We start from the raw sequence: 72,089 nt of genomic DNA on the forward strand, positions 1-72,089 counted from the left end.
TCCGGTAAAATACTTGGTGCAATCCTATGCTTCTATATAAGATATAAAATGACCGGAAGCTTGACCCATCAAATCAAAGATGTGGAATCAATCATATACTAAGAGATTTAAACTAAGAACGGTTGGAAGTTTCCATTTTTGTGTAATTCAGAATACTTTAGTAATGTACAGAAGGAAGCTTTCAAATATACAAACTGTTATTTCCATTTTGATACAAGTCTGATGATAGATCTTGGAAAGCAAAAGACTTCCAAAAGTGATCAGATACCTATTTTGGTATAAGTCCAACAGTAGTCCCCAAGGAGCAGATATCTGTCAAAACGCTCTAGATGATTAAATCAATAGAAGTCAAACATGCCGACTGATACGTTTCTTGGGAAGTATCAACCGCATTTAATGTCATGTTGTACCTTCTTGACCGACCAATCAGAATCAAGGATCAAGGATTACCATGCAAGTATTCGTTGAATGAGAAATATGACTGTTGTCATATTTCACTATTTAAGAGAAGTTTGAAGAACAACAACATCATACCTATAAGATATACCAAGAAGATATACAAGACAGTGAGACAACATATTTTAGAATTGAATCAAAGCCTAAACTGTTCTTGTTTACATACTGTCCAAAGTGCTAAGGATATTACAATTCTATTCATTTTGTGTAAGAAGTGAGAGTTGTAAGTCAATAACGAGTAGTAAATAAGCCTCGATTATTTGACGTATTGTAAAGTGTGTTGAATATTCTTAGTGAATATCCTTCTTAATGTTTGAGAAGAAGGGGTGACGTAGGAACTTTATCTCCGAACATCCATAAATCCTGTGTTGTGTTTCTTCTCCATTTCATATCCTTCTATTGCTGTCCAATTCGTGTGTGTGTTTCTTCAAATCGAAACAAACATTTATGCACTTGAACTTGGTTTAAGAGTTTGTGACGGTTTTTGTATTATTGAGACCGATATTAATTTCTAACCGAGTTAGTATCAATCGGCGTGTTTATGTAAGCGTTCGACCTAAAGAGACCCCAAGTCTCTTTCGGCTATCCCGATCCTAATAGCCTGCTAGCGCTTCTTTAGACTAGAAGGTCTGTTGAAGCCTTCACGTATGTTAGCGCTTCTTCAGACCAGAGCGTTTGTTGAAGCTTAGACGTCTGCTAGCACTTCTTTAGACTAGAGCGTCTGTTGAAGCCTAGACGTCTGCAAGCGCTTCTTCAGAATAGAGTGTTCTTTGAAACCTAGACGTCTGCTAGCGCTTCTTCAGACTAGAGCGTTTGTTGAGTCCTAGACGTCTGCTCGCGCATTTCTTCAGACAGTCCGTCTGATAAAGTTCAGACTATGTCTGCTCGCGCACTTCTTCAGACAACCCATCTATTTAGTCCTATATGTTTTCTCATGCAGTTCTTTAAACAACCCGTCTAATGAAGTTCAGACTACGTCTGCTCGCGCACTTCTTCAAACAACCCGTCTGATGAAGTTCAGACTATGTCTGCTCGCTCTTTCTTTAGACTGCATCTAAAGACTTACGTCTTTTGGGCAGTAGTTGCACAGAGGTAAATTACACAACTTAGTTCTTGTTCAGTCCATAGTTATGTTTTGTTCAGATTACAACTTAGTTTTGTGCAAACCACATCATTAAAACTATGTCATATTGAATTAAACATATTTAATTAAGTTTATTAAGATGTTTTTCCTTAACTAATTATATCTGTTTTAATTAGTTTTTCTTTTTCTTTATTTAATTTAATTTAACACTCTATTAATATGCTTTTGATAACTAAATTTACATTATGTTATGTTTCAACAATACATTGTTTATTTTATTCCCTTTGTTCTTAGTCTTTCAAGTTTAGTTTTCATTACGTCTTAAGAATTAGATTGAATTCAGGAACCATCAACAACTTCCCCATTTCGTCTATAGTTCTTATGTAAGTGTTTTGCTCTCTATAGATTCATTCAAATTAGGGCTCATTTGAAATGATGTTTGGAGAACTATATGTAAATTATCATGTTCCGATCGAATTGTATTGTATGTATATCATCATTATTCGTTACTATCTACACTCAATTGGAAAAACTTGTCTAAGATCTTCTTCCATACACAATGGTTATATTAAGTATTATGAATAGAAAATGAAAAAGAATAATTAGATCATTGATATCTAGTATGAGGAAACGGGTCAAACCCATCCGTAATAATCTAAACTATATTTATCAAAATCCGTAATCCAAATCATTTTATTAATTAGTACCTATATGAATTGAATTAATATTAGGTTTTTACAATCCAAACTAAATATTAATTATATTTTTTTAAACTGTGAACTTAATATTATTCAATAATATTGTTTTTTTTATTATAATAAATTCAATTATTTTATTTGTATTTAATTAAAAAAATGTAAAAGTGAATTAAATATAAATTGTATTTATTTATTTTTATATTTTTATATAAAAAATACTCTAATATGCTAATTTAATTAAAAAAAATGTTTTTTATAATCCATACCAAATAAGATAGTTTCAAATCTTTAATTAAATATTATAAAAATATAAAATGTCTCAAAATAAATGAAATTTGACATCATTTTTCATATGCAAGATTGGATTATAATGAAACAAGCTTACTAAATAAATAAAAAACAATAGTAAAAGATTTATAATTTATCATAACTATAGATGACATTCAAAATAATAGACATCAACTTAGATTTAATCTTCATTAAGTCAAATAATATCATTTGAGAAATCCAATAATAATTTAAAAACTTTCTTAGTAAGAAGTTGATATTTAATTATTAAAAGTTTAAACCTAAAATAAGAAAAAACAAAGAAGAATTTACAATAAACTTCACAAATCTTAATCAAAATCAAATCTAAAAACTTAATAGAGTAAATTTTAAAATAACATCATAAAGTAGATATTTAATCTTACAAAGGAAAAATGAAGCTCATTTATGATCCTCATACGACCAAACATTTGCGTGTGTCGTCTTGATTGAAATTCCTCTTGAGAAGTATCAAATTTTTTATTGTCCGACCATCCCCTTGAAAAAATTGTGTCATTTAATTTAACGTGCAATACTAATTTTGAATTGAATAATTATTTAAGATAATTTAATCCAATTATTTTAAGAGTCACAGTGCTTTGCTAGGAGAATATTAAGATTAATATGATAAAACTTATAACAATTATAATTGAGTCCAACGAGGACACAAACTAAGAGTTTAGGCAGATGGAGAAAAGAATAGTTAGAAATAGGCTAATAGTATCGGACCAGATCTAATAAGGCCCAACTAGCCCCCTTGTCTTTTGTGTCCACTCTAACCATATATAACCATATAGTAACCATTCATCCATAAATGCAGAGCAGAAAAGAGTGCATTTGAGCATCTACATCTATATACACAATACACCACATGGCGACACTTTCATTGGAAGGTCCAAATACGCATCTCCATCTGAACCCGATGTGACATCAGTCTCAGTCGAACCAAACTCTCGAACCCGTCACCCGATTCTCGGAGGAATCTCGTCGTTGTCTTACCTCTGGAATTCCGTCGATCGGAGCCTCATTCCTGAGCTCCTCGGTAAGTTTTTCTTCTCTCTCTAGGTTCCGTTTCTTTGATTTTCTCTACTTTTGAAATGGATGGGTTCTTTGGATCTTCCCGATCGGTGGGACCGAGTCCGCTGATGGATGAAAAGAAGTAAATTTAAATCACTAATTATGTTCTTTGATCGGGGGTGTGGAATGTCGGACCAATCATACGTTCCATGCCTAGCAGATGGAGTTCACGACTATCGCCGGTTCCGGTCTTTCTTTATCGAGCGAAGAGAGTACATCGACTACAAGCCCCTCTAATGCATTTATGCGTGCAAGAGGATGATGAAATTCTTTCTTTTTCTTAAAATTATGTGGGGGTCATAAACCTGCCACAGGAGTCTACCAGTTTCCGGTGAGGCTATTCGGAGATCCAAGAGTAGCAAGATAATCTGCCTTTTCTCTTTCATCAAAGGACCGACTATTTGTTTTACATTTACAGGTTAAAGGCCTGTGGAAGATCAAGTGCCGAGACTGTGTTAAGCACATTAGTTGATTCCTTCTGGCCGGTCAGTCATAACTTCAAAATTCGAGTAAGTGCAAGTACTAATCGAATGTGATCCTTGCCTTTTCCCTTAGCCTTGTAGCAAGCCAAAAGTGTGACTTGAGCCTAGCGTCGAGAGAAGGAAAAGACAGACGGCATAAAGCAATCCTTCCAACTAGCCAACCCACGGAATTGAATTCCAAGCCTTACTGAAAGCTAGAGTCTGTAATCAGTTCATTTGTTCCCCCGTAACAGAAAGGAAAGTGAATCACTAATTCATACGGCGGAGATATACGTACGGTATACGAGAAATATAGATAATTCCTACGACTTCCTTGGTGCCATCTCCACCTTCAAAAAGAGAGTGAGTGCTTGGAACAAGGAAGAGTACGGTGTGAGCTTCAGATCTTCTCCATGTGGTCGAGCGTCTTGGAGATCCTTGACTTTCTGGATGAGCAAAATCAGACTACAATGGAATTAGTTGATTGGTCAGCGACTCGATTTAGTTTAAGCAACTATTCCTACTAATGTGGAATACCTAGTGCTCTTAGGTTATTCATTTATCTTGTTGTCTAGTGGTACTTTATGGAGCTTTGCTGCCATCCAAAGCATGATTTCTGGATGTTTTTTTTAAGGTTTTCTTACATAATTCAATAGCTCGGGCGAGCATAATTCGAGCCCGAGATTGGGAGGCAAACATGCGCTCCAAAGAATGTCCCCCCTTCCTGTGTTTGGTACTTCAGTCAGTCAGTGTCATTTTCTGATGACAGTTCAGTTCTTATTTCTTTCTTCTGGTTGGTAGTAGCTCTTCTCTTGTTTCTTTCCTCGTTTGACCTGCACCCGCTAACCGATGAGTTTAGTCAGCTAAATAGCATAATGAATCCCCTTTCACAAGTCAATTACATCGAACCTTCCGTTTAGCTAGACTTCTCCTGAGCAATTCACCTATCACTTGAGTCGTTTCCCTAAAGCTTTCTCGGATAGCTTCCTTTCTCTGCCATCAAGAAGGCCCAACGTGTGTGGTGATTGACTTCAATGCTAATGATTATCCCCAAGGTTCAACGAATGAATTCAGGCATGATCCGGATAGTGATGGAAGTGCGTCGGCTCAAAGTAGGAACCGTCCCGGACAGAATATTAGATTTAGTTGATTGGCTGGGAAAGCTTTAGCGGGAAGAGATAGCACTGACGAGTTACTTCGGTCGATAGCAAAAACATTGCAGTCAGTCTCAAACACAGAGATTGGCACCCCACTATCACTGACCTAGAACGTAATGTGGCAGCATACATAAGACAAGCGCTTCAACCCAACTAATAACCCTGAGAAGGTGTGTAAATGGTCACTCTATAACGAGATGGAATGAATGATTGATATGCGGATAGAAGGAACGTTTCCCTTGCTCTTTGCCGTAGCTTAGCACACAATAGACGGAGGTATAATGGTTCCTTTTCATTCATTGATTGATTCAAGGTAGCTGTGGAACTGCTGACGTTGTCGGGGAGATGAGGGACCGGAACTGGTCCAACCGATGTCAATCCACCGTTATTAATCAAGAGGCTTTGACCACAATTCCTTGATCTTATAGATGCTTCTGACTTTCTTCATAATGAAGATCAAGTACAAGTTGAGGAATATAGATAAGAATAAATTGGGCCAACCCGCGAGCAAGCAAGTTGGAGAAAGGAATGCATAAGGAACTAAACTCCACATTCCACACTTTTATTCAAAAGATTGAGAACCCTTCGTCACCTTCGCATTTTCGGCCAATATCCCTAACGAACTTAAGGTATTAATTTTATAAAAACCAATCAAAGAGAGCGTACCCCTTCTCCCGAAGTTACGGGGTCATTTTTCCGAGTTCCTTCGACATGGTGCTTTCCTCTTGCCCCCATCTTTCTCTCCTTTAGTTAAGGGGGGCGGTGCAAGCAGAAATGGAAGAAAAACCCGTTTTTTCCATCAGGCCCAGGGGTCTTGTCCGGGTCGATATGATTTATGACAAGGTTTATCTCTTTTCCGCTGATATCTTTGCAGAGATAATTTGCTTTTGAGTTTAAAGAATAGTGTCGTTTAATCAACAATAGATCTGATAGAATTTTTGGCCTGTTTAGTTCGTTCAGCAGCATGAAAGAACAAAAAGTTTGAATCCCCGAGGTTTAGCTTGATCCCCAAGATTGAATTTCTCCAAGATTGAAGTTGGAACTAGGAGTCCTAAAAAAAGGGGGGGCTTAAAGCAGCTATCCTGAAGTCAGAGTATGAGTCAGCCTCTTTCTGGTGCAAGGTTCTCAGAACTTTAATTCTAAGCACTCCTAGCTCAGAAACCACACAAAGACAAACACATGGAGGCCCAGTCCAACTCATAAATCATAGACTAACCAAAGAAAGAACATGAGAATTAACACCATTCCGTAGAGTTCTTTTGTCTCGAAGAGCCAACTACTCTCCAACAACTACAAAGATGCTTGCTGGCAACCCATCATTATTATTATTAGTAAGATGGGGTGGAGGGAGCACAATTCCTTCTCTGCTCCTTTTCTGAGCATTTCATTTCACACTAACTAAGCTCTTCGATTATGTCTTGCGCCTCTCTAGGCTTCTCTATTGCTCAAAGCTAAAGTTGTTCGTATACCTACTTTACCTACTTGACGAAAGGGAACAAGTTGAGTTTCCGGGTTTATGGATTAGATTCAGTCAGTGCCATGACATAAGAAAAAGAAAGGAGTGACCACATCCTATTTCAAACAAGCAAGGGATTGCGCTAAAGCCGTATAGCCGCATACTTTTGAGGGTCGGAAACGCGCGCTGCGTCTGGGGCTGTGCCCATTCCCCTCTTCTGTAGCTTTATGCCTCTCTTTGAGACCTTTCTCGTACCAAAGAAGGATTTGATTGATTATTGTTTGTCGAATTTAAGTATAAAAAGGAACGGAACAAAGCGTAATAGTACTCACTTCTTAAATGAATTTCATTATATTATGGTATAATAAAAATCTCCGTTAATTCAGTATCAGATAAACCATTATATTATGGTATAATAAAAATACTAGCAACTAGCAGATAGTTCAGTCCCTTGGCAAAGAAGGTTGACTTCTCTCTCACTTCCTCACGCGTCAGTGCTCATTCCTAAGAAAGCTGGGTTCCTACATTCTAAACAAGCCAGACATGACGAGTAGGCAACACAAGCCTTTCCTTATCTTATGGCCCATAGATTAGAGTGATAACACTTTCTAAAAAGAAGCGAGACTCAGATTTTCGGATAAATTATATCTAAGAAAATGATTGTTAATCGTTAATTATTAATTATTAATAGATATATAAAAGATATAAATATTAATTAATATAATATTGATTTATAAAATTAAATAATATATACATAATTAAAAAGATTTAATTATTGAATTAAGGTTTTAAAATAATAGTATTTATTTATGAAATAAATAATATAATTAAATAGTTTAATTATGGTGTTAAGTTTTAAAAGAATATATATTATTTATATATGAAATAATATAGTATATAATCAAAAGTTAACTAAAAAAAAATGATTTACAATATTTTGTATATTATCTTCTTAAATATTTATAAAGATACTGAGACCAAATGAGGGAGAATAAAATATGTATGGTTGAATAATTACTTTACGAAAAAACAGAAAATCACTTTTAAAAATTAATGAGGGAAATAAAACTATCATCTTTATAATCAAGCCATCTCTATTGCTTCTTGGTAGCGCTTTCTTCCTAGTATTCAAAGGAAAGGGAATCTAACCAGCAACACATAAGAATCTCATTTCCAACCATATCATCGGGCCTACTCATTTCACACATAAACATGTAATTCTCTATTAACTACATTAATAACTATCTAATCAATTATCATGAAAATTAATTAATTGATAATTTGTAACAGATTTTATTTCAAAATTTATGATAATAAAGATAGGAAATTATAATAAGATTTTTATTTATTAAAATATAAAATTATATTTTAAATTAAGATATTTTTATATATTATGATATACTTTATAAAATTTAGAATTTAGCATTAAAGTGTATTCTATGGTTGGAGATCTAAAAAAGATGAGATCTTTAACTATAATGAAGATTGAGATATTCGATTATTTATTTTACGATAAAAATGTGACATTTTCGTTTTATTTTTTTTCTCAGTATTTTTTTCTCATCGAATCACATAAAACTTAATCGATAATAGTATAAAAACAAAAAAAAATATTAAAATACAAAAATATGGTTACAAACACATAAATAAATTAAAATAAAATTCATAACACAAACATCAATCAAAACAATAACAATTAAAATTATAAAAAATAAAAACAACAAGATAAATTTATCAATAATTTATCACAATAATAATTATTTCCCGTAAACAAGTTTGAGTTTACGGGTTAGAAAACTCCAACATCTTTTGGGTCACAATGGCATTTAAATTCAATAGAGACATCTTGAGATGTTCAAGTTGTTGATAACTCATCTCTTTATTCGATCTCTCCCACCATCTTTGATTCTGCCCAACTTTCTTGTCGTGATCTATCTGCTTCGCATGCTGCTCCTCAACCTCCATCAATTCCTCAACCTGCATCACATTAGCATTTAGTTCCCTCATGTTTGATGACCGATAAGATTCAATCATTTGTTGAGTTTCACAGGAAAGCCCCGTCGGAGAGGATGAACCAAATAATTGCCCAACTATTTCATCTACACTGGGATGACCGTAGGAGAACACTCTGTTTGTTGGTGAAAATACTAGAAATAAAAAAACTTCAGCCCCACATAGTGTGATAAGCTCGCTGAATTTCTTGAAAAGCCCACTTTTTCTTTTGCAGAAGGTCACCTTAAGATTACTCTCATTCTTCATTTTGGCCATGGTGATTCTTTGACGCCCTTTGTTTGTTTTGACCATGATTAGATAAAGATAAAACACAGAAGATATAATATGTAATGAATAGATAAAAAGTTTAATTTTCTTAGATTAGAGGAGTCTATTTATAGATTTAAGTAAACAAAATTCTCATAGGAACACTATGAATATTCATAGAAAGAAATCTAATTAATTAATATCTAGATATCTTTCTAAATTCATGAATTAATTTTTTTTATTATATATTATAAAATAAAAATATTTAAATGTCCTAATTTGACTATACATTAATAGAAAATTTTAAATAATTAAATAATTAAAGTGTTATTTAAAAAAAATATTTACATATTTTATTTTAATTAGTTGTTAAATTCTGATAATAATATAAACAATTATCTTTGTTTTATTTTTTTCCCACAAAATTCGATGAGATAATTATTTTTTTATATATATATTCGCTCTTAAATTGATTATGGAGATCAACATCATGTATTCTTAATTAATTATTAATATATGAGAAATGATTAAGGAAACCACTTACAAAAACGAAAGGCAACGAATTCAACGTGACATGTCACGTCACGTCAAATAGAGAGAAAACAAATATTTTTTTCCGGAAAAAGGGTTTCCCGCTCTTTTCAATTTCATCTTTAGAAAATTATTCTAATCCCAATATTCCTCTCCCTTTTAACGCCAGAGGAGCTCTTTAGAACTAAAACACTAAGAAATCACTCCCCTGTTTGTACCTTGGAGCCCCGATTCAACTTTCGCTAAGAGAAGAAAAGCGAAGCTCTAGTTGTCAAAAAAACGGCATGTTCTTAAGGACAAACCCTAGTGTGTTCTTAGTATTGTTGTTTGCTCCCCTTTCCCGTATTCCTCTCTCTTTCAACACAAAATGATCTCTTTCTAACAAAACACTATAAAATCACTCCCTTACTTGTACCTTCAAGTCCCAATCTAAGTTTGGCAATTACAAACAAATCTATCATTGTCGAAATACGGCATTTTGCATAAGGACAAAGCCCTGGTTTACGCTATAGTGATACTTGAATTGCTAAAATATCTTTAGCAATAATTTGAAGAAGTGAATACTTCCAAACTTTCATCTTCCATCATATCAATATATCAAAATATTCACCACAATCTATAGTATCTCTTGCCAAAAAAACATCCAATTCACTCTTCACATGTACAATTTGTTAGAAATCTTGTCTTGAAAAATAACAGAAATATATATATAAATGATGTTACAAACAAATTAAATAAATACAATATTACAAAGAATGAAATCACCAGATAAAATCTTGTCTTAAACACATTTCCCTTAAAATAGTTCGATCGTCTCCCGTTTATGCTAGAACTTATCGTAGATGGCTATCTCCCAGGGTACAACGATCCAGTAGTGATTCTATACTGAAATCACTACTTGTCGAACTTGATCAGCGTGCCTGAACTATCACCGGGTTTCAACAGAAATATCGATTTCAACGGAAATATCGAGCATAGAACTCGAAGAACACTCACAAAACCAAAAGAGGGCTTTTGGAATTTTAGAGTGAGAAAAATATAAGATGATTGAATGATGTGAAATGAATAATGAATGGGTATATATTGCTGAGAATTAAATCTTCAAATAAAACCATCCAAACGTTTATTAGCAATAAATATTGCTCATTCATTTGTTAATTAGTCCATAACTAATTAACATCGTTGCCTATACATTAATTTGTTGAAATACAATGTTACACATTCAATGCTAGCAAATTGAAGAGTCTAAACATTAGCCAATTGATAGGAAATTAAAGTTAAGTGTTTATCATAACATTATACTTTAATTTTCTAATTAGGCATTAAATAATTAATATTTAATTATAATTTGGATTGAATTCATCGTTAATTCACGTTTGAATTTGTGTGAATTTTATTTGATTTTATTTATTCACAATCTTATTTTCATTTATTAATGGAATTAGATTAATTCCAACAATCCCCCACATTAATGGAAATTGAAAGATTAACCCGGTGAAAGGTTCAATAGTTGAATTGTACATAGGATAGGTAGGTGTAACCCTTTGAACCTTCCCTTATGAAAGTATATAACTTTACTAGCCAATTAGTAGACTCGATGTCCTTGAACTATTCTGCCATTTGTGTAAACGATTACACACTTTCACATGAAATTCTCCCTGATACATGTCAAGCTCTCATGGTTGCGTTCGTTTTGGCAATAAAACACGCGCCTAGTTTTGTGAGAGGGTCTAGAATTGAGCCGTGCAATTCCTTCAAAGCAGCCCCACTTCTCCCTCACATAGGTGATCTCTTTTCTCACAAAGAATCATTAAAAGTGATATGCTTATCCTCGTCAAAATATATATTGTTTTATTTTAGTACAATTAGGTTGTCCCATTAAACCTAGTTCTTGGGATCTCCAGTCTGCATAGGTTGGGTTTTCCTTCATACCAACTTATTGTAGGCTGATGTCTTATAAGAATTTCAAACAAACTCTGTATTCAATAATTTTATTAGTGGATCCACAATGTTATCTTTGACTTACATAGTCAAATTTGATAACTCTATTAGAGAGTGTAGTTTAATGACATTATGGCTAAGACGTGTATGTCTAGACTTGTCATTGACTCTAAGTTGATCTAATTTCAAATTATTATTACAATAATTAGAAATTTCTGATAATCTCGGAATATCTTCTAATAAGAAGCATAGTCATTCGTACATGCTTACCATTTAAACATTTTATTTTTTATGAAAATATTGTTTACTTGGCTAACTAGTAGACAAAATGTCTTTGAACTATTCTGCCTTCATGTAAACAATTATATATTTAGCATAAAAATATTTTATTTTTCGACATAAGTCAAAAACATTGATTATGTTAGGATCTAGGTCGCGGCTGGAGGACCGGGGTTGGCCGGTTAGCGCGTTTCACTCAAAGGGTGGTGATTAATCCGGTTAGAGATTAATACTGGGGTTTCAATACTACACAAACTGTCACAAACCCTTGAACCAGGTTCAAGCGCGGAAGTGGTTTGTTTCAGGTTGAAGCAGCACACTCACAAGATAGGCAGAACCGATTTTGAATAAGACAGGTTTGGAAGTTGCTGGGTCGGTTTTGGATCTTAGTAATTCGGTTTAGGTAATGTAGAGTCGGTCAAAGCGGTATTAGTAGGTTAGTGTGAATCGGTAATAAAGTGAAGTAAGCAGAAAGCAAGTAACAAGACAAATTTTTATGGATGTTCGGAGATAAAGCTCTTACGTCACCCCTTCCTCTCGAAACCGCGAGAAGGATATTCACTAAGGAATACACACACAATCCGATCGAGACTTATTTCCTGCTCGATAACACCCGTACAATTTTAACCGAAATTGTAGAATTACACTTTAATTTAGCTCTTAAGCTTTCTAGAGATAGAACACAATCTTATCACTTAGACAGTAGAATGTTTAGAACTTGTAACCCTCTTAAAATCCCTTGTGTCCCCTGTGTCACACATTTACTCCTCTTCAGCTCCTTCTTTTATAGGTGAAATGTGCCAACGGTCACATTTCATTTCCTTGAATTTGATTGGTTAAGCAGAGGTTTAGTAATTCAGACCTGGCGGTCTAGTCTTCAGACCTGGCGGTCTAGTCTTCCAGTGTGTAGGTCAAATTGGCTAGGTTTGTCTTTTACTCAATGTGGTAACTGTCGGTTAGACAGTTGTCTGTACTTGGAAGATTGCCTTTCTGATTTATCCTGAAGTAGAAAGATCTTGTAGGACTATCTTCTGCAGCCTGTAGACTGTCCTCAGACTTGTATGGATATGACAATGTTTAGTCTGTTCCTTTGGTATCATTCTCAACAGATACCCGAAGTGTCTTTTTATGCTAGTCAGTTATGTGTGTTAACCGGATGACTTCCAGTTATTCCTTGGCTTCTAAATGACCGACTATCTAGTGTTTCCGGCCTTCATTTTTGACCGATCTTGTCTTTCTTGTTCGGTCAGGTTTTTGGTCGGATTGATAACTTTGACCGGTTGAGTTTCTTAACCGGTTGAGTTACTTAGCCTATTGAGTTGCTTGACCGATTTCGTTGCTTGACCGTTCCTGCATAGGAGATTTGTTTGTGTTAAGTTCTATTAATCGGTCTAATTTTATCTAACAATTTCTCCCTTTTTGATTATTTTATTTAAAATATTCAAAATCATGTAAGATTGCAAATATAGGCCGCCGGTCTTGAGAATTTTTTTTTATTTGGCCGGATTTTTGGAAACTGACTTGGGAGGATTTTTCGATAAATTTTGGAAAATTTTGAAAAATGATATCTTTTTATCTTATCAATTTCTCCCTTTTTAATTATTTTATGTAAAATATTCAAAATCAAGTAGGATTGCAAATATAGGCCGGTTTTCAAAAATTACTTTATATTTATATATAAGAAGAAGACACTAAGGCAAAAGGCTATATATATATAAATAACCGAAAATAAAAGTAAAGAAAGCCCCTATTTCTTCGCTCTGGACAGCAAGAATTGTTCCATCATTGCATATGTGGGTTGTCCCTTAGCCGGTCTGGAGGAGGGACCTTGACCGCCTGAGGTTTCGGTTTGAGGCTGACCGATCGTACTAATTGGAGTCGCATCGAAAACCCGCTGTCTTGTGTGTAGCGGCTGGACATCCTCTTCGAAATCATCCTCGTTTGCGTAGCCGGGTTGAGAGGAGGGTCAACAACTGTCTCTGTGATTCTGTCCAGCAGCATGTTGACTTGCTCCTTCTTTGAAGGAGCTTTCCTTTTACGTGTAGCCGGAGCCGAAGAGGAGGCAACCGCCTGGGACTTCTTGTGAGGATTTTCGAAATTGTGGTATGTTTCTTGTTGAGCCTTTAATCGGTTAGCCTCTTCGGCTTGTTTGGCCGCCATGGTTTTTGCGAGTTCCGGATTTTTGGCCGATAGTTTTCATATGTGTTCGGCTATGTTCGCATCAGACCATGCCGCCTCCTTCTTTTTTCGTGTCTCCTCGTCCAGCGCATCTTGAAGTTGCCGAGCCGCGAGGGCATTCGCCTCCTCAATTGCCTTATCCGCAACAAGTTTGGCATTTATTAACTCAGTCACCTGTTCGGTGACCGCCTTAGGGTCGGCTTCAAGCTTGGTGTTTCTTTCCTCAAGACTTGCATTCTTTTCTTCAAGGCTTATGACCCTTTCAAGTGTGGAACCGGCTTGGGCACTTGACCGCTCCAGGTCCTCATCGACCTTTGTCAGCCGTTGCTCGGTCTTTTCTTGAGACCGTTCCATCTCTTCTACCTTTTGGCTGACCGACTCGAGGTCATCCACCAACTTTGGAATCATATCCTCCAAGGCCTTGGTTCGCTTAAGATGAGCGCCGTACAGTACATCGGCATGACCGTAGTTGGTTTCGACTGACGTGATCCGCTTGACCGCCTTGCCAAGATCATTCCTTGTTGTCTCGGCTATCTTGACCGCTTGGATCGCGGTTTTCTTAATTTTCTTCTTCCACGGTCGAACCACGTCGTTGGAAAATTCGTTCATTATAGATATGACCCTCTATTCCTTAATGACCGGTTCTGAATCCCCGGGTTGATCAGATGCGCGTGCGTCAATGAGAGGTGTTTCTGTCCTTTCGTCGGTCATTTGGATAGTCTGATCCGCTGGAGGAGAGGCTGGAACTTCATCGATTGGGGTCTGACCGCCATCATCCCTAAGAGCCGGTGAGTTCGTCGTATCTTGATGTTCGGGCACCGCTTCAAGCTGCGCCACTTCATCGGTCAGCTCCCTTTCTTTGACCGCAAGTAACTCCAACACCAAGAGTTGTAGTAGAGAATTCGGTGTTCCCGGAGTATACTTTTCTTTTAGGTGTTGAATATGTTCGGTTAGCTTTTGTAACCGAGCACGCGATTCTACTATTGCGTGTCGGTCCAAGGCTTTGTTGGGATCCTGAGCTTTAGTTAGGTTGATGACTTCCTCCTCTATCTCCATCAACCTTTCGAATTTCTGTCCAGCGGTTAGACCCGGTAGTATTTGTTTGTAGAATATTTTAATCCGGTGCTGGAACCATTGACAGAATGCTTCGAACGCCTCGCAACCTTGCTGGTTGATCTCCTCCATGATTCTGCTTACGATATTCTCGGCCATCTCCTGGTCATTATCGTTAGCGTGAACGTCTTCCTCCCCAGGGCCGTCTGCACCGGTATCAGCATTGTCAAGGCTGGCCGATTGATACTCGTCCATCGGTCTTTTTTCTTTATCGGACAGATTTTCTTCGGTATTCCGTGAAGCGGTTCGGTCAGAAGTGGAGGCCGAATCTTCCTCATTGGGCTTTTTGGATCGCGGATCAGTAGATTCAATCGGATGTTTGTTTTTCTTGCTTCCTGATTTCTCTTGTACCGGAGCTGCTTTCTTAGCGCCTACCTTCTTTCTTCGGCCACCCGTAGAACCGGAGGCCTTCCTTTTGCTCTTCCTTTACGTGAATTGGCGGGACCTTATGATTTTGCTTGAAGGAAGAAGAACACCAGGACCGGTATTGATGTTGTGGTGGAGCATAATTTTCCCGAGTGGGATTGCGTATCCCCATGACCGGGTTGAATCCGGAATCACCATTTCCTTTATGTTGTTGAAAATAACATTGGCCCAGTTTATTTGAATGTCGTTGAGTAAGCCGACAAGCATCTCAATCTTTGCCTTGGTGAGACTGTCATAATTTCCTCCTCTCACTTGGACCGATTTGGTGAAGATGTCACATAGCGGTCTGTATTTCGGTCGAAGTCATGATTTCTTCCCGGAGACTTCGATAGGAGCTGTAGTTGCCGAGAGAACCTGGCAAGCCGTCTCGAAGGTCTCTTGATCTAGATCCGCCGCGATGTTGCTTCTTTCCGATGGTAGTTGTAGGATTTCAGCGACCGATTCTTCTGTTAGTTCGAGTTGCTGACCGCCGATAGTTTCCGTGATCGTTCTTCCGGTAAGAGATGTGGTTCGGAAGAACTCGTTAACCGCTTCCTGGTATATGATAAATGGACCGCCTAGAAAATATTTGAGGCCGGACTCGGAGATCTGGGATAGGACTTGCTTTGCCGGAGCCGAACCGTTTGCCCGGATTTCTTCAAAGTCGACCTGGAAAATATGTTTGAATAGTCTAGAATCGCTACCCATTGTTGATGATTGAATCGAGAGAGCAAGAGAAAACTGGTTTGAGAGAGTTTGAGAAAGTTGAGAGCTAGAGAGAGAAAGTCGATTCGCGTAAGATTGAAATAAAATGACTGAGGACCCTATTTATACTTTTAGGCAGGAATTTTCCCTCCAAGTGTATTGAGCGGGAAACTGTGGGCGGGAAGCCATTGGCGGCAAGCCTTGGGCGGGAAAACAGAGCGGGAGTTCAAAGGCGGGAAATTTCCCTCCGAAGACTTTGGGCGGATTTTTGCTTTAACCTTTGATTAAGCGGTACTTCTTGAAACCGTTTATTAAATGATTTGTTTAACCGCGAAGATGCGGTTTTTGACTTTGACCGGATATTTCAACGAAGACGAAGTTGTTTATCGATTTTAACCGGTTAGTTAGATTGATGTTCTGAATTTTGCAACTTTTGACCCGGTTATTAAACTGAAATGGATTTTTATTGAAGAAAAAAAGTACAAGATAGAAACCGAAACATGGATCGGTTTAGAAATAGAAATACATAAGAAATAAATATATAACTTATGTAATAATTACCCTAGAAAGCTTTTCTTCCACCCCATCCATATCAAGAATGTTCGAAGGAGATGCTGGTGTGCCCGGTCCAAATTCTGGACGATATTTGAGAATGAGCCGACTTATATGAAGAGCGTAACCGAGACCTTTCTTGGTCATCACCATAGTTTTCAGATTCTGGAAAATGACCGATGACCAATTGATAGGAGTATTGCTAACAATGTAGGTCATCATGTCAAACATTCTTTTAGAGTAGCGTTGGTTCGGAGATTGACAAATGATAGATCGGTTAACAATCTCATTAAGGAGTTGGATGTGGTGGGAAAGGAGGGTTTTTAACCCGTAGTTTTCCACCGGTACATCGGTTCCGGAGAAAAATTTTGTGTAATCGGTTGTTGCACTTCCCACCCGGGTTGGGAAGTCGGAAAACCCTTCTGTGGGCAGGTTGAATGTTTGAGCAAATTCGGCTTCATCCATCCAGAAGGTGTGATCTCTCACTGTGGAAACAATGTAGTTTCCTCTTATACAGGCACTCCTGAAGAAGGTCTTGACATCCGGAAGGAGTATAGGATCGGATTCTTCGAGAAAGGTGCGAAGACCGGTGTCAATGAGGGACTCAAACATGAGTTCCTTGGTTTCCAGATCCCAATGTTCCATACAGGAATCGAAATCGATGCTCAAGAAGTTTCCTAGAGTTCGGCTCGACATGATTCAAACTTTGCTAAGAGAGAGAGAGTTCAAGAAATTTTGTTTTGAGATGTGTTAAGTTGATTAGGGGGTGGCTCTTTATATAGATCTGAATTTGGAGGGAAAATATCAGTATTAATTATTGAATATCAGTTTTGTCTTAATAATGAAGAGAATATTTATGGTTTCAAAACGTATTGGGAAGAGGTTACTTTTGACCGGTTACGGAGCTCGAGGTAAGAATCTAGTTCAAAAGTAACCAAGTTAGTTGGATAGTAATTACTCATGTAGTTGGGAGTTACTACATTAATTGAATGTCACTTTTCATTAATGACGGATGTTATAAGAAAAGTAACCGATTGAAACCGAAGATAACATAAACTAAGCCGAAATGATCATAAAAGAAGTTGAAAAAAGATACAACCGGTGCGTACAGAAAAATGACCGGTTGTAGAAAGGAGTGACTTAATATCCGTTGGAGTTGGCGTGACCGTTGGAGTTGGCGTGACCGTTTGAGTTGATGTGGCGGTTCCTCCTCATCCAAGCTTTTTCAAACCGCTCATAAAATGAGTCAGTTACCTCTTTTGTGATTACCTGGGCCTGGTTCAACCCTTCGCCCGGACAGGTTGGAACTCCAAGCTCCAGAAGTAGACAACTTAGTTGAGGAACGAGACCGACTGTTCGAACGCCAATCATCCAGATTAGGTCATCGAATAACACCCTTGACTAATTGACCACTGTACCCGTGGTTATATCGGCCATCATGTTCAAAGTAGCGATACAATAAGTGTTTGTCGCATCTCTTCCTAGGATGCTTCGACCGATCACATCGTTGAGAAGCTGGTACTCAGCTCTCAACTGTGATTTGGCACCGTGGTCATCAACTGGTTGATTTGATCGGGTAGAAGTTAAGGAGATCTCGGCTTTTAGTTCAGCCGGTACATTAAGATCGGTCAACCCTTGCTTTGGTAGGTCGAAACATCTTGCAAAGTCGCTTTCGGTGAAATCGAATACAATCCCTCCCACTTTTGACTGAATATGTGTGTCAAAGTGAGGAGTTCCTCGAAAAACCCTGGCATTGTAAAAGAATTCCAGGACTGATTCAGGATAGATGACATGTTTGTCATCTAGAAATTACTGGAGGTCGGTGTCTTCAAGTGATTTAATCATCTTGAAGATATCGTAGTGTTCAGTACTTAGAGCAGATTTGAAGTCCACTTGAAGGATGTTTGGAAACTGAGACATTTTGTCTTAGTGAGAGAATGAGTTATATCTTGTGATTGTTTTGTTTAAGGTTTGCCTAACTTATATATTAGTGGAGGGATGATCTTATTATCCAATGTGTCACAGGTAATGATGTCTATTAACCATAGGATAAAGTATTTTGCATGAAATAAGCATGTCTACAACCTGGGATGTTGGTCATAGGCCTGGACTGTGAAAGATATCATATCTTCACGTCTTTTGAGATATGACCAGTTTTACTTTGAAAAGGTAGTTTTTCAGAATAGAGAAGTTCAAACACACATAATTATTCCACTTTTGTTTGGAGGCCAAATAATCCGCAATAAATTATTTCCGAACCGGTCAGTTATCAGTTGTTCGTCCCGATGCGGTTATTTGGTGCATGCACTAAGTAACCGGTCGGTTTACACTAACTGATAAACCAGGCGGTTCTTCCATAGATACCTGGAAATTTGGAATCCGACAATTTAGGAGGAACTACCGGTTTTATCTGTCCGAACCGATTTCCCTTTTAATCATCTTTAAGGATGATCTGACTAATGTCGGTTAAACCGAGTGTGATTCTAAATTGAGAAAACTTAGCTTCCTGCAGAGGCTTTGTTAAGATATCGGCTACTTGTTGATCTGTCGATACGTATTCCAGCCGGATATGCTTCAGCATGACATGTTCCCGAATGAAGTGGTGCCGTATGTCAATGTGCTTGGTTCTGGAGTGTAAAACCGGATTGTAGGTGATTGCTATGGCACTTGTGTTATCACAGAAAATTGGAGACTCTTCGGCTGTGATACCGAAATCCTTCAATTGTTGTTGGATCCAAATAAGTTGTGAACAGCAACTTCCGGCTGTCAGGTATTCAGCTTCTGCGGTTGATGTGGCAACTGATGTTTATTTCTTCCTATGCCATGAACCAAGCCGATCACCTAGAAATTGGCATGTTCCGCTTGTGCTTTTTCTATCAACCTTGCAACCTTCATAGTCTGCATCTGAATAACTCGTTAGGTTAAAGGATGAGTCATTTGGATACCACAGGCTGACGTCAGGAGTTCCTTTAGGTATTTCAAGATTCTCTTTGCGGCTGTGTAGTGAGATTGTTTGGGATTAGCCTGGAATATTCCACACACACCGAGCGCAAATAGAATATCCGGTCTACTTGCTGTCAGGCATAGAAGAGAACCGATGATTCCTCGGTAAGCAGTCAGGTCCACTGCTTGACCCTCATCATCTTTGTCCAATTTGACCGATGAGCTCATTGGAGTAGCGGATGAGGAGCATGTGTCCATCCCAAATTTCTTTAACAATTCCTTAGTATACTTGGGTTGGCTTATGAAAGTTCCTTCTTTGAGTTGCTTAACCTGAAGACCTAGGAAGAAGCTTAATTCTCCCATCATACTCATTTCAAATTTGTTAGTCATCAGGGTTGAGAATTTATCACATAACTTAGGATCGGTTGAACCGAAGATAATATCATCTACATAAATTTGAACAAGTAGGATATGTTCCTTCTTTTCAGAATTAAAAAGTGTTTTGTCCACCGAACCGATGGTGAAATCGTGTTTTAACAAGAATGCGGTTAGTGTGTCATACCAGGCTCTATGAGCTTGCTTTAGACCGTATAAAGCTTTGTTTAACCGGTATACATGGTTTGGTAGTTCAGCATTTTTGAAACCTGGTGGTTGTTCAACATATACCTCTTCACGTAGGTCACCATTCAAAAACGCACTTTTAACATCCATTTGAAAAACTTTGAAATTTTTGAATGCAACAAAGGCTTGGAAAATCCTAATAGTTTCAATTCTAGCTACAGGGGCAAATGATTCTTCAAAATCAATGCCTTCTTCCTGTTTGTATCCTTGTGCTACTAACCTAGCTTTGTTCCTCGTGACCAAACTGTCTTCATTGAGTTTATTTCTAAATACCCATCTTGTTCCTATGACCGGTTGATCTTTCGGTCTAGGAACTAGGTACCAGACTTTGTTATTCTCAAACTGATTTAACTCTTCTTGCATTCCCAAGATCCAATACGGGTCTGACAATGCTTCATCCACTCTTTTCGGCTCAATCTGGGATATAAAAGCGGAATTGAAGTATTCCTCCAGGATTTGACGCCTAGTTCGAACGGGTTCTGAAGGGTCACCTACAATTAGCTCAAGAGGATGATTTGTGTGCCTTTTGAGGTTCGGTTCAGGAATGTCTACCAAATTACCGTTTTCTTGATCAAGGCTAGACATATCGATAGGCTGAACAGGAATTTCAGACTAACCGATTTCCTCGGTTTGGACCGAAGTGTCAGCTTCCTGTCGCGGGACAGCTTGATCCGGCTGGGTTTCATCATTACCCATTTGGTCATGGACAAATCGCCTCAAAACCAGAATTTCATCTTCACTATCAGAATGGATATTGTTATTTTCCAATCTATTATGTAGATCAAAGCATGATGCAGTGTTACTTTCAACCGATTCATCGAAAACAACATGAAGTGATTCCTCCACGGTTAATGTTCTGTTGTTATACACTCTATATGCTTTACTCACTGTTGAGTAACCTAACATGATCCCAGTATCGGATTTTGCATCAAAAGCAGATAAATAGGTTTTGCCATTTATATGAATGTAGCATTTACAACCGAAAGTTTTAAGGTACTTAAGGTTAGGGACCCTATCAAAGTATACCTCATAGGGTGTTTTATTGTGAAACTTGTTGATCAAAGACCGATTTTGTGTGTGACATGCAGTATTGATAGCCATAGCCCAGAATTTCTGAGCAATACCCGAATCGGCTATCATGGACCGTGCGGCTTCCTTGAAAGTTCGGTTTCTTCTCTCGGCCAGACCATTTTTTTGAGGAGTCCTAGCACTAGATAACTCGTGTTTGATACCGGATTCATCAAAAAATGCTATTAATGCGTGTTGATTTTTTCATTTTGCAAACGTTTAAGTAATGTGATTAGATTTGATGCGGTTTCACGTTTGGATGGTAAGAATATTACCCATGTATACCTAGAGTAATCATCAACAACTACCATAGTGTAAAGCATACCTCCTAGGCTGACGACCCTAATCGGTCCGAATAGATCCATGTGAAGAAGTTCTAGGCAACGGTTAGATTGAATGTTTCCTTTACTCTTAAAGGTTGACCTAATTTGTTTACCCATTTGACATGCTGAACAAACCTTATCCTTATTAAACACTATGTCAGGAACTCCTTCAACCAATTTTTTACCTCGAATATAGTTTAAGGTTTTCATGTTTAAGTGATTTAGTCTTTTATGCCACAGCCAGGTTTGATCGGTCTTAGCTATCATGCAGACAGGGTATTCTACTTTAGTTTTCCAGTCTACCTTGTAAATATTTCCTAGCCTATTTCCGGTTAGAAGTATGATGCCTTGAGAATTCTTGACTAAGAATGCATGTTTAAGGAATTCTACAGTGTATCCAGTATCACACATTTGACTGATACTTAGCAGATTAAAACGTAGGTTTTCAACTAAGAGTACATTATTAATTGTTAAGTTACCATGGACAATCTTACCCTTGCCCACAGTTCTACCTTTTGAGTTGTCACCGAAGGTGATTAATGCACCGGTTTCTATTCTGATGTCGGTTAGAAGGTTGTTGTTTCCGGTCATATGTCTAGAGCAACCGCTATCCAAATACCATTCAGAGTTTCCTAGCCGTTTCTTTATATCCTGCAAAATGTACATATTTAGAACTATTTGGTACCCACATTTATTTGGGTCCACAAGCGATTAGTCCCTTGGGTATCCAAACCTTGACAAACCGGACAGCTTTTCTGGTTAATGTCTTAACTATCTTTCTTGCACTCGGTTTTGAGTATTTCTGCTTTCCTAAGAAGGCCTTGTGTGGGGATGATCTTTGGTTTGTCCTATGAGGTTGTGAGTTGGCTTTCCTATTTTTGGACTAGCTGGCTTTCCTTTTCTCAGGGTGAAGCCATTTCTCAGAATTAGTTGGACCTACATAGATTAGTTTGTCTTCCGTGTAATAGGCAGTTAATTCCTCTTCAGCGGTTAGAGAACTTCTTACAAAACATACAAAGGGAAGGTCATCCTTTGTGAACCTTACTTTGTCTGAGTGTTTTTGACTTTGGGATCTATCGTTTTTGTATCCTAGCCAAACATGCAGAAAGGGTGTCTTTTATAACTGCATATTTTTCTTACTATTTCACTAGATCTTTTCCATGCGGCCATTCTATACTGGAGTCGGGCATTTTCTTCCTCGGTCAACTCTTGAACTGACTCCTTGAGCTGTTCGGTCTCAGGTGATGGTTCAGGTGCTGACTCGGTTTCTAAGGTAGGGGTTTCATTAGGTTCTATGGTCTTTGGTTCGGTCAAGATGGGTACTATGAGGTTGGTTCTAAAGTTGGGTTGCTTAGGTAATAAGGTTAACAGGTTCTTATATTCTGCTACCATATTATTCAATGCATTATATAACTCATCTTTAGTAAATTCTTCACAAGGAGAGTCAAATACTTGTTCCTCATTTGCCATGAGGCATGTGAGATCATCATCACTATCACTGTGAGCAGTGGCGGACCCAGAAATATTTTCTCGGGGGGGCCAAATACATAGTAACGTAATATTTTTTTGGCAATCAAATAAATGCATTTTCTAGTTAAAATTTACTCGGTAATTACATAAAAATACTAACAAACACAATTATAAAATACTAACAAACACAATTACTAAATTATTCTTGTCCATTAGTCGGTACAAAAGAAGACAAATTTATTCTACGAGACTCCATTTGTTGAAAATATTGCAATATTGGCTCATTTTCAATTGTTGAGAAAATATCTTTCTCAACATATACAACTAAACTATCATTCATCCATTCATCTCCCATTCGATTACGCAAATCAGTCTTCACGGTCTTCATTGCAGAAAAAACTCTTTCAACGGATGCAGTTGCAACTGGTAAAACTAAAGCCAACTCTATCAATCGATAAACCAATGGAAATACTATATGTTTTTCTGTTGCAACCAATTTCTGAGCAAGAATTCCCAAGTCTTCAATTGAAGAAAATTGAGGATCATCCCGCAAATTAAATAAGTAAGCCCGAAGTTGTTGTTCCAAAAATAAATAATCACTGCTTGTGAAATCTTCGGGATAAAGTTTGGCAAGACGAATGAGTTTACGAATATCAAATTGGGAGAATGAATTTCTGGGATGAAGACATGATATGCAGCCAAGTAATTCTGTATTAACTTCTGAAAAACGATTATTCATTTCTTGCATAATCAAGTCAACAACCTAGCATTAAATAATAAATAATAACTATTAATAGATAAGAAATAATAACTATTAATAGATAAGAAATAATTTTTATTATACCTGACAAAAGATTTCTACACGATAATGATGAAGATTAGTGATGAGTTCCCCTTTTCCTCTCCGCCTACCATTGCTATCAATTATCATATGATCATTCATATCAAGTATTGAGATCGAGTGTAATTGACAAAAACTATTAACTTGGTCCAAAATATCATGCCATCCATTTTCTCTAAATTCTTGTAATTGATTTTTTGAACTCGCAATCAATGACATGGCTTGAACTATATTTTGATCTCCTCTTTGTAGGCAAAGTGATAACTCATTTGTAATTCCCAATAAATTTTTCATCAAATGCAACACAAAAACAAATTCATAATCATTCATCTTCTTAAGTAAACCATTTGCAGTACCTCTATTCGTAGAAGATGATGCATCATTAACTACATTTATCAGCACTTCTTGCACTGAAGACCACATTGAACATAAACGAAGTAACGTCAAATAATGTGATCCCCAACGAGTATCCACAGGTCTTGTCAAATTAGTTTCTTGATTTTTCCCTCTCCCAGTAAGGATTTCTCCATTTTCTAATTCAGCAACAATCTTTTCATGTTGAAGCATTCTAAGTTGATCTCTTCTTTTACAAGATGCTCCGGATGTGTTCACAATCATTGTGACATATGCAAAAAGTTCACTCACAATGATATTGTCTTCAGCAACAGCAACAAGAACTAATTGAAGTTGATGAGAGAAACAATGAACATACATCGCATGTGGATTTTCTTGCAATATTAGAGATTTTAACCCTTTGAACTCACCGCGCATATTTGAAGCCCCATCATATCCTTGTCCTCTCAATTTAGACAATGACAAACCATGTTTCATAAATAAAGCATCAATAGCCTTTTTTAAAGACTCAGCAGTAGTGTCAGACACGTGCACAACAGCAAGAAATCGTTCAATCACACATCCTTTTTTATTCACATATCTCAAAACAACTCCCATTTGTTCCTTCACCGAACTATCCCGAGCCTCATCAACCATCAATGAAAAGAACTTATCTCCAATATCATTTAATATAGCAATTGTGATTTGTGAAGCACAAGCATGTATTAAACCTTTTTGAATTTTTGGAGAAGTCAATTGATTGTTTCCGGGAGCATTTTGTTTTACAACTTTAAAAATCTCTTCATTACGTTGACTATACCAATCAATCAATTCAAGAAAATTACCTTTATTTGATGAACTACTTGACTCATCGTGTCCTCGAAAAGGTAATCCTTGCCTCAATAGAAAACGTGTTACATCTAACATTGCCGTTAAACGGGTGCGATAATTTATTTCTATATCACGACCATGTGTACGTAAAACGTTTCTCACGCTATATCTTTGATCTTGAAATGATTCAAATTGAATTCTAGCTTCATTATGACAACTATTTGAAGTTCCCATATGACGATTGAATCTTTCTAATGCCCTTTTCCAATTTTTATACCCATCTCCTATAAAGGTATCATCTACGTTTTCTCTATTTAAAGGCTTGAAAAGATAACACCAAAAACAAAATGCTGCATCTTTTGATATGCTATATTCTAACCATGTATATTTTTGATACCAATTTTCTTGAAAGCTCCTTTCATGATTACCAAAAGATGTTTTTGGATACAAATGACCATTTAATTGACAAGGCCCTCGAAGTACATATTCTCTTCGAGCTTGATCTCGAATAGCAATATCAAATTTCTCAATTGGTTTCCTTAATCCTGGATCACTAATAATATCATCCAAATTTAATTCAGCACGTGATTGATTTTCTATTTGATCAGTAATATTAGACTCATTAGTAGGCTTATTAATTGATTGAGAAGGCTCAGGCTGGTCATGTGATGTAGAAGTACAAATTCGTTTATAGAATCTCTCCATTATTCAATATCCTATATACAATAAATAACTAAAAATAAATATGTGTCACAACCTAACCTAGCCCCTAAATAAAATTAAAATAAATATAATAATTGTGTAAAAAAATATTAATATAATAAGTTGTAAATGAAAAAATATACCTTAATAATTGATATGCTTTTGGTGATTTTGAAGCCTCCTTTTATAATATTCGACTATTCGTGATATATTGAATGATGTCTCTGTAATGAAAAAAAATATGACCTCAAAGATGATTTTCAAATTAGGTTGAATCTTGAATGTATGATAAAAAATTTAAATTATTAGAGATGGAAAGAGACGAATATCAATATAAACAATATAAATATAATTAAGGTTAGTAATATATATAAAATAACCTAATATTAAGGATGAAAAATAATAAAACATTTAAAAATATTAATATATTATTATATTAAATATAATATATATAGAGAGAAAAATTATTATATTAATATAGAGAAAAATAAGTAATATATTATTATAAATATAGAGAGAAAATAAATATATTATTATATATATAGAGAAAATAAATATATTATTATATATATATATAGAAAATAAATATATTATTATATATAATACGAAGAGAAAAGTTATAAAGTTTAACTTATTATAAGAAAATAAATATAAAAAAATATAAAGTAATATAATATTATACGGTAAAATAAATATTTTATAATAAATAATCAATAATATTTTGGAAAATTTAAAGCCTTAAAAAATGGGGACCGAATCTTAGCGATTTAATAATATTTTGTAAATTTAAGGATCATTAAAAAATGGGGCGTTAGTTAGCGAATAGAAAGAAGAAAATTAAGGAGATAGGTTAGCGAATAGAAAGAAGAAGATTAAGGAGAATGAGAGATAGGATATGGATAGAAATTAGGGCAGAGATTATAGAGAATTAGAGATTAGATGAATATGAATTAGGGCAAAGAGGTAAACAGGTAAAGAGATGAATAAATAGAGAGAAAGAGAGATGTGGGGTATATTAAAAAAAAAAATTTTTTTTTTTTAGGTGGGGGAGGCCGGGGCCCCCCAAGGCCCCCCCAGTGGATCCGCCACTGACTGTGAGCCCATAAGCTACCTCCATCATCGGCTATTAGTGATTTCTGAACCTCACTTCCTTCACCGGTTTGTTGGTAGTTATTTCGGTTATTCTAATTATCCGGTTTCCGGTCATCTCTCCTCGGTTTTCTGCATTCCCACTTGAAATGTCCCAAATAGTTGCAGTTATAACATCTTACATTAGATTTATCACCATAGTTGTAGTTGTTTGTCGGTTGGCTTCTCTTCATGAATCTCCCAAATTTTTGTGCAAGCATTGCCATGGCATTCTTAGTGAACTGTTCAGCGGTTCTAATCGGTGCAGGTACAACCGGTTCTGTGGATGTGATCAATGCTCTGGTTGAGGTTGAGGCTGAGACTTCTTCTTCAGTCCTAGATCTCATTTCAAACTCATATGCCTTAAGATCTTCGAATACATCGTGTAGTTTCATCTTTCTTAGGAAGTTTGATTCCCTCATTACCATTGTCTTTATGTCCCATGCACTTGGAAGAGATCTTAATGCTTTCATGATGACCTCCTTGTTATCATACCTCTTGCCAAGAGTTGCTAGCTCGTCTATCACACCTGTGAACCGGTCGCTGTATTCTCTCATTGTTTCTCCTGGTTTCATCTTGATATTTTCAAACCTCTAAGTGGCTACCATTACCTTGTTTTCCTTGGTTCTTTCATTTCCCTCATGAGTCTGAATCACCGTTTCCCATGTTTCCTTAGCTGTTTTGCAATCTCTAATCTTGCAATACGTGTTTCTGTCCACACCGTTGGACATCCGGTTTCTGGCATGGTTATCCAGATTGTTTCTTCTCTTATCTTCAGCTGTCCAATCCTTCCTGTCCTTGTCAATGATTATCGGTCCTTCAGCTATAATGAATTGCATTTCGTCATCCATGGTGATTAAGTGTAGGTGCATGCGTGCCTTCTAGTTGGCAAAGTCGTCACCTTCTAGCATTGGGGGCCTATCGAAAGACATGCTTGCTTGAGTATTGAAACTAACTGCTCTGATACTAATTGTTAGGATCTAGGTCGCGGCTGGAGGACCGGGGTTAGTCGGTTAGCGCGTTTCACTCAAAGGGTGTTGATTAATCCGGTTAGAGATTAATAACGGGTTTCAATACTACACAAACTGTCACAAACCCTTGAACCAGGTTCAAGCGCGGAAGTGGTTTGTTTCAGGTTGAAGCATCACACTCACAAGATAGGCAGAACCGGTTTTGAATAAGACAGGTTTGGAAGTTGCATGGTCGGTTTTGGATCTTAGTAATTCGGTTTAGGTAATGTAGAGTCGGTCAAAGCGGTATTAGTAGGTTAATGTGAATCGGTAATAAATTGAAGTAAGCAGAAAGCAAGTAACAAGACAGATTTTTATGGATGTTCGGAGATAAAGCTATTACGTCACCCTTTCCTCTCGAAACCGCGAGAAGGATATTCACTAAGGAATACACACACAATCCGATCGAGACTTATTTCCTACTCGATAACACCCGTACAATTTTAACCGAAATTGTAGAATTACACTTTAATTTAGCTCTTAAGCTTTCTAGAGTTAGAACACAATCTTATCACTTAGGCAGTAGAATGTTCAGAACTTGTAACCCTCTTAAAATCCCTTGTGTCCCTTGTGTCACATATTTACTCCTCTTCAGCTCCTTCTTTTATAGGTGAAATGTGCCAACGGTCACATTTCATTTCCTTGAATCTGATTGGTTGAGCAGAGGTTCAGTAATTCAGACCTGACGGTCTAGTCTTCTAGTGTGTAGGTCAAACCGGCTAGGTTTGTCTTTTACTCAATGTGGTAACTGTCGGTTAGACAGTTGTCTGTACTTGGAAGATTGTCTTTCTGATTTATCCTGAAGTAGAAAGATCTTGTAGGACTATCTTCCGCAGCCTGCAGACTGTCCTCAGACTTGTATGGATATGGAAATGTTCAGTTTGTTCCTTTGGTATCATTCTCAACAGATACCCGAAGTGTCTTTTTATGCTGGTCGGTTATGTGTGTTAACCAGATGACTTCCAGTTATTCCTTGGCTTCTAAATGACCGACTGTCTAGTGTTTCCGGCCTTCATTTTTGACCGATCTTGTCTTTCTTGTTCGGTCAGGTTTTTGGTCGGATTGATAACTTTGACCGGTTGAGTTTCTTAACCGGTTGAGTTACTTAGCCTATTGAGTTGCTTGACCGGTTTCGTTGCTTGACCGTTCCTGCATAGGAGATTTGTTTGTGTTAAGTTCTATTAACCGGTTTAATTTTATCTAACAGATTATAACTTTTAATATATCCATCATAATTTTTTTAGAAGATTTACTTTCAAGTGTAAACATATTCACTTGTAGACGTAAAAGTCTTTTAATTATATTATATATATATTATTTGATAACAATATGATATTTTGTGTAGTGCAATTCACATCCTTAATGAATTTAATCATTTTATCGTAATTTTAAACGATAAAATATCGTACAAAAGAAACGCAATGAAACAATTTTCATTGTATTCATGATATATATAATTGTCACATCCACTTTCTAATAAAAGTATGATCAAATTTTCATATCATTATTATAAAATTTATTATAAGTCATATCAAGACTTTATAAACTTTTCTTTTCATTTATTTCATAAATCTTTTTGAAGACATTGGTTCTTCAAATATTTATGAAAGTAATGTCAAAATATGACACGTTTCTTGATTTCTAAATTCTCAAATTTATAATAACAATTTGAGCACCAACTCAGCAAATATAAACAAAACTTTTTCTTGTTATTTTCTTTCTTTTTGTAAAGTTGCGCAACTTTATCTTTTATAGAGAACATATTTCGTTAACAATAAATTATCTTTTTATTTATCATAATATACACAATTATTTTTATGTTATAATCAATAAAAATATTTGCCCCCACATTCGTGTTGGTATCCTTTTTAAATCACACACATTTGTATGATTTAAATCAATGATTTTCTAATCAAGAAATTGTCACTCAATTCTTTTACAAATTTCTTTTGTTATACTTATCATACATTGAATAAAATAACTATATTATAAATATTTAATTGAATAAATCATAATTTCTATACAAGAGATTAAAATGTTTATTCATTTATAAATCATTCTTCACATAATATCTACATAAGAAATTAAAAATTTTTAATCAATTAAAATATTTATTTTAACACTTTATTTCTATAAAAGAAATTAGAATATTTAATCAAATAAATATTCATCGTATCACATGATTTTTACAAAAGAAATCATAATGTTTCAAGCATCTTTGACCGAAGTCGCTTAAACATTTATTTTTTGTTGCACGTTTGCATCCCATAATATCGGCACGTTTGCCACATTATTCTCAAATCAAATAAGACTTTCCTTGTAATTATTTAATTTCAAAATTATCAAATTAAGTAAGTTTTAATGATGCATTGAACAATGTATATCAAATATATTATATTAAACCAAAATTAATATATCCATATATGTGATTGTATATTATCGCTTTCACCACGACAAAACAACTATAATATATATAGTCAATAACATAAAAACGTAATCAAATAAATAATATGTCATATATTATTAAACAAATATATATACAATTTCATTTATCATTAAAATTACGTTTAAAAAATACATGATAATTAATTAGAATATTAATTATTACACTTAATTAGAATGTTGACCATTTATCTATAAATCAAATGAAAAACTAACTAATTATATAAATAAATATTCATTTCATCAATTATTCATTTCTTAATTAATTAGATGACCTTTAATCTTCTATAAGAAATCTTTGTCCATCAAAGAACACATAATTTGTGACAAATTTCAAAATTATCTATTAAAATAAAATAGATAGAAACTAAATCTTTATTTATATATGTATATAAATTTCTAGAAGATCATACTTATTATGAATGAACATGAATTATCATATTATTAGCTAATATGCATGATTTATATTAATAATCACTTAGCAATATAATCAAATTAAATACAACTACAAATATATTTTATGTCTTAATGGAAGTACTTACATTGTCATGTTTTGAACAATAATCGCGTGAAGCGACTATGCATGCTCAAAATAAATCTGGGAAAATTGTTCTCACCGAGACAAATTTTGGCGAATATAATTTTGACTAACATAGCCAATTCTCTTTAAATACATGATTAGAATAAGTTCTAACACAAACAACTTATTTAATTTCATTATACATATGACCTTCATTTTCTGTCATTATTAATCACATAATTTCTATAAAAGAAATTAAAATGCTTCAAATATAAACGACAAAGTCATTTTAGAAAATTAAATTTCTACATAAGATCCTCAATTCATTTCATAATGTTTTACAAGAGAAATTATAATTATGTCAACAATAATGATTAATATCATTTTGACAAATCATCAGATTTCTTATAAGAAATCGTTATCAATCCCATTAATCTCATAATTTATACACAAGAAATTATAATGATTTTCACATCAATGACATCAACTACACCATTCATCTTCAACATCAATAGATAAAGTCATTTTAACGAGTCTGATTTCTACCAAGAAATCATTGACTACCCATTCATCTCATAATCTCTATACAAGAATTTGGAATGGTTTCAACATCAATAGATTAAGTCATTCTAACAAGTATGATTTCTATAAAGAAATCATTGACTATCCCATTCAACTCATAATTTATACACAAGAATTTGGAATGGTTGCTAAAGTCATTTTAGCTAGTCTCATTTAAAGAAATCAATGACTACCCCCACTCATAATTTCTACACAAGAAATTGGAATGGTTGATAAAGTCATTTTAGCTAGTCTCATTTAAAGAAATCAATGACTACCCCCATACAACTGGATTCGAACACGAGACCTCCCTTCCGCCACGCACAATTCTGTCTGAACTTTGAACCACTGCGCCAATGCGCCAATGCGCCCTTTCATCATTCTAGCACTTTTACAATAATTTGTCTTCTTTTCGGAGACAAATTATATTTTATATTTGAATAAACTCTGTTAACAAATAAATATATTACACATTTAACTTAACATCATAATCAAAATATAACATATAAGACAATATATATACTTTTATAAATAAATATATTATCGCTTCTTAGTTATTAATCTTAATATCACATTCTTTTAATTATCACTTAATTAATTTAAGAATGTATATATATAATAATTAATTATTTTAAAACTGAAACCATATGTTTCAATTATAATGAATTTTAACACCATTAATTTTCTGAAAATTAAAAGCTAACATATTAGTTACTTTCTTATTTTTATTCATTATTATTAATAATTTTAATAACCAACAAACAATTATTTAAAAATAAAATAAATTATTGTTCTTTAATTTATTTTCTAGAAAAAGTTTGTATAATAAATATACATCATTTTTCTTTAGAATATTAGCTTATAAATGTAAGCTTTAATACAAATAATATTAATAATAACTAACATTATATATATATATATAATAAAGACTTATCTTTATTTGTAGATTCTTATATTCCTTTATTAACAAATTCATCTTGTCGAAATAATCGATCATCTGGTTTATAACATCATAACTCGTATTCTTGAAACATCAAAGACAAAAATTTCGATGGCACAAGCTACTAAATAACTTAGCACATGAGACTGTTTTAAGATTGTTAGAAATCTTGTCTTAAAAATAATAGAAATATATATATATAAATGATGTTACAAATAAATTAAATAAATAAAATATTACAAAAAACGAAATCACCAAATTAAATATTGATTCGAGGCATGTGTTAAACACATTTCCCTTAAAACAGTTCCATCGTCTCCCATTTATGCTAGAGTTTATCGTAGATAGCTGTCTCCCAGCGTACAACGAATCCAGTAGTGATTCTACACTGAAATCACTACTTGTCGAACTTGATCAGCATGCCTGAACTATCACAGGTTTCAACAGAAATATCAATTTCAACGGAAATATCGAGCAAAGAACTCGAAAAACACTCACTAAACAAGAAGATGGCCTTTGGAATTCTAGAGTGAAAAAAATATAAGATGATTGAATAAAGTGAAATGAATAATGAATGGGTATATATTGCTGAGAATTAAACCTTCAAATAAAACCATCCAAACGTTTATTAGCAATAAATATTGCTCATTCATTTGTTAATTAGTCCATAACTAATTAACATCGTTGCCTATACGTTAATTTGTTGAAATACAATGTTAGACATTCAATGATAGCAAATTGAAGAGTCTAAACGTTAGTCAATTGATAGGCAATTAAAGTTAAATGTTTATCATAACATTATACTTTAATTTTCTAATTGAGCATTAATTATTAATTAAATAATTAATATTTAATTATAATTTGTATTAAATTCACCGTTAATTCACGTTTGAATTTGTGTGAATTTTATTTAATTTTATTTATTCACAATCTTATTTCCATTTATTAATAGACATAGCTTAATTCCAACACAATTATTGATATTTTTTTACATAAACTTTTGGAGATCACTTAAAGTGTTGTCATGTTAGAATTTGCTGAATTCGAACAAGAACTACCCTCATCACATCGTTTATCAAAATTAGACTTGTGACGATATTCTTCCAACAAGTTATAACATAAATGACGAACTTATAAAAAGAATCTTCATATATCTTAGGAAAGTAGAACTCTAACAAATCCAATTTATATCTTGGGTCTAAATCATTTATCACTCCCATTAAAACATATATATATATCCCAATAATTTTTTAAATTCACACTCATATTAGCCACCATTTGACTAATAACCCAATTAGAAGAATTGATCCATGAAGACAATTTCATATATATATTACATATTTTTGGAAAAAATATGTTAGCTGTTGGTTATTTTGTGCCAAAAAATAATTGAATCACCTTATAAAATGACTTGAAGTTCTTACAAATTTTATTGGTGAATTCTCATTCTTCATTAGATGGTATACTTTTATATTGTGAATTCCCTTTGCTCTAAAAAAAACACATCCTTATATACTAAGGTTGTCTCAAGCATTAAAAATATTGAATTCCATCTTGTAGGACAATTAAGAACAAACATTTTAGCATAATATATACGATATTGTCTAAAAATTTCCTCAAAATTTTCTTCACTTTTCGGAGTTGCAGTCCTATAGGATACACTATCTCGTATCTTTTCAATTCCATATATAATTATATCAAGTCCATCTTTCACAATCAAGTTTAGTATGTGGGCACAAAAACACATATGAAGGAGCGTACTTGACAATATTAATGTGTTTCTCTGTAGCTTCTCTATTATGTCTTTTATTAAAGCGTCACTTGGTGAACAATTATCTAAAGTTGGAGTGGATAATTTTGTGTCAATATTTCAATCCATCTGATAATTTAACAAAACTTGAGAAAGATTTTCTTTAATTAGTACGTAGACATGGCATATAAATGAACCTAAAAATAAAATAAAGTAGGCTTAAATGAGAAATGAATTAGAACCGCCCAAATAAATAAATAATTATAAATAAAAAATAAAACATTAATTCAATATTCAATTTTGCAATGTCCAACTATGGTCAAGTAACAATCATGCATATTTGTTTTTTTTTATAGTTGTCCATAACTCTACTGTCATTGTCATCAATCATAGACATTATTTCACAAATTTTTAATTTGTCACTTCTTATTGTATTTGTCATTAGAACCTTAAATAGTGGTTATTGAAGACCCAATAATTTTATAAATCCTAAATGATCTACCATGGAAAGAGGTTATTCATGCATGATAATCATGTTTTCCAATTCTCTTCTAACACCATCCTGATCAAATATGTAGTTTACAATACATTTTTTGCCATCTTTTGACAAAGTATTTGTCAAAACTTGTTATCTTAAACCCAAACATTTTGGTCCTTATATAAAACAATTAAAGTAATCATGTAGGTGACGAGTTATATTTTTTGATTCACCTCCCAACAACTTATAACAATATTTTTATTTTTATTTTTTAGCTCCATTGATGTCTACAATATGAAAATAATTCCAAATAATAATTCTTCTTTTGAACAATTGGAAATTTTTATCGTACTTTTGGGAATTGTTTAAGGTGTTGTTGCATGTATTGTTGAATTAGAAGTATTATTGCCTGATAAATTCTCAATATTTGTTGTCATTGAATATTTATTATCAATATTTAGTAATTATCATTAACCAAACTAACACATATATTAAATTATAATAAAGTGTGAATGAAGTATCATACTTCTCAAACTATATTAAATAAAATCATTTCACCTTATATAAAAAAACATTATATTACTAACTTCCTATTTTGTTTTATTTGAAAAATAACCTTTAATACCATATTTTATTTGAATAACAATAAAAGTATAAATGAAGTATCATACTTCTAAACTATACTAAATAAAATAATTTCACTTATTTAAAAGACATTAGATTACTATCCCCTTTTGTTTTATTTGAAAACCAACCTGTAACACCATTTTTTTTATTTGAGGAATAATAAAAGAAACTATATTAAATAAAATCATTTTACCTTAATTAAACAATATTAGACTACTAACTTCCTTTTTGTTTTATTTGAAAAATAACCTTTAACACCATTTTTTATTTGAAGAACAATAAAAGTGTAAATGATGTATCATACTTCTCAAACTAAACTAAATAAAATCATTTTACCTTATTTAAAAAACATTATAATACTAAATTTCTCTTTTGTTTTAATTGAAAAATAACGTGTAACAATATTTTTATTTGAGGAATGATAAAAGTATAAATGAAGTATCATACTTCTCAAACTATATTAAATAAAATCATTTTACCTTATTTAAAAAATATTAGATTACTAACTTCCTTTTTTGTTTAATTTGAAAAATAACTTGTAACATATTTTTTATTTTTTTATTTGAGAAATAATAAATGTGTAAATGAAGTATCATAATCTCAAACTATATTAGATTACTAACTTTTATTTTTTTTTATTTGAAAAATAACCTGTAACACTATATTTTATTTGAGAAACAATAAAATACTCTACATGAATGTAAAGGCAAAAAAAATTATCGGACTCATATATTATTCAAAATAATAGCGATCTAAATTAACTGTTAATAAGAAAATAAAAAAACTAAACTAACCTAAAACTGAAAATATTGTGGTCAAGTCAATAGTATATGTAACAAAAGTTGTGAAAAAAAGACGAAGATAGAAGAAACCATTCCTGAAGAGAAAAAAAATGTGATGTCGTGTTGTTTATATTAATCAGAAAGAAAAAAAAAAGTAAAATAATATACAAAAGTTAAACTAACCTTCATCCTGAAAATGTCCTCAAGACTCTAGAGTAAATGGAGATATAATTGTGATGAAAGGTAAAAAGTAAAGAGATAATTGAGAAATTACGTGAAGGTAAGAAGATAAAGAGATTTTTTTTTTAAAAAGAGAAAAGTAATGATTGCATTAAATAATGATTTCATTAAGTAATATATTTTTATTAAAACAATATAATTATATTTTATTGATTCACTTCGGGGATCGGTGCGGGGCATTTAACTACCATCCCCGCCCCAAACTCCGGTCAAAAAAATTCGGTTTTTCTCGCCACGCCCTGATCAAAGCGGGGAAATACCACACCAATCGGTTCGGTTCAGGTGGGTTTCCGAGGGACGGTTTCAAATTTTAATCTTTACACACTAACCATTGACTAATGCATAAATATTTGCACACCACTACAGTCCAAATATTTTAATCTCCCCTTGTAAAATGAATTGCATCAAATGAATTAGGAAAAAATGAATCAAACCTTAAAAAATATTTCATTTCTCCCCAACTCTCTTCTCTCTTCCTTAATCCTAACTCGCTCAATTTCATGAAAACTTATATATTGATGGTACCACGATCATTTATATATGATCGCTCCAACATGTTACTTGTTAGTAAATTTCGTGACAAGCTTATCAACTTTTACGAAAACCTATTTCTTGACAGTACCACGATCATATATATATATATATATGACCGCTCTAACATGTTACTTGTTAGTAACTTCCGTGACAAATTTATCAACTTCTACGAAAATATATTTGTTGTTTGTTCCACGATCATTTATTTATGATCCTTTCAACATGTTACATGTTATTAATTTTTGTGACCACTTTATGAACCTTTACGAAAACCTATATGTTGATAGTACTACAATCATTCACACATGATCACGCTAAGTGTTACTTGTTAGTATCGTGAGAAAACTCATAAACTCTCACAAAAAACTATTTATTGATAGTACTACGATCTTTCACACATGATCACACAAGGTTTTACTTGTTAGTAACTCCCGTGAGAAAGCTCATCAACTCTCACGAAAACATATTTACTAATAGTATTACGATCACTTACGAATGATCGCGCTAATGTTAATTGTTAGTAACTCATGTGAGCAAGTTTATTAAACTCTCATGTAAATCTATCTATTGATAATACTACGATTATTTTTATATGATCGCATCTTAAAATTACTTGTTAAGTAATTCACAAGAAAAAGTTCATCAACATGTTCCCATATCTTGTTTGTTGACATTAACTTTGATCGTTTATGATCATCCCAAAAACCTTAACCAAATACTATCGGCTAATAATTATAAAAAATGTATCTGACATGAATAATATATTGATATTCATGTTCAATAAAAAGTTGATTTGTAAATGATACCCATGATCATTTCTACACCATCATCTTATAAACATTGAGGATACTTTGTTAAGATCTGAATATGATCTGAATATCAAGTCCATCCTCGACAAAAAATAAATCTTTGTTAGGATAATCACCAAAGAAAGATTTATAATACTGGACCAATGCTTTAAAAGCATCAACGAATTATGCACACAGCAACATGAAGGCCACTCCACATCTGCTCAGTCAAGGTTCTATCTTTTCATTACCTTAACAAAGAAATATAAATTTTACATGAAAAATTAGTGTTAGATGTATACTCGAACCCACATTTTTAAAATTAGTTTTTTTTAATCAAACTTGGTTCGAGAGGGGAACTTTGTAAATACTAGAATTCCACTTACCAAATTTATAAATTTTAAAATAATTATCTTGAATAAATAAAATCAAAATTAAGGCCAAAACATGATTAAATATTTAATTGGATTACTTATTGTTATAATGAAACCCCAATTAATTAAAGTAAGAGGAGTGCTAGGGGAGGGAATTTGGGATAGGGAATGAGAGATAAATTATTTGATTTTTTAAGCTAATCAAATTACACCACGTCATTCCCCCTCTTATTCCCTCACCCAAATTCCCTCCCCCAATCATTTGTCTTTAAGTAATGGTCAAGAAAAATAAATAAAATTATTAGAGAAAAATGTTAAGCTCATTTTATCTGAAATTAATTTTAAGAAAATTAAGGGATGAAATAAAAATAAAATAAATATTTTAGGATAAATTTTGTATCCATTTTATCCCAAATAAATTATTTACTAAATACTAAAAATACTAGGGAAAAGGAATGAAGGAATAATCAATTTAACAATCCCTAAAAAAAATGGAGCGAGATCTGTTGTAGTCGAAATGAAGAAAATTCAATGCAATAAGCCCAATAATAGTTAGATGATCTCCCATGATCCATCCGACGCCCATGGACACTCCACATAGCCCGCTGCAATGAAAAAAGAATGCTTTTGCGTAAGAGGACGCCTCTAACATCGTCAAGCTAGATGCGCCTGTATTTCCCATCACCAATAGAGCGTTAATAGAATGCACATCATCCACACTTTGGCTCGAACCGACGTCCTTTCGACCCCTACTCTACGCTCAAACGTAGAGAAAATGAAACCGTTTTTAGCATGCTTTGTCTTCTTTCTCGTGAGGATGAACAAGATAATAACAGTTCCATCTTTGATTTTTCAAAGATGAAACTTTTTCTTTTCACCACCATTTTACTATGTTCAAAATGTGAAATGATCACCCTACTCTGGTGATCATTTTACCTATAACCTCATCATTGCATATATGAGAAACTAGCTAAAGAACAAATAAAAGGCCATTGATGACCTTGTGACTAAATGTTAATCAAATGATCACCCATTGAACGTTTAACATGATCACGCTAAACGTTAATTGTTAGTAACTCGTGTGAAAAAGTTTATTAAACTCTCATGTATATATATCTATTGATAATACTACGATCATTTGATCATTTGCTATGATCGCATCTTAAAATTACTTGTTCAGTAATTCACATGAAAAAGTTCATCAATATGTTCCCATATCTTGTTTGTTGACATTAACTTTGATCATTTATGATCATCCCAAAAACCATAACCAAATACTATCGGCTAATAATGATAAAAAATGCATCTGACATGAATAATCTATTGATAGATTTGCAACAAGCGTGTTCAAGTGCGGCTTTGGAGTAGTGGTGTATAATATTTGGCAAGAATGGAATGCAAGGGTATATGGCAGAACCAGTAGGAGCGTTAAAGAGTTATGGAAAGATATTGTATCGGATTGCAGCGCCCTCGCGGGAATGTGGAGAAGAATTTCAAGCACAGAGCAGAACTGGAATATCTACAGGAATTGGAATTTACCGTTTTTTGAACACACTAGAATTGAAAGGATTGTAATAAGATAATTCATTTACGTTTTTATCTTTTTTCTTTTATTGAAAATGTTACGATTTCAAAATCATTATAGGCCTGTCTAAAATGATCTCTTAAACTCGTGATTTTTTTCCCGTTTTTAGGAATTTTTAATAAAATGACGCTAAGTCGTTTTTTCCCCCCAAAAAATCCAAACTCTAAATTATAGGTTAAATTTGAATTCAACAGAGAACATAGGTTCTAAGGTTAATAGCAAGTCATGCCTCAAAACGTTCAATATAAAAATATAATTATGCACACTAACAACGTTCAACTTTGATATGAGATTTTATACCGTATTATTTCTTGATTATATTTTAATTTTAAATGGAGAATTCATTTCTTAAGTGACATAAAAAAATGTAAAGGGATAAAAACGAGATTTTATTGTCAACCCCATAACTAACCCTCCCGTCGAATCTCATATGAGATTGAGAATTTAAAGGGAGGTTGACATAGGTCTTTTTAATTTTTTTTCAATCAAGAACAATCTCAAGAATTGAGAGTTGTCAGCTAATTTTAAAATCAGGAAAATAATATAGGCGTGTGAATGTCATAATTAAAGTTTTTTTTAGTTCGGCGCTTAGTTTTGTATGTGAAATGAATAAAAGTGATATGTCTCATAACGTCTCGTAGGTCTCTACTATAACAATTTTTTCCTTAAGAATTATATTTTTTCACTTTACTTTTTAGTTTAACCTAAACTTAAGTAGAACTTTTGATTTTTGGTTGTAAAGTAAAGACAACACACAATAATATATTTACAAGTATATAAAAATAAAAAATATATACAAGTATATAAAAGATAATACTAAAAAAGAATGAAAATGTTAGACCAATATAACATAAATGCATAAAGTTTAAAAAAAAACATTCTTAGAGACATGAAAATTATGTTGAAAAAATTAATGTAGCTAGAAAATTATGAAGTTAAGCGTCAAGGTTGGAAATATTTTTTGTGATTATAAATATATTCATTTAAAATATTTGTGACACACGATAGAGGAGTTAGACCCTTAAAAGTTGAGAAAAAAATAGATGTTTTTCGGCCAAACGAACTTATTCGATTTTTTTTATATTTTCATAGAAAATATTGTTTTTTTTGTTCATTTTATATTTTTTTAGAAATTAAATAAATTAAGAGAAAAAAGCACATACTTACACGAAACAAAACAAGACCTTCAAAAAAATAAAGAAAATAAGCCAAAAATGATTCCCGGTCATTAGCAAAGTTTTGTCGGTCAGAAACTATGCCCAAACATTCTTCCTCTGTTGGCTGCGGTATTTCTCGATTGAATGGAAAGTAGGCGGCTTCTTCGGTCAAAACCCATTATAGTCAAGATTTTGGGCCTCTATCTAGTTTTTTTTACTATGAATGATTCTCGGTTGTCTTTTTGGTCAAACACCAGCCAAAGATTATAATCATCAACCAGAAAACATGTTAATCTAGGATTTCTCAGTCAATAACCATGCCACGACCAAAAAACTTGAAATATGGTTAAATTCTGAAACACACTAACCCCAAGAACACACATTACCGAAAAAAGCTTAAAATTAATATTTAGTTTTATATAACCTATATAATCATATTTAAAATCTTAACATCAACAAACTAAAATCATGCAATAAAATCATCAAGATTCTTCAAAATAATGTATTTTTATTTTGTTTTAAAAAATTGTAATTATTTTATTCTATTAACATACAACATTCAACATCCTTTAATACCCTTCTTTTCAAATAATAAAATCAAGAACACATCTTTACAAAATTAATTATTATTTACAAGTTTGTGGTCTCTTTTTTATATTGAATTTTTGTAATTGGAAAAGATATGAAATTCCTCCATGTGTTTAACTTCATCAAACCTCAATCAATTTAACAATTAAACTGTATAATCATACATATCAAATCAAAGAAATCTACAATATTATTGAAAATTGAAAAACTAAATTAACGACAGACAAAAGAAGAAACCTGATAAAGTGTTAAGTTAAGGTCTTTTATTAATTATAAGTGTATTAATAAGACTAAGACATATTAATTGTTTATGTGTAGGGTCAAAGTGAAGAAAATCGAAATAGGAATGTGTCTGGTAGTTGATCAAATTCGGTATTTAATATACTTTGGTATTTTGAAGAAGCGAGTCTGGTATTTTATCCAAATCAGTTTTTAGAGAAGCGCTTTCAGTTTTATGATCACTTCGGTATTTTGAAGAAGCACGTCCGATATTTTGTCCAAATCGGTTTTAAGAGAAGCACTTCCGGTTTTATGTTAACATTGGTTTTGCAAAAGTGCTTCTGGTAGTTTGATCAGCTCGACTTTTGCTAAGTGTTTCTGGTATTTAACCAGTTCAGTTTTATATAAGGTACTTCCGGTATTTAACTAGTTCGGTTTTATACAAGGCGCTTCCATTATTTAACCTATTAGGTTCTATACAAGGCATTTCCGGTATTTGATCAAATTCAGTATTTGATCAAATTCGGTTTTATGAAGCGCTCCGTGTTTTTTAACCATCTTCAGTATTTTATGAAGCACTTCCAGTTCTTGATTAAATTCAGTATTTGATCAAGCATCCTTTATTGGCACTCTGACAAAGCAAGTGAGCTAAGCCCATAGAAGACTGTCACGTGCCAAACTAATTCAAATTTTCTATGATGTACGTTCCCAGTACACCGAAATCTCTTTTAAGAATATTCGGCGCACTATCTTCATTCAGTACATCCACGATCAAAAGCATATTCTTTGATGTATTACCCTAGAACACATCCAACCCAAATATGATAAAAGTCCTCTAAAGAAAATTTTTCCGTTGAGATGTTATCTATTTAAGAAGAACATGGAGGACAATTTGCACCTCTCAACTTTTTCAATCTATCGGTTTTCTGGCTTTACTGGTTTTTCATTACTTTCACGAGTCATAAGCTTTTTGTGTGAACTCTCTTTCAAGTGCTCAAGCTTATAAAGTTGTTAGATTATAAAGTTGTATTAGATACTGTTTTTCTTTGAGAGATTTCAGTATTATAAGTTGACAGAATTTGTTCTGTTCAACAGAATTTGTTCGTAAACAGACATTGTCTAAGTCCTGGATGTCCGACTGGGTTTGTGTGAGCGTTGTATTAAAACAAAATATTCTAGTGAATATCCTTCTCAAGGTTGAGAAGAAGGGGTGACGTAAGAGATTTTTCTCCGAACATCCATAAATAAACTTTGTGTTTTGTGCTATTTACTTTCTGAATCTTTCAACTATTTATCTACCGCTTCAAGTTTAAACAAACAGTTCCACACTTGACTTCGTTCAAGAGTTTGCGAAGACTTGCGAAGAAAATAAACAAATATTAACTTCTGTTAGGATCTAGGTCGCCGCTGGTGGACCGGGGGTTGGACCGGTTAGCGGTTCTCACTCGTAGGGTGGTGGTTAATCCGGTTAGAGATTAACACCGGGGTTTCAATACTACACAACCTGTCACAAACCCTTGAACTAGGTTCAAGCGCGGAAGAGGTTTGCTTTCAAGTTGAAGCGGTACACGTGTATGATAGGCGGAGTCGGTTTCGGATGATGGAGATTTGAAGAATGGTGGGTCGGTTTCGGTTATCTGGATATTCGGTATGGTCAGTATGGAGTCGGTTTGGAGCGGTATGGTTAAGTTAGTCGGTTATGTAATGAAGCCAACAGAAAGTAAATAACACAACAGATTTTATGGATGTTCGGATATAAAACTCCTACGTCACCCCTTCCTCTAAATACCGCGAGAAGGATATTCACTAAGGTATACAAGTACAATTCGATCGAGACTTATTTCCTGCTCGATAACACTCTTACAATTCACACCGAAATTGTAGCACACACTTAGAATTTAGCACTTAGGCTTTCTTACAATACCACACTGTTATCACTTGTAGTAAATGCTCTCAACGCTTCACTTGTCTCACTTAATGTCCCGCATTTACTCTTCTGCAACTGCCTCCTTTTATAGGTGAAATATGCCAACGGTCATATTTCAAAGTCTTGAATCTGATTGGCTGATCAGAGATGCAGTGATTCAGTGTCTCAGACCTGCCGGTCGTCTCCTCAGACCTGATATCCTGTTTCAGACCTGCCGGTCTATAAGGCAAACCTGCTGGGTTTGTCTTTTACTCAATGTAGGCACTGTCTGCTTGGACAGTTGTCTGTACTTTGAAGATTTCCTTTCTGGCTTATCCCGAAGTAGAAGGATCCGGTAGTACTGTTTTCTGCAGCCTACAGTCTTTCCTCAGACTTGCATGGATATGGAAGTATTCAGTCTGTTCCTTTGGTATCATTCTCAACAGATACCCAAAGTGTCTTCTTGTACTAGTCGGCCTCTTGACTTGGCCGAATGTCTTTTGGTAGTGAAGTAACCGGACTTCTTCCGGTTATACTTGTCTTGTGGATTGATCAGTTGTTTGATGGTTCCGGTTTTGAGCTTTGGCCGATCCTTCCTTTGTTTGGTCATGCTCTGAATACTCTTGATCGGTATGGTAACTTGACCGGTTCGGTCTCTTCAGTTGGTTCTCTTATTCATCTGGTCCGGTTCCTTGTTCCTGCATGGGAAGTTTGTTTAAGTTAGGTTTATTTGAACCGGTATGAATTTATCTAACAACTTCTAACATAGTTAATATCAAAGTGAAGGTTTTCGTAATTAACAATACCTTGTCAACCCCCTGCTATGGTTGACTCCTTTCTTATAGGATCGATGTAATCAATAGAGACGGGGGTCTAACTATTAATGACAACTTCAGGAAAACGGTTTGATAGAAATACTATTAGAATTAATATCACTTTATATTCTTCGCAAACCATTGCAAACTCTTAAAAAAGACACGGTAAGTTGTTTATGGATGTTCGGAGAAAACTCTCCCACGTCACCCTTTTTTCCAACCACCGAAAGGATTCACTATACTTCTTTGAATCAAATACAGTTTACTGGCTAACTAACTATTGAACAGAATTGGCTCTGTTCAACTTACAATATGATTAATATTATTTCTCATCTAGACACATTTTGATTCTCTCTTGAACTTAAAGATGTACAGATCAGAAAGTGCAAGAGTATATAATTGATAGCAAGTAATGCTTATGAAATCAGTAAGACTGATATGCTTGTAAAAAACTTGTTACTCTCTCTCTCTGGTACGTCGACCGTTGTCATTGAGGATCTATATATTGAATACAAACACCAACGGTCGAATCTTCTAGATGGACACGTGGCCAACGCCCATTGGAAAGTCTCCATAGCACAAGAGTACATCAGGCTCTGTACACAAGGATCGTGGCTGTACCGAACTGGTAGTGCGCCTGATATTCTTCTGGAACTTTCCTTTACTGAGCAAGTAGTGGGAGGAATATTCACGTACGTGGCATTCATTCTTTGGGTACAAATAGCTGGCGTACTGGACTGCACGGATGAATGGAGTAGGAGTAGCGTACAACTAGTTGATCGTGGATAGATGGATATTAACTTCAAGCCGCTGCTGAAACGAGGCATTAGACGTGCTCCATTAGACTGTCAGGTTCAAGGAAATTAGACGCCCACGTCTAATAGCGAAATCCATTAGACCACCAAGTCTAATGGAGTTAGACTGCACGTCTAACTATGTATCTGTTAGACTGCACGTCTAACTACGTATCTATTAGACTGCACATCTAACTTGTTAGGATCTAGGTAGTCGCTGGAGGACCGGGGTTGGGCCGGTCAGTGCGTCTTCACTCAAAGGGTGGTGATTAATCCTGTTAGAGATTAACACCGGGGTTTCAATACTACACAAACTGTCACAAACCATTGAACTAGGTTCAAGCGCGGAAGAGGTTTGTTTCAGTTTGAAGCGGCACACTTGTATGATAGGCAGAACCGGTTTCGGATGATGAAGGTTTGAAAATTGATGGGTCGGTTTTTGTAACCTGGTGATCCGGTTTGGATAGAGTTAGGTAGATTAGAGCGGTGTAGGTAAGTTAGTGTAGGTCGGTTAGAGAATGGAGCCGGCAGAGAGTAAATAAAAAGACAGATTTTATGGATGTTCGGAGATAAAACTCCTACGTCACCACTTCCTCTCGAAACCGCGAGAAGGATATTCACTAAGGAATACAAATACAACTGATCGAGGCTTATTTTCTGCTCGATAACACCCTTACAATTTACACCGAAATTGTAAACTACACACTTCAACTTTAGCCCTTAGGCTTTCTCTTAGAGATAGAATACAATCTTATCACTTGTGAATTAAATGCTCGCTGTATCACTTATGTCTCGCTGTGTGTCACGCATTTACTCTTCTTCAACTACTCCTTTTATAGGTGAAATATGCCAACGGTCATATTTCACTTCCTTGAATCTGATTGGCTGAGCAGAGGTTCAATGATTCAGTGATTCAGACCCTACGGTCACCTTTTCAGACCTGCCGGTCATCTGTTCAGACCTGGCGGTCAACTCTGCAGACTTTGCAGTCTGTTCTTCCGGTATGTAAGACAAACCTACTAGGTTTGTCTTTTACTCAATGTGGTAACTGTTGGCTAGACAGTTATCTTGTACTTGGAAGATTGCCTCTGATTTATCCTGAAAGTGGAAAGATCCTGTAGGACTGTTTTCTGCAGCCTACAGACTTGTATGAATATGGAAATGTTCAGTCTGTTCCTTTGGTATCATTCTCAACAAATACCCGAAATGACTTCTTGTATTGGTCGGTCATTTAACTTAACCGAATGGCTTCCGGTGTGATTGGTTTAACCGGACAGCTTCCGGTTATTCCTTTGCCTTGTAGCTGATCGGCTGTCTGATGTTTCCGGTTTTTAGTTCTGGCCGATCCTTTCTTTGTGCGGTCATGTTCCGAATGTTCCTGGTCGGTTTTATTGTCTTGACCGGTTAATCTTCTTAGCCGGTCCGTTTTTTTTTGCCCGGTCTGGTTCCTTTGTTCCTGCATGGAAGGTTTATTTGTTAAGTTCTGTGAACCGGTCCAATTTTATCTAACAATTTCTCCCTTTTTGATTATTTTATTTAAAATTATCAAAACCATGTAAGTTTGCAAACGTAGGCCGGTTCTTTGTTTTGATCGGATTTTTGAAACTGACTTGGGAGAATTTTTCGAATATTTTTGGAAAAGTCTTATCTTTTATCTTATCAATTTCTCCCTTTTTGATTATTTTATTTAAAATTATCAAAACCATGTAAAGATGCAAGTATAGGCCGGTTTCAAAAATAACTTTTTATATATATATAGAAATAACCGAAAAGGGAAATTATTATATAAATACTGAAATAGACATAGTTAAGAAAGATAACCCCTAATCTGAGTCGGAGAAGTTAAAGGCGGCCACCATGTCCTTGGTCCGTTTTCTCTTAACCGGTTGCGGTTGACTGACCGTAGTGGAGACTCGTTGTCTTGTGGAACGCCCCACCAGATGTTCTTCATCTTCATCTTCGGTGTGAATAGCCGGGTCCGGTTGACTTTCTATAACCGTGTCAGTGATCCCATCCAGCAGCCCGGCCACTTGAGCCTTCTTTGATGTTTTCCTTTTCCTTTTTGCCGGAACCGAAGAGGAAGGGGCCGCCGTTGTCTTCTTCTTGTGAGCGGTTGCAAATCCTTCAAGCCTTTGTCTCTCAGTATTCAACCGCTCTTCATCCTCTACAGCTTGAGCGGCTATGGACTCTGCCAGTCCCGAATACTTAGCCACTGTTCTTCATTCGCGCTCGACTCTTTCTTCCTCACTTAGTCGCGGTGGGTCCTTTGCTAATCTTGCTTCTTCATCCAGCGCATCCTGGACCTCATTAGCCGCTCGTTCGTTTGCTTCTACAACCGCTAGATCCGCATTCAACTTAGCCTTGAGTAATTCATCAACTTGTGCGGTGAGCGCCTTGAGGTCGGCCTCGAGTTTGTCGTTGTGGTCTTCAAGACCCGCATTCTTCTTTTCAAGTTCTGAGATCCTATTAAGTGTTGTGCCAACCAGATCCTCAGTGACCTCTGTTAATCGTTGATCGGTTTGCCTCTCAAGCCGATCCAAGTCATCCTTTATCTCTGAGGTCTCTTCTTCCAAGGCCTTGGTTCGCTGAAGATGGTTGCTGCGCCAAACCGTTTCTTCCCGGTAGTCAGCTTCGACTTGTGAGATCCGGTCATCTGCCCTTAACAGAGTATGCCTTGTATTGTTGGCAAACCGGAGTGCCAGGTTTACGGTTCTCTTCATTTTCTCCTCTAGTGGGTGAACCGTTGAGTCTACAAACTCTTGAAGGAGGAACTTAACCCTTTCTTCTGTAATGCCCGGTTCTGAATCCCCGGTTTGTTCGGTTTGAAGTTGCGCGGTGAGAGGAGTCTCCGTCCTTTCATCGGTTTCGTTTATCACCGTATCCGCCCGAGGAGGTGTTGCACCGTGATTTTGACCGTCATCGGTCACAGCAGCTGGGGAGTGTTGTTTTCCTCGTTGTCTGCACACCGCTTCCAGCCGCTCTATTTCTTCATCGAATTCTCCTCTCGCTTTCTCAAGTCTTTCTAACACCAAGAGTATTAAGTTGGCCTCCGGTGTTCCCTCTTCGTACCTTTCCTTAATCTTCCGGATCCGTACGGTTAGCTTCTGTACCCGGGCTCGCGGTCTTATGATGGCGGTTCGGCCCAAGGCTTCGTGAATAGTTTCGGCGTTTGTGAGGCTCATGACTATTTCCTCTATTTCCTTCAGCCTTCGGAAACACTCTTCGTCGGTTAGGCCCGGTAACATGTGTTTGTAAAGTCTGTCGAATCGGTGCTCGTGCCATTCCCGGTATTATTCGCCAACCTTTTCAGCTCGCAGTGCAATGGCCTTCAGGATTCGGCCCGCTATAATATCAGCCTTCTTCTGATCGTCTTCAGGGGAGGCATCCTCTTCCTCATTGCTTTCCGCACCGGCCTCGGCGTTCTCAGGGCTACCGGTCGCACCGGTATTGATGGGACTTGTACCCGAATGCTCTTCATCATTCGGTCTTTCTTTATCGGTTTTCTCCGAATCGGTTCGTTCAGACGTGGAAGCCGACTCTTCCTCATCCCTTGTTTGTGATGGCGGTTCCGAGAATACTATTTTCTCCTTGCCCTTACTTCTGGTCTTTTCTTTTGCCGGGGCCGATTTCTTGGCGGATTTCTTCTTTCGGCCACCTGTGGAACCGGGGGCCGGTTGCTTCCTCTCCAGGAAGTGTTTGAATCTTATTAACCGTCCTGATCGGATAGTGACACCAGGACCGGTGTTGATGTTATGATGGAGCAAGATTTTTCCAAGGGGAATGGCGTATCCCCATGACCGGGTTGAATCCGGTTTCACCATATCCTTCAGGTTGTTGAATATTTCCTTCACCCAGTTCACTTTCGTACCATCTATTAAGCCGACTAGCATCCCGAATTTGACCTTGGTGAGGCTGTTGTAATTTCCTCCTCTCGCCTGAACCGCCTTTGTGAAGATGTCACAAAGCGGTATGTACTTCGGTCGTAGTGTTGCTTTGTTACCGGATACTTTTACCGGTTCCTTGGTTGCTGAAAGGATCTGGCATGCTGCCTCGAACGTTGATAGTTCTAGATCTGACGCTGCATCTTGGCCGTCTGTTGGAAGGCGTAGGCTTTCCGCAACCGATTCTTCGGTTAACTCGAATTCAGTACCGCTGACAGTCGCGGTGATCTTCTCGCCGGATAGAGTTGCGGTGTTGAAGAATTCTTCAACCGCTTCTTTGTATAGAACATGGGGACCGCCGAGAAAATACTCAAGACCGGCTTCGGTTACCCGATCAATGACTCCCTTTGCTGCAGGCGTGCCCTTCTGTCGAATTTCCTCGAAATCCACTTGAGTCATGTGTTTGAACAAAGCCGAGTCTCGACCCATCTTAGATGATTGAGAGATTTTGAAGAACGAGAGTAAATAACCACTGAGAGAATTTGAGAGCTTAGAGAGAGAAAGCTGTTTCGCGTGAGAGTAGAATGAAATGGTTAAGAGTCCCTTTTATAAGTGCGGTTTGGAAACCCAACCTTCCCAACAACATTTGGCGGGAGTTTTCCCCCCAAGCCGAATAGGCGGCAAACCGTGGGCGGGAAACCAAGGGGCGGCAATCGAAAAGGCGGCAAGTCAATAGGCGGTATGCCAGGAGGAAGTTTGAGCGGGAGTTTTGGGCGGGAAATTTCCCTCCAAAATTATTGATTTCGACTTTGATGACGTAATCTCTCTTTTGAAACCGTTTGATGCTGCAGTTTTCTTAACTTAACCGGAGGGTTTGGTTATCGAGAGTTAACCGGTTATTTTGAACAAGCAGACTATTTGCAATCTTTTTGAGTTTAAGCGGTTTTCTTTGAGACCGGATAGGAGCGCGGTTATTTGACAATATTAACCGGTACTTAGATAGATATTCAAAATATTAAGATGACTCGGTCATTTAGACTGAAATAGATTTGCATTGAAGAGACATTACAGAATAGAAACCGAAAGATAGATCGGTGTAAAAACATACATACATAAGAGGGAAAGATACAACTTATGTAATAACCACTTTAAAAAGCCTGTCTTCCACCGCATTCATGTGAAGGATGTTCGAGGGGGATGCCGGTGTGCCCGGTCCAAATTCTGGCCGGTATTTGAGAATGAGCTTACTGATGTGAGGTGCATAACCGAGACCGTTCTTGGTTATCACCATGTTTTTCAGGCTTTGAAAGATGACTGCTGACCAGTTGATGGCCGTGTTGCTAACAATATGGGTCATCATGTTGTAAGTGTTCTTGGAGTACCGCTGATTTGGAGATTGACAAAGGATAGACCGGGTCACAATCTCAAGAAGGAGTTGGGCGTGATGACCGAGGCGGGTTTTTAACCCATAGTTTTCCACTGGAACAATGGTTCCAGAGAAGAATAGTGCGTGATAATCTGTCGCACTTCCCTCCTGGGTTGGAAAGTCAGAAAACCCTTCTGTGGGCAAGTTGAATAGGTGGGCAAATTCGGCTTCATCGAGCCAGAAAGTATGGTCTCTTACCGTAGAGACGATGTAATTGCCCCTGATGCAAGCGCTTCGAAAGAAGGTCTTAACATCCTCAATCAGAAGGGGACCGGATTCTTCGAGGAATGTTTGAAGTCCGATGTCAATTAGGGATTCAAACATGATTTTCTTTGCATGATTTCCGTCCCATTGTTCCATACATGAGCCGAAGTTGATGCTCAAGAAATTTCCTAAGGTTCGGCTTAGCATGGTTAGAACTTTTGCGAAAAGAGAGAGGTAGAGTTCAAGAGATCTCAAGAGGATAGGATGTTTTGATTTGATTAAAGGATAGCTCTTTATATAGGGTCGGTTTTGGAGGGAAAATATTAGCATTGAATGTCAGTTTTGTCTCATTAAGGAAGAGAATATTTATGTTACCAAAACGCATTGGGAAGGAGTTACTTTTAATTTATTGCGGAGCTCGAGGTGGGATTTGGTTGAAAAGTAACCAAGTTAGTTGGGTATTGATTACTCAGGTGGTTGGGGGTTACTTCATTAATGAAACATTGAAAAGTAACCGATACACACCGAGGGTGACTAAAACCGCAAATAACATAGATAAAACTGAATGATCATAAAGATGTTGGACAAAGATACACCCGGTGCGTGCAGCAAAATGACCGGGTGTAGGAAGGAGTGACCGAATGACCGCTGGAAGTGACCGCACCGTTGGGGTTGTTGCGACGGTTCCTCCTCCTCTAGTCCTTCTCAAACCGTTCATAGAAGGAGTCGGTTATTTCCATAGTGAGCACCTGAGCTTGATTCAGACCTTCGCCTGGACAGGTCGGTACGCCAAGCTCAAAAAGCAGACAGCTCAGTTGGGGGACGGGGCCGACTGTTCGAACGCTAATCATCCAGATTAGAACGTCGAACAGTATTCTTGACCAGTTAACCGGTGTCCCGATTGTGATGGCAGCCATCATATTGAAGGAGGCGGTGCAGTAAGTATTCGTCACGTCCCTTCCTAAGATGCTTCGACCTATGACATCATTGAGAAGCTGATATTCAGCCCTCAATAGTGATTTTGTCCCATGGTCATTAACAGGCAAAAGTTAGAGAGATCTCTGCCTTTAGGTCGGCCGGAACGTTAAGATCTGTTAAACCTTGCTTTGGCAAGCCAAAGCACCTCCCAAAGTCATTCTCCGTGAAGTCGAATACCACACCGCCCACCTTAGATTGGATATGGGTGTCAAAGTGCGGTGTGCCTCTGATAACCCTTGCATTGTACAAGAATTCTAGAACAGATTCTAGATAGATGACATGTTTGTCATCCAAGAAGTATTGAAGACCCGTGTCTTCGAGTGATTTCATCATTTTGAACACATCATAGTGGTCAGTGCTCTTCGCAGATCTGAAGTCCACTTGGAAGATGTTTGAAAACTGAGACATTTTTGTCTTAGTGAGAAAAGAGGTTATGACTTATGATTGTTTTGATTAAGATTTGTTCATCTTATATACTAGTGGAGAGAGAACCCTATTATCCACGTATCACAGGAGGTGATGTCTATTATCCAAAGGGGAAAAGGTTTTGCATAAAATAAGCATGTCTACAGCCTAGGGTTGTTGGTCATAGACCTAGACCATGAAAGATATCAAATCTTCACGTCTTTTTAGGTGTGACCATTTTACTTTGAAAAGGAAATGTTGCAGAACAGATAAGCTTAAACATAGATAATTATTCCACTTTTGTTTGAAATTCAAATAATCTAAGATAACCTATTTCCGAACTGGTCAGTTATCAGTTGTTCGTCCCGAGGCGGTTATTTGGTGCATGCACTAAATAACCGGTCGGTTTACTTTTTCTGATATACCAGGCGGTTCTTCCATAGATACCTTAAAAATTTGAAATCCAACAGTTTAGGAAGAACTACCGGTTTTGTCTGTCCGAATCGGTTTCCTTTTAAGCATCCTTAGGAAGGATCTGACTAATATCGGTTAAACCGAGAGTAAGTCTGAATTGAGAAAACTTAGCTTCCTGTAGGGGCTTAGTGAAGATATCGACTACTTGTTGATCTGTCGGTACGTATTCCAGCCGGATATGCTTCAGCACGACATGTTCCCGAATGAAGTGGTGCCTTATGTCAATGTGCTTGGTTCATGAGTGTAGAACCGGATTGTAGGTGATTGTTATGGCACTTGTGTTGTCACAAAAGATCGGAGACTCTTCGGCTATTACACCGAAGTCCGTTAGTTATTGTTGGATCCAAAGGAGTTGTGAGCAACAGCTTCCGGCCTCCAAGTACTCAGCTTCTGCGGTGGATATGGCCATTGATGTTTGTTTCTTGCTATGCCATGAAACAAGCCGGTCACCTAAACATTGACATGTTCCGCTGGTACTTTTTCTGTCAATCTTGCAACCTGCATAATCTATAACTGAATAACTCGTTAGGTTAAAGGATGAATCCTTTGGATACCACAGGCCGGCGTCAGGTGTTCCCATTAGATATTTTAAGATCCTTTTTGCGGCTGTGTAGTGAGATTATTTTGGGTTGGCTTGAAATCTTCCACACACACCGACTGCAAATAGAATATCCGGTCTACTTGCTGTCAGGTATAGGAGAGAGCCGTTGATGCCCCGGTAAGCTACCTGGTCTACCGATTGACCTTCATCATCCTTGTCCAATTTAACTAATGAGCTCATTGGAGTAGCCGCTGAGGAACATGTGTCCATTCCAAACTTCTTTAGAAGCTCCTTGGTGTACTTGGATTGGCTAATGAACGTTCCTTCTTCGAGTTGTTTAACCTGAAGACCTAGGAAGAAACTTAATTCTCCCATCATACTCATTTCAATCTTGTTAGTCATTAGAGTTGAAAATTTGTCACACAACTTAGAATCGGTTGATCCGAAAATGATATCATCCACATAGATCTGAACAAGTAGGATATGTTCCTTCTTTTCAAATTTAAACAACGTTTTGTCCACTGAACCGATGGTGAAATCATGTTGTAACAAAAATGCGGTTAGTGTGTCATACCAGGCTCTAGGTGCTTACTTTAGACCGTATAAAGCTTTATTTAGCCGGTACACATGGTTTGAAAATTCAGCACTTTTGAAACCGGGTGGTTGTTCAACATACACCTCTTCACGTAGGTCACCATTCAAAAATGCACTTTTGACATCCATTTGAAAAACAGCAAAAGCTAGAAAAATCCTAATAGCTTCAATTCTAGCTACAGGGGCAAATGATTCTTCAAAATCAATGCCTTCTTCCTGTTTGTAACCTTGTGCCGCTAATCTGGCTTTGTTCCTTGTGACCAAACCGTCTTCATTGAGTTTATTTCTAAATACTCATCTTGTTCCTATAACCGGTTGATCTTTCGGTCTAGGGACTAGGTACCAAACTTTATTACTCTCGAACTGGTTTAGCTCTTCTTGCATTCCCAAGATCCAATCCGGATCTGACAATGCTTCATCTAATCTTTTCGGCTCAATCTGGGATATGAAAGCGGAATTAAAGTATTCCTCCAGAATTTGACGCCTAGTTCGAACAGGTTCTGAAGAGTCACCTATAATTTGCTCAGGAGGATGCTTAGTGTTCTTTTGAAATTCGGTTCAGGGGTGTCTACCAAATTACCGTTTCCTTGATCAAGGCTAGACATATCGGTAAGCTGAACAAGATGGTCAGGCCGACCGATTGCCTCGGTTTGGACCGAAGTGTCAGCTTCCTGTTGTGGAACAGCTTGATCCGGTTGGGTTTCAATATTACCCATTTGGTCATGGACAAACCGCCTGAAAACCGGAGCTTCATCTTCACTATCAGAATGGATATTGGTATTTTCCAATCTGTTGTGCAGATCAAAGCATGATGCAGTATTACTTTCAACTGATTCATCGAAAACCACGTGAAGTGATTCCTCCATGGTTAAAGTTCTATTGTTATACACTCTATATGCTTTACTTACAGCTGAGTAACCTAGCATGATCCCAGTATCGATTTTTGCATCAAAAGCAGAAAGATAGGTTTTACCATTTATATGAATGTAGCATGTACAGCCGAAAATCTTGAGATATTTAAGGTTGGGAACCCTATTTGAAGTATACCTCATACGGTGTTTTGTTATGAAATTTGTTAATTAAAGATCGGTTTTGTGTATAACATGCAGTATTGATAGCCTCAGCCCAAAATTTCTAAGCAATGCCCGAATCGGCTATCATGGACCGTGCGGCTTCCTTGAGAGTCCGGTTTCTTCTCTTGGCCAGACCATTTTGTTGAGGAGTCCTAGTACTAGACAACTCGTGTCTAATACCGGATTCATCAAGAAATGCGGTTAAAGTACTATTGGTAAATTCGGTACCTCTATCACTTCTAATGCTATTAATGCGAGTTGATTTTTCATTTTGCAAACGTTTAAGTAGTGTGATCAAGTTTGATGCGGTTTCACGTTTAGATGGTAAAAATATTACCCATGTAAACCTAGAATAATCATCAATAACTACCATGGTGTAGAGCATGCCACCTAGGCTAATGACCTGAATCGGTCCAAATAAATCCATGTGAAGGAGGTCTAAGCATCGGCTAGATTGGATATTTCCTTTACTTTTAAAGGTTGACTTAGTTTGTTTACCCATTTGACATGATGAACAAACCTTATCCTTGTTAAATACTATGTGAGGAATACCTTCAACTAGCTTTTTACCGCGAATGTAGTTTAAAGTTTTCATGTTTAGATGGTTTAGTCTCTTATGCCATAACCAGGTTTGATCAGTCTTAGCTATCATGCATACAGGATATTCTACCTTAATTTTCCAATCTACCTTGTAGATGTTTCCTAGCCTATTTCCGGTTAGTAGTATGGTACCTTGGGAGTTCTTAACTAAGAATGCATGTTTAAGAAATTCTACCGTGTATCTAGCATCACACATTTGACTAATGCTTAGCAAGTTAAAACGTAAGTTTTCTACTAAGAGAACATTATCAATGGTTAGGTTACCATGGACAATCTTACCCTTGCCCACAGTTCTACCTTTTGAGTTGTCACCGAAAGTGATTAGAGCACCGGTTTCAATTCTGATGTCGGTTAACAGGTTGTTGTTCCCGGTCATGTGTCTGGAGCAACCGCTATCCAAGTACCATTCAGAGTATCCTAGCCGCTTCTTTAAATCCTGTAAAATGTACATATTTACAACTACTTGGTACCCACATTCACTTGGGTCCGCATGCGATTAGTCCCTTGGGTATCTAAACCTTGACAAACCGGACAACCTTCTTTGCTAAGTTTTTATCCGTTCTTTTGGCACTCGGTTTTGGGTGATTCGGTTTTTCTACAAAAGTCTTAAATGAGGGTGATCTTTGTTTTGACCTATGCGGTTGACAATTGGCTTTCTTATTTTTGAGCAGGTCGGCTTTTCTTTTCTCAGGGTCTAGCCACTTCTCAGAGTCGGTTGGACCAACATAATTGTAGTTTAGTCTTTCTTCCGTATAATATGCGGTCAACTCTTCTTCAGTGGTTAAGGAGCTTTTAATGAATCTTATAAGGGTAAGGTTACTCCTTGTAAATCTTACTTTCTTTACAGGTTTTTGGTCTTTGGATCCATCCTTTGTGTATCCTAAGCCAAACATGCAAAAAGGATGTCTGTAATGACTACACATTTTCTTTACCATGTCACTGGATCTCTTATATGCGGTTATCTTATACTGGAGTCGGGCATTTTCCTCCTCGGTCAGTTCTCTAGCTGGTTCACTAGACTGTTCGGTCTTAAGTGGTGGTTCAGGTTCTAATTCGGTTTCTATGGTAGGAATTTCATCAGGTTCTATGATCTCCGGTTTGGTTAGGACAGGTATTTCTGGTTCTGTCGGAATGGGTACTATAGGATCGGTTCTAAGGTTGAGTTGCTTAGGTAATAAGGCTAACAGGTTCTTATACTCTTCTACCATATCATTTAATGCATTGTATAACTCATCTTTAGTAAATTCTTCACAAGGAGAGTCAAATACCTGTTCCTCATGTGCCATAAGGCATGTGAGTTCATCATCACTGTCACTGTGAGCCCATAGACTTCCTCCATCGTCGGCTATTAGTGCTTTTTAAACTTCGCTTCCTTCACCGGTTTGTTGATAGTTGTTTTGGTTATTTTGGTAATCCGGTTTCCGGTCATCCCTCCTCGGTTTTCTGCATTCCCACTTGAAGTGTCCAAAATAGTTGTAGTTATAACACCTTATATTGGATTTATCACCATAGTTGTAGTTTGTTGGTTGGCTTCTTTTCATGAACCTCCCAAACTTCTGTGCAAGCATTGCCATGGCGTCCTCGGTGAACTGTTCGGCGGTTCTGATCGGTGCAGGTGCTGGTGCAGGTGCAGCCGGTTCTGTGGACGTGATCAGTGCTTTGGTTGAGGTTGAGGCCGAAACTTCTTCAGTCCTAGATCTCATTTCGAACTCATATGCCTTAAGATCTTCGAATACATCGTGTAGCTTCATCTTACCTAGGCAGTTTGATTCCCTCATCACCATTGTCTTTATGTCCCATGCACTTGGAAGAGATTTTAAAGCTTTCATGATAACCTCCTTGTTGTCATACCTCTTGCCAAGAGTTGCTAGTTCATCTAACACACCAGTGAACCGGTCACTATACTCCTTCATTGTTTCTCCCGGTTTCATCTTGATGTTTTCAAACTTCTGAGTAGCTACCATCACCTTGTTTTCCTTTGTTCTTTCATTTCCCTCAAAGATCTGAATAACCGTGTCCCATGTCTCCTTTGCGGTTTTGCAGTCTCTGATCTTGCAGTATGTGTTTCTGTCCACACTGTTGGAGATCCGGTTTCTAGCATGGTTATCCAGGTTATTTCTTCTCTGTTAGGATCGGGGACGCCCTTGGAGGACCGGGGTGTTTTCCGGTTTTTGAAAGGGTGGCCGCTTACAACAATACAACACACACTAGTTGGTGATAGTCCGGTTAGAGACTAAAACCTTTCTTAACACTACGCAAACCGTTACAAACTTCTTGAACCGAGTTCAAGTGCGGAAGTAGTTTGTTTCGGCTTGAAGCAACACACAAGACTTTGGATGATATTTGTAAGTGATCGGCTAGAGAAGATAGATGGACCGGTTTGGTTAAGGATTATGTTTAGGTTGGTAATAGTTCGGTTTTTAGAGTGAGTAAGCTGGAAATAAAGAAAATAACACGAGACAAGATTTTTTATGGATGTTCGGAGCAAACCCTCCTACGTCACCCCTTCTTCTCAAATTATGAGAAGGATCTCCACTAACTTTTATAGTTACAACAGCACTGCCGGTCGAGCCCAACTTCGCTACTCGCCGGTTACACCAAACTCACACTTTGATGTAATACAACAACTCAACACAACAACACACAAAAAAAAGCTTCCGGTTTTAGGCAAACCGGTTTTTGGAATATATGACTTTATCTCTCTAACTTAATGATTTTCTTAAAAAGATGTGATTGATATTTTTCGCTTGATCACTGCTACATTAAATGAAGACGTCTCGTCTTCCTTTTATAGCTGAGAGGACACAACGGTCATATTTTCTCTCTCCCAGTAATGATCAAGAGGCTTGCACGCCTTCCCTCTTGGACAGATCAATTTGGACACATGGCAGACATGCGCTTTAGCCGGTTTGCATGTTGGACACATGGCAGACATGCACTTAGCCGGTTTGCATTTTGGACACATGGCAGCTCTTAGTCGGCCGCCTGACAGCTACCTGCTGCCTGGAGATTGCTTCTAGATTTGGACAAGCATGCCTGACAGCTACCTGCTGCCTGGAGATTGTTTCTGGATTTGGACAAGCATGCCTGACAGCTACCTGCTGCCTGAGATTGCTTCTGGATTTGGATTACTCATTTAATAACCGGAGCTTGACAGCATTTAATCAACCGGAACATTTATGACTGAGCGACTGCAGTTAATCAACCGGAACATTTATGACTGAGCGGCTGCAGTTAATCAACCAGAACATTTATGACTGAGCGGCTGCAGTTAATCAACCGGAGCATTTATGACTGGGCGGTTGCACTTAATCAACCGGAGCATTTATGACTGGGCGGTTGCATTAAGTGTCGGTTGACCAATCCGGTTTGACTGAACTTTACTGACCGGTTCCGGACTCCTTGACTGAACTCCGGTTGACCAACCGGTTGACTGAACTTCTTGGACAAACCGGTTGCGGTTGCTTTTACTTCAAACCGAAGTCAAACAACCGGAACGGTATATATATTTCCAACCGAATGGATTTTGCTCAATTTCCCTGAAACAGCAAAACTTTAAATATTATTTGCAGCTAGTGGGATTTGATCCCTGGTCACCTGTGTGACAGTCAAAGGCATTTACCACTACGCTACAACAGCTTCTTGTTATATTTAAACCAATTAATATAATTGATATAACTTAGCGGTTTAACATATATTTTTCATAAGTTATAACAATTATTTTCTAACCGATTTAAAATTAATCTACTTAATTTTTCTATCAATTTCTCCCTTTTTGATTATTTAGAATAAATATTCAAAACTTGTAATGTATGGCCGGTTTTGAGAAAATTAACTTACTTAATTTTTCTATCAATTTCTCCCTTTTTGATTATTTAGAATAAATATTCAAAACTTGTAATGTGTGGCCGGTTTTGAGAAAATTAACTTACTTAATTTTTCTATCAATTTCTCCCTTTTTGATTATTTAGAATAAATATTCAAAACTTGTAATGTGTGGCCGGTTTTGAGAAAATTAACTTACTTAATTTTTCTATCAATTTCTCCCTTTTTGATTATTTAGAATAAATATTCAAAACTTGTAATGTGTGGCCGGTTTTTAAAAATCTTATATTTGTTTGGCCGGTTTTAAAGAACTTACACTTGTTTGGCCGGTTTTTGAAGAACTTACACTTGTTTGGCCGGTTTTTGAAGAACTTACACTTGTTTGGCCGGTTTTAAAGAGCTTACACTTGTTTGGCCGGTTTTAAAGAGCTTACACTTGTTTGGCCGGTTTTAAAGAGCTTACACTTGTTTGGCCGGTTTTAAAGAAAAACGGTTTCGTTTAAGAATTTTTTTTTTAAACAAATTTTCTTCAAATTCTGTAATCTAACAATTCTAAAATATTTCTAAGGGAAGAAAACTTAGACTCGAGAAGTGGCTTTGTGAGGATGTTAGCCACTTCATGCTTGTTCCCTTCAAATGATGTGTTCGTCAGCAGCCGGCTGTCCGGATGTCATGCTATCTCTTCCAAGCTTCTGTCTTGATTTACCTGCATTCATAGACAATAAAGAATCTGGTCCCCATTTTTCTTTGGGTCCGTGGCTTATTAATCCCTTAGGAATCCAGACTTTAATAAGTTGGATAACTTTCCCGGTTATGGTTCTAATTACTTTTCCGGTACTTGACTTTACATCTTATTGTCCTAAGAGTGCCTTATTTTGTGGGTGTGTATCGGTTTGTTTACCTACTGGCCGATTGGCTTTCCTTCTCTCAGGATGAAGCCATTTTTCCGAGTCAGTTGGACTTACATATTTTATTTCTTTTTCCGGTTTTAGATCACATTCTTCCTCATTTTCGATTGATGAACTCTTGACAAATCTTATGAAAGGAAGATTGTCTTTTGTGAGTTTCATCACGTTGGAAAGCTTGTGAGTGGCGGATTTGTTATAACCAATACCAAATTTACATTTGGGATGTCTTTGGTAATTAGACATCTGGCTTACCGCTTCACTAGATCTCTTCCAAGAAGCCGTGACATATTTAATTCTCTCATTTTCTTCGGTTAACGATTGGACTGTCTCCTTGAGCTTCTCATTCTCTAAGGATAGTCCAACCGGTTCGTAAGTCTCGGTTCCGCTTGGCTCACCAGCGGTACCACTTGACTTTCCGGTTTCATATTTTGTTTGGGTCGGTATTAAAACAGCCAATTTTTTGAACTCATCGACCATGTCGTTGAGTGCAATAACTAAGTCTTCTTTAGTAAATTCTTCAGAAGAGAAATCAAATACCTCAGATTCTTTCTCCGTCATGAAGCATGCATCAACTTTATCATCGTCGTCGCTGGATGATGAGTCGTCCGAATCGCTATCGGCCCATTTGCTATTGATTTCATAAGCTATCAGAGCCTTATGATCTTTCCGGTTCTCCTTTATTTGGTCGCTACCCTCACACAATTTGATCAACTTCTCCCAAATTTCTTTAGCAGAAGAGCACAGTTTGATCTTACTAAACATGTTTTTGTCCAACGACTTGAACAAAATGTTTTTGGCAACATTATCCAAGTTATTCATCTTCTTATCTTCCGTCGTCCATTTGTATCTCGGCTTATCAATCTTTATCGGACCATCGGTAATAACATACCACATGTCATCGTCTTGTGAGGCCAAATGCACTTCCATCCGTATCTTCCAATCAACATATTCTTCGATGCAGAACATGGGGGGCTCGTTGATGAAAGACATGATGGTATTCGGTTGCTTGAGTGTTAAGAACCTCGCTCTGATACCACTTCTTAGGATCGGGGACGCCCTTGGAGGACCGGGGTGTTTTCCGGTTTTTGAAAGGGTGGCCGCTTACAACAATACAACACACACTAGTTGGTGATAGTCCGGTTAGAGACTAAAACCTTTCTTAACACTACGCAAACCGTTACAAACTTCTTGAACCGAGTTCAAGTGCGGAAGTAGTTTGTTTCGGCTTGAAGCAACACACAAGACTTTGGATGATATTTGTAAGTGATCGGCTAGAGAAGATAGATGGACCGGTTTGGTTAAGGATTATGTTTAGGTTGGTAATAGTTCGGTTTTTAGAGTGAGTAAGCTGGAAATAAAGAAAATAACACGAGACAAGATTTTTTATGGATGTTCGGAGCAAACCCTCCTACGTCACCCCTTCTTCTCAAATTATGAGAAGGATCTCCACTAACTTTTATAGTTACAACAGCACTGCCGGTCGAGCCCAACTTCGCTACTCGCCGGTTACACCAAACTCACACTTTGATGTAATACAACAACTCAACACAACAACACACAAAAAAAAGCTTCCGGTTTTAGGCAAACCGGTTTTTGGAATATATGACTTTATCTCTCTAACTTAATGATTTTCTTAAAAAGATGTGATTGATATTTTTCGCTTGATCACTGCTACATTAAATGAAGACGTCTCGTCTTCCTTTTATAGCTGAGAGGACACAACGGTCATATTTTCTCTCTCCTAGTAATGATCAAGAGGCTTGCACGCCTTCCCTCTTGGACAGATCAATTTGGACACATGGCAGACATGCGCTTTAGCCGGTTTGCATGTTGGACACATGGCAGACATGCACTTAGCCGGTTTGCATTTTGGACACATGTCAGCTCTTAGTCGGCCGCCTGACAGCTACCTGCTGCCTGGAGATTGCTTCTAGATTTGGACAAGCATGCCTGACAGCTACCTGCTGCCTGGAGATTGTTTCTGGATTTGGACAAGCATGCCTGACAGCTACCTGCTGCCTGAGATTGCTTCTGGATTTGGATTACTCATTTAATAACCGGAGCTTGACAGCATTTAATCAACCGGAACATTTATGACTGAGCGGCTGCAGTTAATCAACCGGAACATTTATGACTGAGCGGCTGCAGTTAATCAACCGGAGCATTTATGACTGGGCGGTTGCACTTAATCAACCGGAGCATTTATGACTGGGCGGTTGCATTAAGTGTCGGTTGACCAATCCGGTTTGACTGAACTTTACTGACCGGTTCCGGACTCCTTGACTGAACTCCGGTTGACCAACCGGTTGACTGAACTTCTTGGACAAACCGGTTGCGGTTGCTTTTACTTCAAACCGAAGTCAAACAACCGGAACGGTATATATATTTCCAACCGAACCGGTTGCTTTTACTTCAAACCGAAGTCAAACAACCGGAACGGTATATATATTTCCAACCGAATGGATTTTGCTCAATTTCCCTGAAACAGCAAAACTTTAAATATTATTTGCAGCTAGTGGGATTTGATCCCTGGTCACCTGTGTGACAGACAGAGGCGTTTACCACTACGCTACAACAGCTTCTTGTTATATTTAAACCAATTAATATAATTGATATAACTTAGCGGTTTAACATATATTTTTCATAAGTTATAACAATTATTTTCTAACCGATTTAAAATTAATCTACTTAATTTTTCTATCATTCTCCTATCTTCAGCTGTCCATTCCTTTCTGTCCTTATAAATGATAATCGGTCCTTCGGCCAGAATGGACTCCATCTCATCATCCAAGGTGATTAAGTGTAGGTGCATGCGTGCCTTCCAGTTGACGAAGTCATCACCTTCTAGCATTGGAGGCCTATCGAAAGACATGCTTGCTTGAGTATTGAAACTACCTCGCTCTAATACCAATTGTTAGGATCTAGGTAGCCGCTGGAGGACCAGGGTTGGGCCGGTCAGCGCGTCTTCACTCAAAGGGTGGTGATTAATCATGTTAGAGATTAACACTGGGGTTTCAATACTACACAAACTGTCACAAACCCTTGAACTAGGTTCAAGCGCGGAAGAGGTTTGTTTCAGTTTGAAGCGGCACACTTGTATGATATGCAGAACCGGTTTCGGATGATGAAGGTTTGAAAATTGATGGGTCGTTTTTTGTAACCTGGTGATCCGGTTTGGATAGAGTTAGGTAGATTAGAGCGGTGTAGGTAAGTTAGTGTAGGTCGGTTAGAGAATGGAGCCGGCAGAGAGTAAATAACAATACAGATTTTATGGATGTTCGGAGATAAAACTCCTACGTCACCCCTTCCTCTCGAAACCGCGAGAAGGATATTCACTAAGGAATACAAATACAACTGATCGAGGCTTATTTTCTGCTCGATAACACCCTTATAATTTACACCGAAATTGTAAACTACACACTTCAACTTTTGCCCTTAGGCTTTCTCTTAGAGATAGAATACAATCTTATCACTTGTGAATTAAATGCTCGCTGTATCACTTATGTCTCGCTGTGTGTCACGCATTTACTCTTCTTCAACTGCTCCTTTTATAGGTGAAATATGCCAACGGTCATATTTCACTTCCTTGAATCTGATTGTCTGGGCAGAGGTTCAGTGATTCAGTGATTCAGACCCTGCGGTCACCTTTTCAGACCTGCCGGTCATCTGTTCAGACCTAGCGGTCAACTCTGCAGACTTTGCAGTCTATTCTTCCGGTGTGTAAGACAAACCTTCTAGGTTTGTCTTTTACTCAATGTGGTAACTGTTGGCTAGACAGTTGTCTTGTACTTGGAAGATTGCCTCTGATTTATCCTGAAAGTGGAAAGATCCTGTAGGACTGTTTTCTGCAGCCTGCAGACTTTCCTCAGACTTGTATGAATATGGAAATGTTCAGTCTGTTCCTTTGGTATCATTCTCAACAGATACCCGAAATGACTTCTTGTACTGGTCGGTCATTTAACTTAACCGAATGGCTTCCGGTGTGATTGGTTTAACCGGACAGCTTCCGGTTATTCCTTTGCCTTGTAGCTGATCGGCTGTCTGATATTTCCGGTTTTTAGTTCTGGCCGATCCTTTCTTTGTGCGGTCATGTTCTGAATGTTCCTGGTCGGTTTTATTGTCTTGACCGGTTAATCTTCTTAGCCGGTCCGTTTTGTTTGGCCGGTCTGGTTCCTTTGTTCCTGCATGGAAGGTTTATTTGTTAAGTTCTGTGAACCGGTCCAATTTTATCTAACATAACTTCGTATCTGTTAGACTGCACGTCTAACTATGTATCTGTTAGACCGCACGTCTAACTATGTATCTGTTAGACCGCACGTCTAACTACGTATCTGTTAGATCACACGTCTAACTACGTATTTGTCAGACTGTACATCTAACTAGCAACACATCTAATTCACATGTTTAAAACCAAGTATAACTTAGCATATTTTTTATGCACCTGCACAAAAGCAATTAGACGGCTTAACTTTATTCTTAATAAAAGTTTTACTAATACATCATTAAAATAACGTTAATCAAAATAATTTAACCCAACAATTTCCCCCCTTTTGATGATGTTAAATTTTTGCACAATTAATAAGATAAGATAACCACCCATCAAATTAAAATAAGAATGACATTAGTTCACAAACTTCAAGTGTAAGTTCCAAACACCAAATTCCATAAACCAAGTTCAGAAACCAACAAAAGATAATTTTAAGAAAAAAGATTATTGTCTTTCCCTTTTCACGTTTGGATCAGTGAACCCTTCACCAGTCAAGAGATTACGAAATTGAGAAACGAGAGCACGACCACCACTGGGAGCATGACCATCCCTTCCACCATTTCCACCACCTCTCTCACCACCGCGACCTCCACCCCTTTTGGTTGGTATGCAACTTCCTTCCTCAACGACTTTTCCGTTTGATCTGGTGTCTGTCGAGGCACCTCCTCTTAAGCTACTACTTCTAGAGTTGTTGCCTCCTCCTCTTGAGCTTCCTTCTCCCTTTTTAACATTATCAACATAAATGGCAATAAGACTTTCTCTTTCTCAACGGCAGCTTCAGCATCATCCATAGCTTGCATTGATCTTGCAAAGGAGTCAGCTTGTTCCATACGTTCAGCGTCGGCTCTGTTCATGCAATTGGTCATCTCAACCATTTGACCTTGAACAAGATTCATTCCATATATAATTTCCTGATGAAGATTCGGGTTGAATTCCCTTTCTTCCTCAAACTTTTATGACTGTCTTTTGAAGAAGTTCTTTTCAAATTTGGAATAGGTAGTGTTGACGATGTTGATCTCATAAATGTTTCTCATCATGGTCTTCTCCAATTCTTTCTGAGTTGCAAGAAAAGAAGAGAATTCTTTCTTGTTTGAAATATTACTCTTCTCGAGTTTTGACATTCTGGACTGTATGTCCAACATATTCTTGTGAAGAGACTGCATCATTTTTGACATAGATATTAACAACTTTCCACTTTCACGAGGGGTTTCTTCAACAAATGAAATCTTTGGAGGGCTGGCTGGAACAGTTCTAATAGGAATGACATGAGTATGATCCTACATAGAGTGCTCTGGTTCATCTGCCTCAAATTCATCCTTGGACTTCTCTTGATCTCTAAGAATGTCTTCATAGACTTCTCTACGAATCTGTTCAGAAGGTCCTTCGGAATGAAGAGGTAGATCAACAACTTTTTCAAAGATATTAACGGTTGTTATTTCAGGAGAGGATCGAGGAGACGGTGAGCATGGAATGAAGAATTGTGATAACGGTAAAACTTGTGACGAATTATCATTGTTGTCATGTTCCCTCTCAGCGGAAAAACTCTTATCAGATTCATTTTCTTTTGAGGGTTCCCCCTCAGATTGTGATTCAATAGGCTGATTAGCCTCTAACTCTTTCTCTGGAGATTTTTCTGCCTCTAGACCATGGGTTTCCAATGCTTTTGATTCCTGTAGAATAGGCGGTTGAATGAATACAATATTATTCTCCTCTTCTTCCATGATTGGATTATGTTGAACGGGATCTAGAGTCTTATCAATACAGGGTTGAGCCAAAAGACGTTTTTCTTCAACAGAAACATTCCTCAGTTTAATAAGGTGAACAACAACTTTCTCTTCTTCTATTAAATTCAAATTATTATCCTCAAAGATTTGCATCGGCTCGTCTTCATCTGATAGATTATAAAATGGATTCAACCCTGAACAGTTGGCATCGTGAACAAATATGAGAAAAGTTGAACTATAGTTTTTTATAACTTGATCAAGTCTTTTTAATGCCTTTACTTTTTTAATAGTATTTCTTTCCATCAGATTGAATTTTTTTTTCTTGCTTCGAGCACAGGAAAAAGAGCTCGACCTCTGATATTGGCTTCTACCCGTTCTTTCCTCTTGAGAGCTTCATAGACCTCTAAGGTTTTAGCCCATTTCATGACTCGTTTCTCTACGTTGACCGGCTTCAACCAATTTTGGCTGACATCATTTCCTTTAATAATTTGATAAAATCTATTGGCCATTCTATTCATAACCCAAGTATCGAAGATGTTAATTTTTGCAGCTGCTTTCGCATTGGCTTGATCCATCATTAGATTGACAATGCATGTTGCTTCTGAAACTTCCTCATTAGATACAGTTGCGATAGCCTTGCCCTTTCCAATAACCTCAACATGTTTAGGAATTGGCCTTGGTTCATCGATAGATATGCCAGGAGCTCCCTTGGTGACACTCATGATTTCATGAGGAGTTAAGGGCTTGGAAAAATGCCCTGATAAAGCATTACACTGAATTCCTTTTCCCGAGACAACGAACTTTTCTTGAACACTTTTAGATACTAGTGGCTTGACATTTGGTAGAACAAGATCCTGTTTAGACATTACTACAATAATAGGGGTAGGAATAGCACCCTGTTCTGTTTCAGAAGTAACAAGAGGTTCAACATCTATAGGATCATTAGGGCGGACATGAGACTGAATCCTGTCAATACTTTTAACATTTGGACCAACTAGCTCAACAGTTGGCCCGACAGCATGTTCCAACACAGGAATAGATGCAAATACAAGTTGTTCCAACATAAGAACACTATCATTAGGCACTTCGGCCAGAGAAGGGGGAGGAGTTATCTTCGAGGGAGCTTTGGATGATTTAGACGCCCTAGGCGCCTTTAACTTTTCACCATTTGAAACGAAAGATTTTGCCGACTTTTTCAACTGGCTGGCGGATGGAGAAAGTGGAGACATCGGGATGGCTGCAAGTGAAGAGGGACCTTCCTTTGCTCTGGAGTTGACCACTCCATAACCTTTCTTCGAAGAACTCCATAATCTTTCTTCGACCACTCCTTTGCTCTTTTATCCCCCATAGAGAGTATAGAGGTTGTTGGTTGCTTGGAACGAGTGACAGATTTGCCACCAGTTTGTTGGCTAGACGCGCCAGAGAAGGACTCCTTTGAGTTCTTCATTCTAGGGTGTTGGCAACGGTAAAGATGTTAAACACACGGCTAGTATGAATAACCTCTCCTTCTCACATAGGAACCCCCAAATGTTCCAGATATTGACTAAGTTGGGCAGCGAATCCCACACTCTCCTTGTTCTTAAAGTCAATCGACCCACACAGATTAAAAAAGAGCGTCGAAGCTCAGTTGACTTGAATTCCCTTTGAGATAGCCGTCATATTGTCAAATTGATCCTGACTATAGAGATGATAAGAACATGTTATTCCTTGAAGAGCCTTCGCAACAATGTCGTTTAAAAGAATGAAGTGGGATTTGAGAACTTTCTTACTCCTATTCAGCCTAATTTCCAAACCGTCGGCCAAAAAAGTAGTCTTCATTTCCGTGATAGTTTCCACTAGAGGATGAAGATTAAATGTGTGGTCCTCCAATGGAAGTTCAAAGAACTCCGCATAAGACACATCATCAAAAGATATAACCGTTTCTTCACTATTGTAGAGATGGAATCACTAACCATGGTCGCCGATTTGAAGAACTCTCGAACTTCCTTCTCATAGAAAATAAAAGGGTCGCTGAGATACATTCTGAGGCCGGAATACTTCAAGGATCGGAACATGTCAACCACTTCTTATTGATCGAAAGCATACATCGAGGCAAAATCTACTTGCACAATGCAATGAAGAAGGGTAATATTTGTGTTAGCCATTTGAGGGAAGAACAGACTTAAGAAGAACATGATTCTTAATAGAGAAGTTTAGAGAAAGGTAGAGTTCTTGAGATATTTATGAGTGTAAACGTTTCAATCGCATGCAATATGTCCTTAAATAGACTTCGAATAGTCGCATGGCTTAACCGTCACTTTTCATAAAGGTATGACCCACTAATTAATGTTAAAAGTCTTTTCCCACAAAGTCATCATTAAATTTAGGGGTATATTAGTCATTCTCTTTTAACTTGAAAGACGTGTGTCTTCATGTTATTTGAAAGTGACTGTTTTAATGTTTGAGCGGGAGATTTAGATGACACGGAATAGAGAACAACTATCTTTGATTAGTTTTTGAAAAAGAAGCGTCTAATAGCACACGTAGTTAGACGTTTTTCTAACTTTTACAATCCATGTGATATAAGCATCTATTAAACGCATGAGTCTATTAGACGCAGGCGTCTAATCACATGTCTTATAGATGGCTAAAGGTCTATTAGACGTCGACGTCTAATTACGCATGAACAACACGTATTAGATGTGTGTTTGGTTAGACGTGAGCGTCCAATTTCTTTTGTCTTATAAACATTTAAACGTCTATTAGACATCAACGTCTAACCGCGCAGGTTATTAACCAAGACAATTTAACTTAGAGACATAGAGTGTGTAAGTAAGAATACGTCTAAGTACATGCTTTTTCTTTTAGACGACCTCGTTTAATAGACTGATTAAAGCTTTAGTCTGTGTGTATCTTTATTTATACAATAAATTTCCCTCTCAATTTATGCATGTACAAAAAGAATAAATAAATATTTTGAGGTCCTTAAGACCAAAAATATTTTAAGACAGAAAACACTTAGTCATTTGGAGTGGCAAGAGCCATTGTTGATCTTCTAGAGCATGTACTCAGAAGTGTATGCTCCAAGATTTCTTCCTGCAGCTTCCCTGTATCACCCACACAAGAAAATACTTAGAAACTTTGGTACCCACATTCACTTGGGTCATCGATCAATCAGTCCATTAGGAATCCATATTTGAGTTATTTTTTTGGATTTGCCATTTTGTATTGTGATTAATGCGTATGATTTTGACTTAGCAGACGTCTTTCTGCTAGCCACTGATTCCTTAGCTTTATAGGATGATTTTCTTTGAAAACTCCTTGACTTCTTGTCAGGTTTAGATAGTCAGACATGCTAGTTACATCTAACTTGTTTTTCATCCAGCTAACAGTCGGTGGAACATAAGTTATTTCATCCCTTAAAGCTAACTCCTCATGAATTCGATTAGTTTCAGTGTCAGTTAGACTCCCTTTGACAAAGCTTACTGGCTTAAGTTTGTCAGTTGCTGAGTTTAACTTTTTATAGGTCAGGTTTGGGTCATTTCTATCAAATCCTAAACCGGATTTAGATCCAGCAGGTTTCAACAAACTAATCTGGTATTTGACATCTTCTCTAGACCTTGTCCAAGCGCTAACAATATAGTTAATCTTTTGTTTTCAGAAGAGAGAATTTGTATCTGTTCTTTGAGCATCTCATTCTTAGATGAGATCTCGACCTTGCCATTTTCAAGAATGTTTGATTCTAGAGTTTGAGATAAAATGGGTTGAGACACTTCAGAGAAAGATTTTATTTTATTTTAGGATTATGATAGCTTTCTGTACTTTATGACCCTGTCATTTAGTGTAGCTACTAGTTCTTTCCTTGCAAATTTTTCAGAAGAGAAGTTAAATACCTCAGATTCCTGAGCTTCTTCTTCTTATCTTTCCTTGAAGCAAGCAACCTCGTCATCATCACTGTCGCTGGATGAAGAATGAAAGGATCGGTGGCACCAATAGTGACAAGAGTCTAACTATTGATTACAACTTAGTACAAATATGTATTCAAGCTTTTGCCTTAACATTTTTCTGTGAGAGATTGTTCATTCCGAAAAGCATTGTATCACTTTTCTTTAATTGTGAGCTCTTTGTAAGTTTAATAGATAGTATCTATTCAACAAGTGTTGTGTGAGCTAGGAGTTCAGAAATAGACATTGTTTAAGACTTGGTTTCTGACTGAAATTGTGTAGAGGTGCTATTTAAATCTAATCTTCTAGTGGAATCCTTCTCGAGGTTGAGAAGAAGGGTGACGTAAGAGAGTTTACTCTGAACATCCATAAACAATATTTGTGTCTTGTGTTCTTTACATTCCAAATCTTCCAACTCTTTTTCTTCCTCTTCAAGTTTAAACAAACATTTATGCACTTGTCTTCGTTCAAGAGTTTGTGAAGATTTGTGAAGAATAGAAACAAATATTAACTTCTAACAGAGTTAATATCTAAGTGAAGGTTTTTCAAGGTTAACAATACTTGGTCAACCCCCTGTTATTGTTGACTCATTTCCTAACAAGTGGTATTAGAGCGAGTGTTTCTATTCTCATGCATTCAGATATCATCATGTCTTTCTCAAACAAACTCCCAATGTTCTACAAGGAAGACTATGATGATTGAAAGATTTGCATGCAGGTGGATCTGTCCACCAAAGATGACGACATGTGGTTCGTTATCACTGATGGCCCGATAAAGATTGAGAAGTCAAGATGCAACTAGACAACCAAAGATAAGAGAATGACTAATCTAGACAACGAGGACAAAAACATCATGTACAAAACTCTTGACAAGAACATGTTTAGCAAAATCTAAGCATGTTCCACTTCTAAGGATATATGGTTGAAGATTACTCATGTTTGTGAGGGCAATAGACAAACTTGAGAGAATTAGCTCATGGTTGCCACTCAAAAGTTCGATAGCATCAAGATACACCCAGGGGAGTCGATGAACGAGTTTGACGAACGTTTCACCAGCATTGTCATTGAACTTTCCACTCTGGGAAAGGTCTATGGTAAAAAAGAAGTCATCGTTAAGGCGTTGAAGGCTCTTCTCAGTACTTGAGACATCATGTCAACGGTGATGAGAGAGTCCAGAAACTTCCACAAGATGGAGTTGCACGACATGTTTGCCGATATGAAAGTCCATAAATTCGAGATGAACTCTAGGAATGAATATGAGACCTCATCCTCGACCACGACTAAGGTGTTGGTGTCCGCTTTTGAGTTAGCTGTTCCATCATCCATCAAGTCAGCCGAGCAGATCAGCGAAGATGACTTTATTTGTCAAGAATTTTGGCAAATATATGAGGAATAATCAATCTAACTCTTCTTTATATAATAACTATAATGACTCTAAGGCTAACATACAATGTTTTAATTGTGATACTCTAGGTCACTTCAAGTTCGAATGTCGAAAGCCAAGGAAAGACGACAAGAAGCCTACTAATCAGAAATATAAAGCGAATCATAAAACATACAAGCATAAAAAGGATCAGAAGATGTTGATGGCTGAAGAAAGCAAAAGTAAATGTGCCAAAAGCGATTCGGACTCAAGTTAATCCAGCGACATCAATGATAAGGACATCAAATGTTTCATGGCGAACGATGATGAGGTATTTGATTTCTCCTCTAAAGAGTTCATTCGGGAAGACATGATTACTACACTCAATGACATGGTCATTGAGTATAAGAAATTATCTAATCTCGTTTTAACTCAACCAGACAACATGATTAGTAAGACAAATTAACTATCCTTTGAGAATGAGAAACTCAATGAGACAGTTCAAATGTTGATTAAAGAAAATGAGAGAGTTAACTACGTGATCGATGCATGGACAAAATATGGAGATGTAGTCAATTAGATGACAAGTGAACTAAGGCCTGCCAAATGCAAATTCGGTCTAGGCTATGACAATAACAACCCAAACAAGTCCACCAAGAAGTTAAAACCTAACAAAGTCAAACTTTCTTCAATATGTTTTGTCAAGGGACAATCAACTGAAAAGGGAACTGATCTAAGCTGTGATAATTTGACTTCAAATGATGAAGTGATTTATGTTAATCCAACTTTAAGCTGGTTGAAACTTGAGAGAAAGACAGTCAGTTGGTATGGCAAGGAAAAACACGACAGTAAGTCAAAAAATGTTTACCAAATATC

General features: G+C 36.7%; 2 protein-coding genes across 2 annotated transcripts; both read right to left on the reverse strand.

Annotated features, from left to right (window-relative positions):
* Positions 1-8,477: 8,477 nt before the first annotated feature.
* Positions 8,478-8,963, reverse strand: LOC124915836 (agamous-like MADS-box protein AGL62). The gene has a single exon (XM_047456584.1). The coding sequence runs from the start codon at positions 8,961-8,963 to the stop codon at positions 8,478-8,480; it is 486 nt and encodes a 161-aa protein (XP_047312540.1).
* A 6,762-nt stretch (positions 8,964-15,725) lies between these two features.
* On the reverse strand, positions 15,726-25,793 carry LOC124915837 (zinc finger MYM-type protein 1-like). The gene is made up of 3 exons (XM_047456585.1): positions 25,486-25,793; positions 24,237-25,071; positions 15,726-15,956 (listed from the first exon to the last, which is right to left on the reverse strand). Exons 1-3 carry the CDS (start codon positions 25,791-25,793, stop codon positions 15,726-15,728), a joined length of 1,374 nt encoding a protein of 457 aa, XP_047312541.1.
* Positions 25,794-72,089: the final 46,296 nt, after the last annotated feature.

This window comes from Impatiens glandulifera, chromosome 9 (assembly GCF_907164915.1).
Source record: "Impatiens glandulifera chromosome 9, dImpGla2.1, whole genome shotgun sequence".
Classification (NCBI taxonomy): Eukaryota; Viridiplantae; Streptophyta; class Magnoliopsida; order Ericales; family Balsaminaceae; genus Impatiens; species Impatiens glandulifera.

Coding starts and splice junctions, on each gene's coding strand:
- LOC124915836 (XM_047456584.1), bottom strand. CDS start 8,963: ATGGCCAAAATGAAGAATGAGAGTAATCTTAAGGTGACCTTCTGCAAA.
- LOC124915837 (XM_047456585.1), bottom strand. CDS start 25,793: ATGGAGAGATTCTATAAACGAATTTGTACTTCTACATCACATGACCAG. Junction 25,072..25,485: donor AGGAGCTTTCAAGAAAATTG/GTATCAAAAATA, acceptor TGATTGGTATAG/TCAACGTAATGAAGAGATTT. Junction 15,957..24,236: donor AGATGAATGATTATGAATTT/GTTTTTGTGTTG, acceptor ATCATATACCAG/GAAGCGGTTAACGAGTTCTT.